Below are 72,089 nucleotides of genomic sequence, written 5' to 3' on the forward strand. Positions count from 1 at the left end.
GCCTGATACTTACTTCTCTTTTAGATTTCTTCTTTTTATATTGATTTGATCTTTCTTTGAAATGATGGTTTTCATTCATTAACTCCACATATCTGTTTTCAGCATCATCCTGAATTATTTTCATAATATTACATTGCTCTTGGATATAATTGAGCAAGTCATTTTTATCATCACAATTTTTGTGAATGTCCTGGATCTGTTGTAGTAGCCATGTAATTTCACTTTCCATTTGAGATAATGTCTCATGTATAGATTTCTCTTCTTCCATGCAATTGTAGTTTTGGCTTTGTTTATTTTGATTCATGTGTTTCATTTCATTTATTTGGCACTGGTTTTGTTTTAGTTCTCTTTGTACCTGTTTTAAGTCACAGTCACTTTCCTAAGATCACGTCTCATATGACTACAGAGTTCTTTTTCTCAGAGAATGGTTTTTATTCCAGACTTGGAAAACTTTTGGGAAAGAATCTCACTACCAACATTTAGTTTTGATATTTTGAAATTCTCCTTGACCTTTAAACCCGGGCATCCATCTCTTGCTCTCTGAGAAGGAAGTTCTAGTTCTCTTTTGGATGTCTGATTTTCATCACAGGATGTGCAGCAACAGCCTGACTGGCAGGGTATGATTTGACTTCTGTTTCCTACCTTTCTGTGTTCTGCTCTTTATTTTCCAGTTTAAACTTTAGCTTTGTAATCTCAGTTTTCAGAATATGAATCTGTTCATTATATTGGAATGTTGTTTTTGTAAGCATTTCCTCATTCAATTTGATTGTCCTTTGAAGGTCATCATTCTTTTCTCTTAAAATGTCAATGACCTCTAGATATTCCTTTTTATCTTCCTGATTTTGGTGTTTCATTTTGTCCATTTCCAATCTTATCACAGCAAATTCATCCTCCAATATGTGGTATTTATGCAACAGTTCTTTTTCTGTTTCATTTCTAGTAGAAACCTAAAACTGAGACATGCATTCAATAAAATAATGCCTGATTTCCTAAAACTAAAGTTTTAACATGTACATTTATTCAAGGAAAAGATTTACAATAAAAGGACATTCAACTGCAGAGAAATTAGATGTAAACTTCAGAGCTTAGAGTAGCAAAAATTTCCAAAAGTTCGAAAAGTGTATTGAACGAAATGAATCCAGGAGTGTAAAAACAAACAAACAAACAAAAAACTGCTAAGAATTTTAGAACTGAAAAAGACTTTCTCTGAATTACAACAGATTCAAGGCATAACATAAGTGATTAGTAAGTACATAAGTGATTAGTAAGTCTGAATATGCTAAAAAAAGTGTGCAGTCTGAAGCTCATATAGTCAACCCATAATAAGGGTCTTACTCTACACACATTTGGACAGATGAAACGTATTTTAGTTCCATGTTACTGAAAATATTCATGTGTATTTTCAACATTTTTATAGTCAGTTATAGGAATTACAAGTATTGATAAATGATAAGTGTAGGCACTAAAGCACTTTTACATATGCCAACAAACTTTTTATCACAATCTGAAAGAGAATGATATAAATATAAGCAAGTTAGTGGTCTTCCATTAAACTAGTTATTTCCCTATTGTAAAAAATTAGGTCACAAAAGAAGGCTTGTGTTCCAGAATGCTAATTGTGAATTAGGTTATATTTGTTAGGCTCTTTTCAGGAAATCCTGAGATTGTTTTCTGCTCAGTAAGATTTCATTTTTTGTAAAGTCTGAAATGTGAGAAAATGTAAAATAGGCAAAATAAACTGACCTCATTTATCAGGAATGACATCCTTAGTGATAAATCATTACTAAGTAAAATATCATTGTATGTCATTGTCTCTAAAAGCTTTTTGTACTGAAATAGGAGATTACTTGGAGAAAACTGTTTCTCTTCTCCTAAGTGAAGAAATGATACCCAACTAGGGTTTCTTCTGGCTCCACTTTGCCTGCTTACTTAATGGTAGGAGTAATAAACTTATCCACATTAATGTACCAGGAGGGTGAAAACACTGTCTCAAACTAAAACAGGTATGTTAGTTACAAGGGTTTTGAGACCATGGGAAAGTTATAATTTTCTATGAAAAATATTAAAAGCCTTTTCTCTGGATGTTGCCAATGTGACAGTCCCCACTGGGACCAGATGCAATGGGACCTAATGCCACCCTCACTCATAAAATACATATATTAAAGATATACTTCTATGACTTTATAACTCTCCATGTTTTTCCATGATGCATCTAGTTATTGTTTAATATGTGTTCACACACACACACACACACACACACACACACACACAACACATACACACACAGAGACAAGCATTTGCAAACAAAATAATTCAAGAAACTTTTTTGGGGGGTCATATCTCTCTCTTTTGGTTTGCAAAGAAAATTTGATAGAATCCCATCTTGTAAATTCTGGAATATATTCACAAGAAAGTTGCCTCTGGGTGTCCTTTTGTTCAGCTAACACATAAAGATTCACTTCAGTAAGGTATTGGTCTTATATGAGCAGTGGCAAGAGTCTAAAAGCCTAATCAAGAGCAGTAATAACTGCAAAAATTAAAAACAACCTACTAAAAACAATTAGTTTATAAAGTATACTGATCTTTATCCCATATGAATTACTCAGATTTTATCTGCAGAAGTGACAGGTAAATTTATCAAACAGTACAAACTTTTCTTAACTTCATAAACAGAAATATGAAAAACAATTTTTAAAACTTACTTACATAGTCCCATGATAGTTTCAAAGCTCTTTATCTTGTATCTGAACATAAAAATCCCTAAATTAACATTTATGTTTCTGAGTAAACTCAATTCACCTTGTATTCCCCCATTCAGAAAACACATGCTGAACATCTATAAGATGCCAAGATAAGCAATACATAAATTTAGCCATAAATATTATGATTTCACTTTAGGGAGAGATTACATTTTGTTTTAAATCCAAATAATAGAGTCACATACTGTGTAACAATGCTTTGTGAGATCACAGAGTACATATGTCAATATTGCCCCAGAAGGTTGTGGGAGGTGTGTGACATTTGTGTAAGCACATGCTTACAATGATTGCGTAATGAATGCCAACAACAATATTTCTCAGATTGTCTCCATCATTAAGTGAAACATAACCATATATATTAAGTTAAAGGGATATTATAAATAAAGTAAGAAATTTGAAGCTATATTTAAGACTAATATACCTTATTCAAGTTACTTCTTGTAGTCTCTAATTCTGTTTTTAGCGTCCCTGAAAAGAGTTGAAGTTCTTTGTTCAATTCAACTTCCTTCTCTTATTTTTCTTCTGTTTCTCTTAACTGGTTGTTCATTTTTTCACAAAGCTGATCAAAATCTCTTAACTTCTTCTCTTTTTCTTTTAAGTCATGCCTGCATTTAAATATGGTTATCTTAAAATTCACTTTGTCAGAGAACAAATTTTATGTTCTGGCCCTTCATATGTTGATTCATTAGGCTAATAGAAATTCTGTTTTAAGATTCTTTTCCTTTCTAGTTCTCACCTTTTTAATTTCTCCTTCAATCTTTTAAAAAACATATATACTTGAAAGGTAATAATGAAAGATCTTTCTGTCAATTGGGAAGTTTCTGTTAAGAGTAACTCTGGTAGATATTATGGAAAAGTAATTTTGAAATGGATCAGTAAATTGATACAACAAAATGATTTGGGGTGGGGAATCTGGAACATGGCTCAATGGCAGAGTGCCCCTGCCTAGCATGTGAGAGGACCTGTGTTCCATTCCCAGCATTGCCAAAACAGAAAACAAAGATCATTTTTGCACTGTTATAATTCTTCATTAGATAAATAAGTTTTAAGACTTATTATTTGCAAGCAAGTTTATAAATACATTATCAGTTTTCTTTTATATTCTTGAAATAAGACAACAGCCACCACAACAGCCAGTGCAACATACCACCTTCAGAAGTTGTTTACACACCATACATCTGTGCACATTAGCATAACCCAAGACCAGGCTAGGGAATCAAGTGCCTATTGTTATGCCTTTTAATGTTTCTTTTAGGTAAGACTTTCAATTTAGTAGCTTGTTTGTCATTCTGTATTTTATAAAAAACTCAAAAACCCCTTTAGAACAAGGCATGACCTCATATTTAGTCCAGCAGTAAAGAATAATATGTCCTTTCAACACAGAAATTTGACCAAATTTTATTTATGTATGAGGGAAAATTTAAATAAAATAATTATTATTTTCCATTTTACTTTTTGTTTAATGGATGATGGGATTAAAACCCTAGCTGGGGGTGTAATTCAGCAACAGCATACTTGCCTAGTTTCACCAACCCTTGGGTTTGATCCCAAGCAACAGAAAAAAAATTGCAATAAAAATTTTAAAACACAGTTTGGGGTACACAAAGATGGTGATTTCATCCTCTTTGGGGGAATTGTAAATTAGCATAAACTGTCCTGAGTCCAATTTAGAAATATTGATCAAATGCCTTTTCATGATGTTTCTCTATTTTAAACAAATGATTCTATATTAAATAATTTATTCAAACTAAACAGAACTATAAATTAATTTCCATGAAGTTATGTCACTTGCAGGAAAGGGATGGAACCTGAGACTTTTTTTAAGCAAAATAAGTCAAATTTGTAAGGTTAGGAGTCATGTTTTCCCTCACATGTGGAAACTAGAAAAGAAAAAGAAAAAAAAAGTGTGGGCTGGTCCCATGGAGATTAAAGGGAGCTCACAAGAGTAGAGTAAAGTAACCATGGAGAGGGAGAAAGGGAAGAAAAAGAGAAAAAGCAGAGAATGATAAAGACTAAATTATACTGTTATATTGTGTGCATACCTAAATATGTAACAAAAAAATCCTACCATTATATACAACTGTAGCGCATCAATAAATATATGGAAATAATAATTTTTCTAAATGATGTTCTGGGAAGCATTGATTGTAATAAAAAATAAAAATATACATGAAAAACAATCCCAAATTCTACTTATTAAGCAAATAGATTCCTCTGATAGTGAGATTTCTATATAGCCACTGAAATGATTGGAAATAGCATGCATTTACTAATTCTTGGTTAGCAATATGTCACCTTTTTCTAAGCAGTTTTCTCCCTTGCAAAATGCCAGCAATTACAAAAATTCACTATGTACCTTTAGTGTAAAGGAAAGAGTTCAAGCGTTTTTTTTTCAATCTAGGGTATCATACCTCAAGTTGCAGAGTTCTTGTTTCCATTTTATTTCTTTCTGCTGTAACTTAGACTTTGCATTTTCCACTTCTGATAATTCCTCTTTTAGTACACAAAGTTTATTTTCCAGTTTTGCCACTTCTTTCATAGGTAATGAACCCTGTGAAGGATGACTTTTTTCAAGTTCTACTATTCTTTGACATGAATCAACTGCTTTTTTGATTTTTGGTAGGCTATGAGAATCTGTATAATGGAGAAAACAAGAGAGAAATAAAATATTTAGGTAATATTATCTGTGAAGGACTCCATGATTTTACATGCACTCTCTCAAACACAGAACAAATGTGTAGAGAGTACCTGTAACATGTTCCACATTATACTAAGGTCTACAGATTAAATGGATGAGAACCCTGCTCTTCTTTAAAGTGTAGTGAAGAAGACTAACAGAAAACATGACCACTATAAATTCAGATAAAGGATACAATGAAATAATGAATTCTGTGATCATATGAGGGAATCTGATCTACAGGAAGATTCTCCTGAGGATGAATGACTACACTGAAAACTGAAGAATGAACAGGAAGCAGCTGGGCAGAGGGTGAAGATTTTCCAACATACAGCATGTGCTGAGATGCTAATGCAATCTGCTTCAAGGCTGGCTGGAGGAACAAATATCGCTTCAGGTTCCTAACAACTAGTAAAACTAAAACAAAATAAAATACATTAAATAACATTTTTCAAGAAAGTAGACTTCAGGCAATGATGACACTAGTTCCTGATGGAAAGTAAACTAAGTAAGACTTGCAATTGTGTTAACTCCTTGCTGTGAGAGCTTTTCCAGCTGATGAATCAAGGAGAAGGAACCCATTTAGTTTCTACCAGATTCCCTGAGCTGAGGTGATGAAGCTGAATCTGGTACAACCAAGGCAGAGAGATCACAAGATGGAACAATGATGAGAAAGCAGTGGAAAGAAAGAAACATGGAGACCTTCAAAAGTTCCAATTGAATATTTAGCAGAGTAATTAACATAAATGTGTGCCAGGAAAGGATTTTAGACCTAGGGATAAAACATTTCAAAACATTGGAGGAAGCCACCTGGTGCTCACATAGTGCCAGAGAGAGTCATCAGTCAGTCTGGATAAAGGACAATGGATAAATTCATTAGATAGATCTTTCCCAGCAGTGGACAATTCAACCTACACAGATCACCTAACAAAGCATAAATACAAGAACACCAATGATCAAGCTTATTATAAGTAACCTAACTGAACACAAAATATATTCCAAAAGCAGAAGAGGCCTGAAAGATATCTTTAAAAAAAAAATCACACTTACAGGAGGCAAACTGAAAGAAACCAAAGAGCATGGTGACAAACATCACACCTAAATACAGTTGACACATGCATAATACACATTTGAACTCTGTGGATTTTTACACAGAAAAGCAATCAACTACTGACAGAATTAAACATAGCAAAGAAAAAGACAGAAGATAGCAAACATTCATTCATAATAACACTGGATGTAATTGTTCTCAACTCCCCAATTAAAAGACACACATTGGTAAAATGGATTCAAAAACAAGATTCAACTAGATGTTGTTTACAAGAAACTCATCTCATAGGCAAATGTGCTGAATTAGTCAGCTTTTTCACTGCTGTGACTAAATGACCTGACCAGCACAACTATAGAGGAGGAAGAGTTTATTTGAGGGCTCATGGATTCAGAGCTCTTAGTTCATAGAAGGCTGGCTCCATTCCTCAGGACTCAGGGCAAGGCTGAATATTATGGTGGAAAGTGTGGCAGAGGGAAGCAGTTCGTGCCATGATCAGGAAACAGAAAGAGAATCCACTGGCCAGATACAAATATATACCCAAAGTAATACCCAAATCCCTCCTCCTCCAGCCACACCCTACCACTTCAGTTACCACTCAGCTAATCCCTATCAGGTGATTAAATCTCTGATTGGGTTAATACTTTTACAACCCAATCATTTCTCCTCTGAACTTTCTTGCATTTTTTCACACATGAGCTTTTGAGGAACACTTCACATCCAAACCATGAAAGATGCTCACAGACTGAGTATAAAATCCTGGAAGAATTTTTCATTTGTATATTCCAAAAACAAGCAGTAGCTATTTTCATCTGACAAAGCAGATTTGAAGGAAAATTTAATGAATAGAGATAAGGAATGCCACTACATAGTAATAAAGGAAACAATCCAACAAGAAAATATAACAATAGGAAGTATATATACCTTAAATATCAGTGAACCTAATTATATTAAAACAATGCTTTTGACATTAAATCCCAGATAAACCCCCAAAATAATAACACTGGAGGATTTCAAATCACCCTTGTCACCAATAGGACACACAAGGGGAAAAATGGATACTTTGACTTAAACAATACTATAATTCAAATATACCTAATAACTACAGAATATTTCACCATAAAATAGCTGAATTCACTTTCTTCCCTACAGTGCTTGGAACTTTTTTCAAAATAAACCACTATTCTAGGTCACAATGTAAGTTATAGCAAGTACAAAAAAAAAAAAAAAAAAAAACTGATACAGTTCTATGCATTCTATCAGAACATAGTAGAATGAAACAAGAAATCAACAGGGAAAAATATTAGAAATCACATAAACATAACAAAATCAAACAGTACTCTTTTAAATGAAGAGTGGATCATAGAAGAAATGAGAGAATAAAACAAGAAATATTTGGAATAAAATTAAAACAGAAATAAAACATATCAAAATCTCTAGACACTATGAACTCAGTTTTAAGAAGAAAATTTATAGCTCTGTGTGCCTTCACAAAAAAAAATAGCATGGTTCCAAATAAATAATCTAATATTCCACCTCTCAAGGTCTTAGAAAAAGAACATTAAACTAATTCCCAAATCAGTAGAATACAGGAAATAATCAAGAATAGAGCTGAAATTAATAAAATTGAATTAAACTATACATAAAATGAAAGACAAAGAGTCAGCTAGAGTCAGCTATTTAATCCTGATATGAAAACCAAACAAAGATATATCCAGGAAAGAAATCTAGAGGCCAAAATACCTGATGAACATTGATGTAAAAATCCTTAATGAAATATTAGCAAACTGCATTTAAAAACACATCAAGAAGTTAATATACCAAGAACAAGTTGGTTTCATCTCAGGGATGCAAGATTGGTTCAATAGAGGCAAATCAATAAATGTAATTCACCACATAAATCAAATGAAGGACAAAAATCTTATGATCATCTCAACAGGCAGAAAAGACTTTAATAAAAATATATCATGCATTCATATTAAAAAATGATGGAGAAACTAGGGAGAGAGGGAACTTACCTCAACATTATAAAGGCTATACATCACACAAAAAAAGCCAACATTATACTGAAATAAAAAGCATTTCAGGAACAAAACAAAGATGTCCAATTTTATCTCTCCTATTCAATATAGTTCTTGAAACTCAAGGCACAGCAATCAGACAAGAGAAGCACTGGGTTATTAATAGGAAAACAAGAATCAAATTATCTCTTTTTGTTATTGACATCAAGAAAACTAGAAAACTCAAAACTCTCCACCATTAGACTTCTAGAGCTGATAATGAATTCAGTAAAGCGGCTGGAAACAAGTCCAATATTCATTAATTAATAGGTTTTCTGTACACCAAAAGTACTTCTGCTAAGAAAGAAATCAGGAAAACTATCTCGTTATAAATAACACCAAAAAATCAAAATGCTTGGGAATTGTTTTATTTAGTTTTCTTTACTGTGATAAAAAGATCTGACAAGAACAATGTAGAGAAGGGAAAATTAATTTGGAGCTCAGGGTTTTAGAAATCTCAGTCCACAGACAGCTGATTCCATAGCTCTGGGCCCAAGGTAAGGCAGAACATCTTGGCAGGAAGACATGGCAAAGGAAAGCAGTTCAGGACTTCACCACCTACCAGGAAGCAGTGAGAGCTCTACTCAACATGGAGTCCCCAGTAACCTACCTTCTCCAAGCATACACTACCTGACTATGATTACCACCCAGTTAATCCATGTTGATGAGCATGGAAAATGGTACAAATATTTTGAAAAATAATTTGGCAGTTTTTTTTATTAAGGGAATATAAAGGAACATGTGGAAACTTTTATGGGAGTTCTTAACTATCTTGATTATGGTGATGAAACATTTTTAATGTTTAATACATATGTCAAAACTTGTCAAGTTTCACACTTTTTATATGTGCAGTTTACCTTATGTCAATAATACCTCATTAAATCTTTTGAAAACAAAAATCTGTATTGTAAGAAGAACCACGTTAGACAGTGATTGGGATACAGAGAGACACAGGATAAAGCTAGAGTCTTGAGTTCTTTAATCTTATAGCAAAGAGAAGTAATACTTGGGTTTTAAGGAAAGGGTAAGCATAACAATTGAATTTTTAAAAATATATGATTATGGTTGCAGAACAGAGCATAGTTTGAGGAGGGCAGTGGCAGGGAAAACAGGTCTAAGGTTACTACAGAATTCAGGTAGACACACTGATAACCTAAAAATCCTTAAGGCACAAGGGAACAACAGAGCCAACAAAAGGAGGTGGGTGCCATTCACAAAGATTAGTGCAGTGGGAATGATCCAGATTTTTACTTGAGAGTGTACCACACTTCTCATTACATTTTAATGCAAAGCACATTTCTGAAATGAAGAATATTGTAAAACATCAGTGTTCTACAGTGTAGTGCCAAGCAATGTGTGTATCTAGTACTATAGTATACATCAAAAGGCCTCATGTGTATGCAAAAAGGTCCTACCTTTATATGACATGCTTGGTTGTTCAAACAGCATCCAAATATCCCTATAATTAGGGTAAGCCACTTCAGAAACCTGTAAGGCTGTTAAAGGTGACTGTGATTCATCAAGGTCTTCCATAGCATTTATTTGATTTTTGACCTATAAAACAATAATTAAATATCAAAAAGTACCCCAAATTTATATACTACATACTAAATACATAAATGTGGCAATTATCTACCTTTTATATAAGCAAAAGCACAGGTAGCTCAAAGAACTGATTTCTGTCAAAAGGAGACCTTTATCAATGGTTGTTTCTTTCTCATTTTTTTTTGAGATGCAGAAACATTTATTTTATTTTTTGAACAATTACACAGCTAGAAAGCTTTACTCAATGTCATCAGCAATCGAATTACACAATATGTGTAGGTGGGTTTAACAGGTTACCACTGACAGTGGTCCTGTGTGAAGTGCAGCTTTTAAAACTTAAATTCTTTGCAGTATCATTCTCATTATGTCAAGCTGCCACTCTCAAAAACTCTTTTTTCTTCTCTATTTGTTCTACAATATAAAATTCTGCTTTCAAAATAGACCCAAAGTGGATCCAGAAGAGTTTCAAGGTATGGTCAAGGACAAAGTTACTACCAATAGAACCCTTGGTTAAGAACAATTATCCTGAATAATAAGAATCTTAAAACATGTATTTAAACCTAATATTCATAACTTCATGGTAATAGAGTTTTTTTTTTTTTTTTCCTAAAACTTTTCATCAGTAAAGGATTCAGTTTATATGAACATACTCTAAGGATTCTTCTTTTGTTTACTGGCAACATAATCTTTTCTGAGCTTTCTCATTATATCCCCATGGCTGAACCTTGCTGTCCCTTGAAACCCCATTTGACAATTCTCCCGCATGTATTTGGCAAATGGACTCACATGGGGCTCAATGGGGGTTCTATCTTTCCTAGTTAATGGCAGCATGACCAAAGGCCCTCTGCATCTGGCACAGATAAAGCATTCAGTGTTCAACCTGTGCAAAATATAACAATATAATTTGACCAATATTGCTCCCCAGCACTTCTCCCCTCCCTCCTCATCATCCTCCTTTCCTCTATGGATCTCTCTTTAATTTCCATGAGATTTGCCCCCACATTTCTTTTCTTTTTTTCTCTCTAGATTTCACATATGAAAAATATGCCCCTTGACCCTTGGAGAGTGACTTATTTCCCCTAATATATTCATCACTAGGTCACCAATTTTCCTGCAAATGACAATTTCATTTGTCTTTATGGCTGAATAAAACTCCATTGTGTATACATGCCATGTTTTCTTCACCCATTCATTCATTGATGGAAACCTAGACTGGTTCCATTGTTTGGCTATTGTGAATTGTGCTGCTATAAACATGGCATGCATGTATCATTGTAGTGTGAAGACTTTAATTCTTTAGGATAAATACCAACGAGTGGTATAGCTGAGTGGCTCCAGGCCTAGTCTTTTGAAGAGCCTCCATACTGATTTCCACTGTGTTCATATATGTATTCTTTATGCATTCATCTGTTGGCAGCTACCTATGCTGTTTTCATAATGTGACTATTATGATGATCATGGGTTTGCATGTAACACTATAGTATGATATCTTTATATCTTTAGGAAAAATACCCAGGAGTGGTATAGCTTTGTTATGTGGTGGTTCTATACCTAGACTGTTTTAGGAACCTTCATACTGATTTTATAAAGGTATTAATAATTTACAATCCCCCCCAAAGATGTTCCTTTTCCTTCACATCCTTTCCAGCATTTATGATTATTTTTATTCTTGATGGCTGCCACTCTGACAAGTATGAAATAAAATCTCAGTGTCATTTTGATTTGCATTTCCCTAATTCCTATGACATTTTTTCATATATTTGTTGATAATTTTAATTTCTTCTTTGGAGAAACATCTAGTTCATTTGCCCACTTATTAATTGGGATATTGTACTTTGTGGTATAAAATCTTTGAGTTTGTTTCTATGTTCTGGGTATTACTCCTCTGACAGAAGAGTAGATAGCAAAATATTCTCCCATTCTATAGGTTCTCTTTCACATTACTCATTGTTTGCTTTGCTGTGGAGAAGTTTTTTAATTTGATGCCATCTCATTGAAATCATTGCCTGAGATTTAGGAGTCCTAGAGAGAAAGTGTTGCCTGTGCCTAAATGTTGGAGTGGCAACCTGATGTTTTCCTCTAGGAGTTGCATAGGTTCTGTTTTACTTTCTAGGTCTTTGATCCACTTTGATTTGGGGTCAAATTATGAGATACATCAGAAGTCTGTGTTCTAGTCTAGGATCAAATACAAAATTTGGTCTGCAATTTTATGCTACTTATTTGATACAATCATATATGTCAAAACCTAACACATTTTCTAAAACAACATAATTTAAAGGCCTTATTTAACAGAAACATTTGAGAGTACTGCTGAGACACCTTGAAGAATTAATTTGGTCAAAAATATTTCAAGTACTCATATTGGGGTCATACATATTCCTATATTTTTCATGTTTTCTGGTCTAATTCCTAAGTTTTCTTGCATTTTGAGTTGACTTTTGCACAAGGTGAAAGATAGGGATCTACCTTCATTCTTTGAGTTATGGATATTCAGTTTGCCCAGCACCATTTCTTCTTGGATCTATTTTTTATTTAAAAGAGTATTGTTGAATCTCTGTGTGCTTGTATTGTTTCTGTTATTTTCCTAGTTTCCTTCTATTGTGGTCTGATACGATGTATGGGATTATATCAGTTTTTTTTTTTTCTTTTGTATTTGCTGAGACTTACACTGTGACATCTTACATCTATTTTGAAGACAATTCCATCAGCTGCTAAGAAGGTAAATTCAGCTGTTTGGGGGTGAAAATATCTGTAGATGTCTATTAGGTCTATTTGAGTATTATTAGTTTGGATATATCTTGGATAGAACTTGGATTATTAGTATTATTAGAGTATTATTTAGTTTGGACATATCTTGATTGAATTTATTTTTTGGTGACTGTTTTATGGTTATAAAGGTGTATTGAAACCTGTCAGTACTACTTTATTGGGGTCTATCTGGGATTTAATGCCAAAGTATAGTTTATCAAATGTATTGGGTGTGTTGACATTTAGAAAATATATATTAATTATCATTATTTCTTCTTATTGACTTGTTCCCTTTACTAGTTTGTAATGGCCTTCTTGGTCTCTCTTGACCAATTTTTGCTTAAAATCTGCTTTGTTAGATATGACAATGTCTTCTCTGGCTTATTTTTGGAGACCGCATGAAATATTTTTCCCCATTCTTTTATCTTCAGTCTGTGAGTGTTCTTACCTATGAGATGAGTCTCCTGTAAATGGAGACTCTTTTTTCATTTATTCTGCTAATCTATGTCTTTTAATGGGACAGTTGAGACCTTTTGCATTCAATGTCTTTATGGATGCGTGTTTCTGTTTTTTTTCATTTGATTCTGTCTTTGTTCTCATTTAGATGATTTGTCTTCTATTGATCTCCATATATTTGGAAATATGGGGTTTTGCTTTTGGGTTTCTCTATGTGCAGTTTATCTTTGTAGTGCTGACTTGGTTGTTATATATTCCTTTAGTTTATCCTTCTCACAAAAGTTTTTTTTTTTTTTTTTTTTTTCTTTAATTCCCCATTGAATATGAAGGAGAGCTTTGCTGGATACAGCGATTTTTGTTGACTTTTTTTTTTTATTTTAGAGCTCAAAATCTCTTTCCATGCCCCCTTTTATTTTAGGGGTTTAGTTGAGAAATCTGAAGCAAGATTTATTGGTTTACCTCTAATGTGACCTGCAGTTTCTCTCTTACAGATTCTAATATTCTTTCCTTATTTTCTATATTAGATATTTTGATTATGATGTGACTTGGAAAACTTCTTTTCTGGTTATGTCTATATACTTTCCTGTGTAACTTCTGTGTATCTATTCTTTTCTGAGATGGTGAAAGTTTTTGTGTCTATATCATTGCAAATAGTCTTAATGTCTTTAACTTGGATCTCCATGTTCTCAAATACCCATCCATAGAATCTCAAAGTTGCATCAAGTATAAACCCCAATTACTGAAATCTCCAATTTAGAACTCTACACCACACTCTGTCACAGAAATACACAATTTTCAACACCCAATTTGTGCCAATTCACCATACACCAGGTAATTAGAAACTGAGATCTACTACAACCTGCTGTGCCACCTAGCCACAAAGGTTGGCAACTAAGTGAAAACCACAAAGTTGTCAGGCCTTACAATCTCTAACCATCAGCTCAAGGGTCATGAGGCAAAAGAAAATATGAAGAATGAGCAGCCATCAGTGTCAACAATTTTGATCTCTGCAATGACAAGAAGCTCTTTATTTCTCATCAAGATATTTTGTTCCTTTTTTGTTAATTTTCTTCTTTTGTTCTACCGTTCTTCCACTTTTAAATCTTTTTTATCTTCTATTGAATTAGACGATCTTTAACATTAGAAATATTTTCTCTCATAAAAGATTTTTCTTCACCATATCTTAAAAAAGAAATAACAGCATACTTTTGTCTTTTAAAATGAATATCAATACCTTAGAGAAGGTAAAATGTAAATTATTAATGGCCAAATCAACATACCCCTACCAAGAATTGTTTTGAAATTTTTACTGAAATGATACATTATGATGTTGTTATGCATGTGTATTGACAATCTGCAATAAGTCCAGTTCTATTTTTATTCTTATATCAAGTATAAATGGGCAAAAAATGTGGATTGATATGTATTGATTTCTTGCCTTAAAGTAAAGCTAGTTGGAAAGGTTTACTTGCATCAACACTCTGAAGGTCCCATTATGAATGGTTTGACTCTATTAAACAGGCAGTTGGATTTCTATTTTGATCCAACTATTGATCATGAAACAGACACTAAAGCCAAAGCAGAATGAATTTTCAATCTTGGACTTACTTATTAGTCATATAAAACTAAAAACTATGATCCCCTGAGAATGATTACTCATTAACATGAATAAAATTCAGTGGTAATCACTGTAATATTTGTTGATAATTTTAACTGCTTATTTGTAAGACCCAAATTTGATCTTCTCCTCTTCATCATTTAAAGAGATTATGCAAATTAAAGTAAAAACAATATTCAGAAAAATGTTTGCCTCAATTCCACATTTAAAGTTTGTTAACAAATGTACCATGGATTCTACGCATTTTCAGATGCATAGCCATTTAGAAGTTGTTAAAATTAAAAAATAAATTAAGATCTTAAGATACTAAAAGACTATTCTGAAAGACAATTTCATTTGGATTAATCTAAATTATTGAAGCAAGAAAAATAGCATGAAAAAAGGGTTTTAAGTTTACATGATTTCATACCTGTGGTTCTTTATTTTAGGTCCACCAAACACTTTTTTCTTTTCTTCTTTTTTCACTTTTAAAGATGGTTCTGCAAACAAATGAATATGTCTATTTACACTACTTAAAATAGTTAGAAAAACAATCAGAGTAAAATAAAAATGCACTGTATTAATAATATTTATTTTGTCAATTAGGAATTTAAGTTTAAACATTACCAGCATATTTACTATTTATAATGTGGTTCTTTGTGTTAAAATCAATGCCTTGTGCATTATTTTATTGGTTCATTTGAGTTATATATGACAGTAGGATGTATTTTGGTATCGTTATATAATTATATGGAATATATCTTATTCTAATTAGGACCCCATTTTTGTGGATTTACATGATGGTGGGATCTGTGGTGTTTTCATATATATACATAGGAAAATTATGTGAGATTTATTCCACTGCATCTGAGCACACACTCAACAGCTGAGCTTCAGTACTTTTGATTTTATTTTGAGACAGGATCTCACTAAGGTGCCCAGGAGAGTCTGAAACCAGCTATCCACTTTACCTTAGCCACCTGAACAGCTGGGCCTATATAGATGTGCTCCACTGAGCCGGTGAGTCTTGACTTCATCTCCACTTGGGGAGACAATAGATGTTGTTGGCTTCAGAGCAAACAAATATCTCAAGATATTTGTAGTGAAGAAAAAATTTATTAGAGGGCTCATGGTTTCAGAGATCTTAGATATATAGAAAGCCTGCTCCATTCCTTGGGGCTGGAGGTGAGGCTGAACATCATGGTGGGAGAGGATGGAGGAAGGAAGCAGCTCACCTTCAGGAATCACAGAGAGTCCACTCTCCAGATACAAAATATATACCCCAAAGCCATGACCCAGTTCTCACCTACTCCAGTCACTTCAATTACCACTCAGTTAATCCCTATCAGGGAATTAATTCACCCATTGGGTAGAGACTCTTATAACTCAATCATTTCTCCTCTGAACTTTCTTGCATTGTATCACATGTGAGCATTTTGGGGACACCACATCTAAACTATAACACGTAGGAAGTAGTAAAGTTTTAGATTATGTTAAATTATATACATACATGACTGACCATATGAGTTTATATGTACTTATGTACATTGCTCTGTATGATCAGAATCAATTCAATGGTTTTCCAACAGTGAGAAGGACAACAGGAGTATGAAAAATCCCCCTACCTCTCAGACAAGATTTGGTTGTGGAAACTCATAAGTTTTTCCCATAATTCAAATTCCCTGCTTTTCCTCTAGTCAATGTTTGCCTTCAATGTCCCTCCCTCCATTGTACACACCTGCTTTTCCCCCATCATTTATTTTCCATTCTCTTTGTCTTCTTATTCCTCATGCCGTCTTATCCTCCCCCCTTATTTCCCAAATTTCCTTAGATCTGAGCATGTCTTTAAATAGAATTAATAATTCACTCAATAGAAATACTCCCTATTAAACCTGCTATTGAAAATTGATGCTATAAAACTTATTAACTTTTTACTTTTTTTCTCAATGACATTTTAGTAAGTACATTTCTTGAACTATTAGGATATACTAGTGCTCAGGTATCAAATAAACTTCTGGTCTCATGAATTATTTTCATATATACCTCTTACCTTTTACATGTCCTTTTACTTTCTGTTCTCTTTGATTTTCATCACCATGTAAATTTTTTGATGAATGTATATGCAACATCTTCAAAAGACTCTCAAAACAACCCTGGTAAAGTTAATATCAATAATGAGTGGCATAAAGATTCCTATTTACAATCTAATAAGACATGTAAATTTATAGTTTTGAGATCAATGAGTAAAAATTAGCCAAGTGCCAAATTGAAAATTAAAATATTTTAAGCCAGAACCTCATGTATGCTTTCCATATTAAGCTGCACTTTTATCTTCATATGGATACTGACAATGCAAAACCAGGATAAAGCACAAAGATACATATTCACTGACAACATACTAAGTGATGCGCATATTTCTACAAGGAACCAACTTCAGTGTACCTGACTCTACTTTTCATTTCCTGTCAAAAGAGCATATTTAATAAAAACTGATTTAAAAAAATTCCTACAACACACATGCTAATATACAGCATTGAATATTGAAATCATTCCAATAACTGAATTATTTTGGTGTGTAGGTTATGATAAAAGAGTTTAGATTACATCATGTTAAACAGAACTAGAATAGTTGTTTTTGCTTGTTTTAGATCAGCAAGAGTTTACAAAGTCTAGCAATCTTTTGTTAAAAAATTTCCTGATAAAAAATTAGTTGAATAAGTGGCAAAGTATTAAGGGGTAGGTTTCTATATTTTCGCTTTACCTAATAGTGCATACCCATCAGGTAGAGCATGGAATGATTTCCAGCTAAGAAAGAACAACAAGAAGGACACCGAGGAAGAAAAGAGGCACCATAGATGGACACAAGTTACTGACTGCTCCTAGAGTGGTGCACAGCTGCACCAAGATATAACATGGCCGTGGGATAGCTCTAGAGTGCAATTTCAGAGAACCAGTGAATAACAGAAGCATTCATGAGAGGAATGGATGGCAGCAGTGCTGGAAAAACTGGCTGAGTTGAAAAGGGAAGGTTGCCCTCTGGTGGGCTCAATGAGAATCGCAGCAATCTAAACCAAACCCAAGTCCACTACTGTCAGTCAGTTTTCAGCCAAGGGAGAGACTTAGATTCTACCCCAATGTGTCAAGGGAAGATAGGTGCACTGGGACTTTTACCTGTGGCATCTCTTAGTGCCTGGCCAGGAGACTTTTTCACTAGGACTCTCTTTTCTCAGATTTCTTCATGAGAGATCAGAAATTGCCAACTTCTATTTTGTGTCCACGGCTCAACTCTGACATGAATTCACTGTGTCATGAGGCAGCCACAGCAAGAATCACACTGGGTCTAGGAGAGAACCTAAAGCACAGATATGCTGTGAACTCTGGGCAACTGAAGAAATGCACCTCTGGTCTACCCTAACAAAAAATAGACAGGGACATTTATTTCAAGGTCTTGTTTGAAGCTCTGTGACATTGAGTGCCAGGACTGGTCTGGTAAGAATCTTTGTGCACACTAATTCCATACAGGTGAGCAGATATCCAAATTATGGACACACATAAATTCTCAGAGGCATCTGGAGTAATTACCCTCACTTCTACCACTGATACTGGTTCAGGGACTACTCTGGGGCTTCTGATAGATCTCAAAGAGGGAAAACCCATTAACAATTCTGTTTAGCTGAGATTGTCTGTGCCAGAGATCAGGAACATTTGCATGTCTTTATCTCCAACACTAAGCAGCCGTCTCTTTTCAATTGTTTTGTGGGGGACCAATCTGATTGTCTGGCCTTAGAAGAAAGAATGACTGGGATGTGCTGAAAACTAAGGGCAGCAATAGTTTTAGTCTGCTAGTAGGCCCATATGTGGATTACAGGTCAGTGGGGCCTCTGCACATTTCAATTTGGTGCTTTGAGTTCAGTGACAGGGAAAACAGCTTTGCTTGCTTTGAAGTGGAAGAAGGTTCCAGGAGTGCTGGGAAAGGGTCTGGTAGAAAGCATCATTCCTGCAGTAAGTACCCCTAGCTAAGCATGGACCTGCAAGACAAGCCAACTTTGTCATGGTCAGAGAGAGAGGGAGGAAACCTGATAAGGACGAGAATTGCAAAGTCCTGAGTGCACTTGCTAAAAGGACTCCAGAAGTGAGGATTGCAATATAGATCAGTCCCCTGGTTTCCATGTGTGGCAGGGTTTGTTCAGGCAGCTCAAGTTTTTGCCACACACATCTCTGAGTACAAAAAAAAATACAAGCATGAATATTCCTCTGCAAATGAAAAATTTCCCTCAGCACACTGTGAGTGGAGGAGAGAAGGTCTGTCTTCATATTTCACTACCAAGATTGTTCTATCTGGATTTGAACTCAGAAAGAATAAGTAGAACAATGTTTCCTTACAAGAATCCCCCATAGTTACTGGATTCTAAAATTAGAATCCCTGGAAAGAGGCAGGTCTATGTGAATTATGGCAGCAAGTTGAAATCTAAAATATTTGTTCTCTTCAGTTACTACAGGCATGGAGATAACTTTGCATAAGCATTTCATTCTTAGTTGATACTTTTTTCTAAGTTGTTCCTGTTGTTGGTGGTTATTTTCTCCTCTTAAACAGATGTTGATGAATAAATTTAGCACTTTAGGAATTTTCAGTGTGGCTTTGACACTGAGGTGGTATAACCCCTGCCCAGGTCAGGATCCACAGAGAAATCACCTCACTAAAATGACCCACCATATTACTTATAAGAGAATCCATCCAAATTCACACACAAACCTCACCATAGCAATGCAAATCATGAGAGAAAACAGGGCAATAACACACCTCCGAAATGTCAGAGTTTCCCAAAAACTATATCCATAGAATGGTATTCTCCCATTTACTAAGAGGTTGAAAGCAACCACTTAATCATGGTTACTGATTTCCTATGTGGAAAGGAAATGAGCTGGGAAGTTATTTTAAGTTCCTTAATAGCAAATTTGAATTCTGGAATGCAACACCTATAATAGCAGTTGTTTCTATAAGGAGCCTCAGTCCTACCTTGATGCCGACACTGAAGACAAGACACAATAAAATCTTTGACCTTGGTGATATTGACTGGTAATATGGGACTAAAATTTTGAGCCACTGGGAGTAACCCTCCCCTTTAACAAATGAATTCACTGGCCATGGCTGTTATATTTGTTCAAAATTTCAACCAGTTGTTAATAATTTTTATATTTAATGTTATCTCATCAACAGTATAAGGAGGTTATCCAAAAGGCAGCACCAAGCAATCATCAGAAAAAAAAATTGCCTCAATTCCAAGGATAAAGTTGACCTTTCAGTTATCATGAATTCTAAAGTTTTTGTAAATTCATAAGCAATTCAAAAGTTTTTAGTCTTAAGTATCAAATGATGAATTTTGGATTCACACTCACCACTGAAGCTATGCCACAGATGACCCTGGTAATTCTTAGAGATCCCTGAGGGGACACCAGTTTAAACAAGCTTTCCTCCTAGAACTGACTGTGAGAAATCAGGAAACCTTGCATTTCTCATATCTACAAAACTGAGTGGCCAGCTATCCACAAGGGAATGGAGGTTGAGTGGCTTCATAGCCTAGTCTCAGCAGTGAGAATGACAGAAACTTGCCAAATGCTCAGGACAACAGGAGCTTGAGTCTGAGACTTGGCCATCAATTCAATGGAGGGCAGTGGGGCAACAACCCATTTCAAACAAGTGCATTAAGTTTAGTAACACAGAGAAAAACTGTGTGTAATTCTAAGAGGGAGAAAGACATAGGCCTGCTGGATGGGGTCTGGTAAAATACTGCAAGCTAACAGTACTCCTACCAAGCACACATCTTGCAATCCAGGCAACTGTGAATGCTCAGAGTGTGAGGAAAACCCAAAGTGAATTGGAGCACTGCATGCTCATAACTCATTTGTTAAAGAACTCCAGGTGTAGAGACTGTAGTACAACTCAGTCCCCAGACTCCCAGTTTGGCACAGTTTGACAGGAAGTTCCATTGATTCCCTCAATTATATCCATAGGTTCAAGAAGAGCACTGAACATGGATATTCCTCTGCAATTGATCACATTCCCTCAGCACACCCTGGACATAGGAGCAGAGGGAATGAGGCTCCACTCTGTACTCCCAGGGTGGAACTATTTGGGCTCAAGTGAAGAAAAAAAGAGGAACAACAATTCTTTCCCAAAAACAGTTCAATCCCCAAAGCTATTGGATTATAAAACAGAATGCCTATGCATATGGGTGTCTACTTGAAATACATCAGCCAGGGGACATTTACAATTGTGGTTGATGTTGCTCCTGGATTCTTGACAGGTAAGGTCTCTATGTTCGTAACATTATTTTTCTTCCCCAGTTCAGGATTACAATGATTGTTTGGTGTCCTTTCTTGTTTTTGCTTTTCTCTTTGGCTTTCCTCAAGTCTCTTTTTGATACTTTTTCTCCACTTTTCTATCTCTGTGTGTCTTCTGTCCCCCCAACATTCTCCTTGTTACCTTTGTTCCCTCTGTCTTGGAATTTAACTAAACTCCTACCCCATTCTGCAGTCACTTGCTCACTGATTTTTTATTTCTCTATTTCAGTGAATGGAGGCACGATGGTCCTTTGAAGTAAACATTTACTTTGAAGTTGAAGAATGCTTTACTTCTATGTAGCAACAGGTGATGGTGGTGATTATCTCCACATAAAAATATACTGGTGAGTAACCCAGGAACTTTGGTCATGCTCACTTGACATTTTTTCACTGGCATATAACCCCTGCTCCTGGGACATCCAACAGTTAAAGAAGCTGTCTGAAAAGACCCAAATATAACAGTGGAAGGAAAAGCTATCCTAATGCACGCACAATCTTGAGAATAACCATAAACACAACAAGACAACAAAAGGCCTTAACACACATCAAAAATATCAATACCTCCTTCCATAGATTCATAGCCTTACATCTCCTGAAGGGTTGTGATAAATAATATTTGCACAATTACTTTACATTTCTACCTGGGATGAAATGAATGGGGGAATTACTGTTAGTGCATCAGAGCAAGTGTCCCATCCTGGAAGCTGATTTTCCAAAGGGCAGGTGGGTATGTGTAAGGAGCCTCTGCCCTACCTTGACCTGGACACTGAAGTCAAGGCACAGTGGCATCTGAGACTTTGGCATTAGTGACTAAAAATATGAAACTCACCCTTTTAGCAACTGGGATCAACCAGCCTTTACCATGAATGCATTCATTGGCCATTACTACACTATTTGTTCAAAATTCCATCTGGATTTCAAACTCTTATATATATTGTTAACACAATGAAAATAGAAAGAGCTTATCCACTGCAAGTAGGAGAAATCATCAGAAAACTGTGCCTCAACACAACATTGATCTCTAAAATACCATGGATCCTGAAAGCAATTGTACTGGTAAACACAGTTGAAATACATTCTGACTTAGGTATGAAATGATGATCCATGGATTGAAAGATTATTCTGAAAGTGAATTCCACTATTAAAGGAAGGAAGACTATAGAAAACCAAGAACTTAAACAGACATGTTTACAAAACTTTGCCCACTTCTTCTTAGAAACATGAAGACTTTTTGTCCCATTCTCTGGTGTCACATCTGAATGAGGTTCTGGTAACAAATATAGATATTTACTTAGGCTCCTTATAGAAGTTATAAAAGGGGATACTCTATGAGATTGGAAAGGAAACCCTTTACTAATAATTTCTTTATACATTCCCAAAGAAGCATTCACAATAAGCCTAAATTTTAGAAGAATATTCATGTAAAAATTTATATTTCTGCTGATTAGGGCAGGGAAGAGACCTGGAATTGAATGCAGGGCTTTTACACACCTGGAAAAAGCCCTGCAACTGAGTTTCATTCCTAGGTCTTTTATAGTATTTTGAGACCCTGTCTCTGTACTGTACCTAGGCTGGCTTGAATTGCCCCCTGTCATAACTGGGATTGCAGAAGTGTTCAATGTTCCAAGCATTTATTGACTTTGGAGAAAATACTTCTACTGAGCCAGAACTTCCCCAAACCACTTGGGAAGACAATGGCCATCACTGGATTCAATGGACATAAGGATTTCAGAAGATTTAGCACTCAAGGTAATCAAAATACCCTCAGAAAAGAATTTTTAAAATACCACAGACACATGACAATTCACACTTTTCACTCATCTCTATCTCAGAATAGAAAATCTAAACAAACCATGTTCATCAATATGATTAAATTGATATTTTTACAAGTTTATAAATGAAGACCTTATCTCTTATATTTAACATGCTTTTTTATCCTTCTGAAAAATATCTTCCCTAAAGACTCCTTCTGCTGAATGAAGGCTCTTTCCCTGTTTCTGTCTTTCTGTGACTCATTCTCTGAGCTTCTTAAAGCTTTCAAGCTTTTCTACTGAGGGAGAGACATGTGACCATAATTGAAGGAAAAAAGCAGGAACCTGCATGGACAAAAAAAAGCTAAAGTCAGAATGCAAGAGAACATAGCTCTGAAGTACTGTATAAGAATCATGTCATCCACCATATAATGTTTCTGTGTCCCTTCCTCTATTTGCACTGCAAATTCAGATGTAAACTGTTTCAATCATGGTCCCAGGAATTGTACAATTCTTTTCTCATCAAAAGAACTTGTGTGCACTCATCAGATGAGATATGCAATTGTACAATGACAGTTCAAAAAACATTTTCCTCTGCCCATACCTTTGGGGGACATGGGCACACTGCCAAATTCTATATCCTGTGGTTTAGCCATGTTGTCATTTCTTGATTCAGTCTTATGAAGACATAAGACTCACATCTACCAAACAATGTATCAGAAGATAAATAGTGAGATGGGGTACTCACAAGGGAAAAGAAAATGAACTGAATTGGAACAGATTCATCATATATCACTGAACACTTAGGGTTAAAGAACATTGAGGTGTTTACCAAAATGACTATTTTGGTGTTCGAGAGTAAAGTTAGCAATGCCTTCTGTTGAAAAAGGACCCCAGTTTAACAAGTGTGAGTTTCTAAATACTTTTCCTGAAATGTCTGTCTTACATAAAAATTAGCTCTCAGACAAGGAGAATGGTGCTCAGTAAATCATATACCTAGTGGAAACCCAGGACCCTAGTCTAAATAGCAAACACTACCAAAGCAAAAATTCAAAAATAGCTATCTTTAATAAAACAGTCAATGGTCCTAGAATAATATGAACCTTGTGTCAATAACTAGTGTGATGTAACACAGAGGCCAAAAGCCTGGTACTTCTGGGGAAGAGAAACAAGTAGCTGCAGTCATGTAATGCTACCAGTCCCCATTCCTCCAGTAAAATCATGACGACTATAAACTCATCTCTCTACCTAATGCAAATACACAGAAGCAAGATGAGATGCTTTCTGTTTCTTCCACAATACCCTCTTCATTTGTCAAGAAATGTGCTCAGTTTGAATGCAAGACTAATGCTTCCCTTTGATCAACCACTGTCCTGAAATATGATCCAGGAGCTACTCACTGAAATTTCTCTAAAGGGAAGTCCATTGTCTAGCTACTCCTAATGTACCCTGGGGAATAGGAGCATAGGAATCACCTGAGAAAACATTAGAAATGTAGAAACAAAGACTTGCTGAACCAGAATGTGCTTCCTGGACTTGGTCCCCAACAGATGGCTCACTCACATGTTGGCATGTTATAGTCTCTATTGACTGTCTTCCAGTTCCTCTACCTTAATGTACTACTTAAAATATCACCGCAGATAACTCTGGTTCATGTCCCTCCATGTGTAGCTCTATAATGAGTTAACAACTTTCCAAAAGACTTTTTCATCAAATTCTGGCTTTGAGAATCCCTCCACAAACAATCTTTTTCTCTTACCCTCTGCTATTTACTGATCCAGACAGTATCATATCTCATAAGTTCAATGCAATGCACACAGATTGATCATATGGGTTTGTATTATGGTCAACACACTATTTCTCTGTGTGATCAGAATTGATTCAAAGATTCTCTAACCATGACAAAGAGAGAAAAATTATATAAAAAAATTCCTCTACACCCCCCCCCCCAAATTTTGGTGCTTGAAACTCTTAAACTCAATGTTTTCTCACGACTTCAATGTCATGCTCTTCCTCTTTCCAATATTTGCCTTCAATGCCCCTCCCTCCACTGTACATACTGACTTTCTACCACAACATTAATTTTTTGTTTCTTTCTTCCCTTCATCACCTGTTTTACACTCCTCTTTCTTATTCTCCAAATTTTTTTTCTTCTGAGCATCTCTTGGAGAACAACTGATAAGCTACATTGTATACCAATAACCCTCATTTAACCTGATGGTTAAAACTACTACTTTAAAATTTATTTTAGATAATTTCAATTATCTAATTCTAGAAAATTTCAATTCAAGACATTATCATATTTCCATTTCATCAACAATTAGAATATACTAGGAGACAGGTTTTAACAGTGGTCCCACAAAATAAATGCTTATCCTGTAAATTTCTTACCTTCTATATATGTATTTATCTTCTCTGCTTCAAGATTAGCATCACCAGAGGAATGCTGAAATCAAGAACATGAAGCTTTTTCAGATGACTCACAGAGACAAATATTTCTGAATCACAATTTAAAGAGCCATACAAATATATTTCTTTTAAAATCTGTGGGATAAAAGCAAGCAAAGCCCCTATGAAAAACTGAAACATCTCAGAACAGAGCCTCATCCATGCTCACCAGTTTCTGGGGAACTCTTATTATCATATGGAAACTGAGAGTTTCAATCCAGGATGAAGCACAAAGAGACATATTAATTGACAACCTAATAAGTGATGTTCATATTTCCACAAGGACCTCACCTCAAAAACCCTGAAACTCTTTACCATCTCTCACCAATAGAAAATATTTAATCAAAACTGATTTCAACAATTTCTTATGACTGCAACAACTATTATGCATTATTACATATTGAAGACAATTGAATGAAAGAATGATTTTAGAATCCAAGTGAGATATGTGGTGAGACATGACAAATTGTGATACATTGTGCTAGACAGAAAGGGAACAGTGTGACTGTTGGTTTATTTTGATTCTCTAGGGCTTAGGAGGTCAAAACATATCCTGTGAATCAGATGAACAAAATTCAAAGTGCGCAAAATATGTTTGTAAATATTCCCATTATATGACTCTTCATACCCGTGGGGTACAACATGCAAGTAGTTCCATTAAATAAAAAATAATTAAGTTAAATTGAGGAAGGAAACAGGTGGCACAGAAGAACATAGGGAGTGCTCCTGAGTGGTGTGCAGCTGCACCATGAAGTAGTGAATACAGCCATAGATAGAACCCTAGGGGACAACTGCAGAGTCAGTGACAAAATGAAGTCCTGGATATTGCCTTTTAGAATAACCAAAGCATCAGTTGTGGAAATGATCTGCTCACTGCCAGGGAAAACTGTCTGAATTGCTTAGGAAAAGCTACCCTCTGGGGTGCTCAGTTGGAGAATCCCAAAATTCTCAACCAATCCTTATTCCACTGAAGTCCATCAGTTGCAGCAAGAGGAGACTTGAACTCTGCTAGAATGTGAAGAATGTGATGTGCACTGACATCCTTCTGAGCAGTTTCTCATAGCGCAGGTCAGGAGATATCACTAGAATTTCTGTTTCCATGCATTCCTTCCTGGGATTACAGGAATAATGATTCTTTTTTTTTTTTTTTTTTATCTCCAAAGCCCAACTGTATCCAGAATTCAATGAGTCATGATGCATCTAGAAAAGGAGTCAATCTGGGACTAAGAAAGTAATGAAGATACAAATATCTTCAGAGCTTTGAATAGTTGAAGAAAAGGACAACTGTCAAATTTGGGAGAAAAGGGTCATTCACATAAGTTTCTCAGAGTATATGAAGATTGGTTACAGACACCCAATGTTGGTCCAGGAGGAATGCTGGTGCAAAAAGCTGTGAACAGGTAAATATATCAACACATGTATGAACTAACAAACACCATTCTCACATGCAGCTGGCACAATTACCTTCACACTTACAACTGAATCTATGACAAAGATATCCCTGGTAATTCTGAGAAGTCCTGAGTGGAAACCAGCTGAAACAGGCTCTCCTCCTAGGACTGATTCTGTGAGAAATCAAGAACCCTTGCATGTCTAATCTACAAAACTCAGTGACCACCTATCCTCAAAGGAATGGAGGTTGAGCAGCTTCATAGTCTAGTCCCAGCAGTGAGAATGACAGAAACTTGCCAAATGCTCAGGACAGCAGGAGCTTGAGTCTGAGAGTTGGCCATCAATTGAATGGAGGGTGGTGGGGCAACATCCCATTTCAAACTAGGGCATTGAGTTTAGTAACACAGACAAAAATTGTGTGTACATATGCAGGGGAGAAAGACAGAGACCTGCTCAAATGGGGTCTGGTAAAATACTGCAAGTTTACAGTATTCCTACCAAGCACACATCTTGCAGGACCAGGCACCCGTGTATGCTCAGACACAGTGGGAGGAAAACCCAAAGTGAACTGGAGGACTGCATGCTCCTATCCCACTTCCTAAAGGTCTCCAGGTGTAGAGACTGTAGTACAACTCAGCCCCAGGTTCCCAATGTGACACAGTTTGTCAGGAAGCTCCATTGATTCCCTCAATCATTACCACAAGTACAAGAAGAAGTACTGAGCATGGATATTCCTCTGCAACTGCCCACATTCCCTCACCACACCCTGGACATAGGAGCAGAGGGACTGAGGCTCACTCTGTACTTTCAGGGTTGCCCTATTGGGCTTGAATGAATAAGGAACAAGAGGAACCACAATTCTTTCACAGAAGACCCCAAATTGACTGGATTATAAAGCAGAATTCCTATGCAGATGGGTGTCTATTGAAACACATCAGCAAGGGGACATCTGAAAAGATGGTTGATGTTGCTCCTGGTAAGGTCTCTGTGTTGGTCACTTTATTTGTCTTCTCTTGTTCTGGATTACTATGATTGTTTGGTGTCCTTTCTTCTTTTTGCTTTTCTCTTTGGTTTCCTGGAGTCTCTGTTTGATTCTTTTTCTCCATTTCTCATCTCTGTGTGTCTTCTCTCCCCACAACAGTCTTCTTGTTACCTTGTTCCCTCTGTCTTGAAATTTAACTAAACTCCTAATCCATTTTGCAGTCACTTGCTCACTGAGTTTCCTTTCTCTTTTTCAGTGAGTGGAGGAATGGTGGTCAATTGAAATAAACATTTACTTGGAAGTTGAAGAATGATTTACTTCTAAGTAGTGGCAGATGCTGGTGGTGATTATCTCCACATATTGATGTGCTAGTGAGGGATCCTGGAACTTTGGTCATGTCCATATGACATTTTTTCACTGGTATATAACCCCTGCTACCAGGATATCCAACAGAGAAAGCAGCTGGCTGAAAGGACCCAAATATAACAGTGGAAGACAAAGAAATTCTAATGCATGCACAATCCTGAGAATAACTATAAACACCACAAGACAAAACAAGGCCTTAACACATGTCCAAAATATCAAAATTCACCAATACCTCCTTCCACAGATTCATAGTCTTGCATCTCCTGCAGGGTTGTGATAAATAATATTTACACAAATACATTACTTCCTTACCTGGGAGGAAATTAATGGGGGAGTTACTGTTAGTGCCCTCAGAGCAAGTGTCCCATCCTGGAGGCTGATTTTTCCAAAGAGCCTGTGGGTATGTGTGAGGAGCCTCTGCCCTACTTTGACCTACACACTGTAGTCAAGGCACAATGACATCTGCTACCTTAACATTAGTGAGTGGTAATATGAAACTCACCCTGTGAACCACTGGGATTGACCAGGCACTACCATGAATGCATTCAATGGCCATTATTACACTGTTTGTTCAAAATTTCCTCCAGATTATAAGCTCTTATATTTGTTGTTAATACAATGCTAATAAAATGAGACTATCCACTGCAACCAAAAGAAATCATCATAAACCTGCTTCAACACAAAGACAACATTGATTTCTAAAATACCATGAATTCTGAAAGCAATTGTAGTGGTAAACATAGTTGAAATACATCCTGACCTAGGTATGAAATGATGATCTATGTATTCTAAGACTCTTCAGAAAGTGAATTTCATTATTAAAGCAAAGAAGACTATAGAAAACCAGGAAGTTAAACAGAAAAGTTTACAAACCTTTGCATGCTTCTTTTCAGCACCATGAAGAATTTTTGACCCATTCTCTGGTGTCATATCTGAATGAGGTTCTGGTGACAAATATACACATTTACTTAGGCTCCTTAGAACAGTTATAAAAGGAAGTACTCTATCAGAATGGAAAGAAAAACTCTACTACTGATTTGATTTCATGTTTTCAAATCCACATTTGCAAGAGGCCTAAATTTCAATGAATATTCATGTCAAAATTGATATTGCTCTTGCATATGGCTGGGTATAGACCTGGGATTGAATGCAGGGCTTGTGCACACCTGGATAAAGCCCTGCAACTGAGTTTCACTCCTAGGCCTTTTATAGTATTTTGAGACCCTGCTTCTGTACTGAGCCTAAGCTGGCTTAAATCTCCCCACATTTGTAACTGGAATTGCAGAAGTGTTCAATGCTCCTAGCATTTATTGACTTTGGTGGAAATACTTCTACTGAGCCAGAATTTTCCCAAACCACTTGGGAAGACAATGGCCATCACTGGATTCAATAGACATAAGTTTTGCAGAAGATTCAGCCCCCAGGTAAATGAAAAACCCTCAGAAATGAATTTTAAAAATACCCATAGACACATGACAATTCAGACTTTTCACTCCTATCTCAGAATAGAAATTTTGAATCAAACCCTGTTCTTCAATAGGACTTTAAAATTGATATTTTTACAACTTTATAAGTGAAAACTGTGTCCCTTATATCTGACATGCTTTTTTATCCCTTCAGAAAAATGTCTTCTCTAATGACTTTCTCTAGCGAATGGAGACTCTTGCCCTGTGTCTGTCATTCTGTGATTCTTTCCTTGGCTTCTATAAGTTTTCAAGCTTTTCTACCAATGTAAATCTACACTGAGGGAGGGAAATGTGACCATTGAATTGAAGGAAAAAAGCAGGAACCTGCATAGACGAAAACAAAGCTGACATCCGAATGTAAGAGCACATAGCTCTAAAGTATGGTATGAGAATCATGTCATCCATCATGTTGTATTTGTATGTCCCTTCCTGTATTTGCACTGCAGGTTCAGATATAAACTGCTTCAATCATGGTCCCAGGAACTGTACAGTTCTTTTCTCATTAAAAGAACTTCTGTGCACTCATCAAATCAAATATGCAATTGTAGAATGACAGTTCAAAAATATTTTTATTTGTCCATACCTTTGGGGGAGATAGGCATACTGTCGATTTCTGTGTCCTCTCGTTTAGCCATGTTGTCATTTCTTGATTCAGCCAAAGGAGAAGACATAAGACCCACATCTACCAAACGATGTATGAGAAGATAGTGAGATGTGGTACTCACAAGGGAAAAGAAAATGAACTGAACTGGAACATATTTATCAGATATCAGTGAACATTTCAGGATCAAGAACATTGAGGTGTTTACCAAAATGACTATTTTGGTGTTCAAGGGTAAAGTTAGCATGCCTTCTGTTTAAAAAGGAGCCAGGGTTAGGGTTAGGGTTAGGTTTAGGGTTAGGGATAAGGAGGGTGGTAAGAATGGAGGAAAGAAGGACTGTCTAGAGGGAGGAGAGGGTTGGGAGGGGTGGGGGTGAAGGGAAAAAATAACAGAATGAATCAAACAACATTGCCCTATGTAAATTTATGATTACACAAATGGTATGCCTTGACTCCATGTACAAATAGAGAAACAACATGTAACCCATTTTTTTAAGTAATAAAAAAAAAGGAGCCCAGTTTGACATATGTGAGTTTCTAAAGACTTTCCTGAGATGACTGTCTTATGTTTAATAGCTCTGAAACAAGGAGAATGGAGCTTTGTTAAAGCACACACCTAGGGCAAACCCAAGACCCTAGGCTAAATAACAAGCACCACCAACCAAAAATGCAAAAATAGCTCCCTTAATAAAACTGCCAATGTTCCTAGAATAGTATGCACTTTGGATCAATAACTAACTTGATGTAGCACACAGACCAAATGCCTGATACTTGTGGGGAGGACAAACATGTAGCTGCAGTTATCAAATGCTACCATTCCACATTTCGCCAGTAAAATTAGGACCAATATAAACTCAATTCTCTACTGAATGCAAATACATGGAAGCAAGATAAAATGCTTTCTGTTTCTTCCTCAATACCCTCTTCCATTTGTCAAGAGATGTACTTAGCTTGAAGCAAGACTAATGTTTCTCATTGATCAACCTCAGTCCTGAATTATGATCCAATGGCTCCTCCCTGAGATTTCTCTAAAGGGAGGTTCATTGTCTGGCTGAGCCTATTTGTACTCTGGGGAACAGGAGCATTGGAATCACCTGAGAATACATTAGAAATGTAGAAACAAAGACTTGCTGAACCAGAATGTGCTTCCTGGACTTGGTCCCCAAAAGATGGTTCAATCACATCTTGGCATGTTATAGTCTCTATTGACTGTCTTCCAGTTTCTCTACCTTAATGTACTACTTAAAATATCACCACAGATAACTCTGGTTCATGTCCCTACATGTGAATGAGTTAACAACTTTCCAAACAACTTTCTAAACAACTTTCTAAACAACTTTCTAAAATAAGTTAACAACTTTCCAAAAGACTTTTTCATCAAATTCTGACTTTGAGAATCCCTCCACAATCTTTTTCTCTTACCTTCTGCTATTTACTCACCCAGACAGTGCCATATCTCATAATTTCAATGTGATACACGAAGGTTGACTATATGTTTGTTTTTAATTACGGTCAAATACCATTTATTTGTGTGATCGGAATCAATTCAAGTTTTTTTCAAGTGTGAAAAAGGCAGAAAAAGTATAAAAAATATTCCTGTACATCAAAAAAATTTTGGTCCTCGATACTTTTAATTTCAATGTTTTCTCACAATTTAAATGTCTTACTCTTCCTCTTTCCAACATTTGCCTTCAATTTCTCTCCCTCCACTGTACACAATGACTATCTTCCCCAACATTGACTTTTTTTTTTTTCAGTGCTGGGGATTGAACCCAGGGCCTTGTCTTGAGAGGTGAGCACTCCACCTACTGAGCTATCTCCCCAGCCCCAGCATTGCTTTATTTTTATACTCTGTGTCTTCTTTGCTTTCATCACTTGATCTACTCTCCTCTTTCTTATTCTCCAAAATTCTTTTCTTCTGAGCATCTCTTGGAGAACAACTGATAATTTCCTTTGTATACCAATAACCCTCATTTAACATAATGGTTCAAACTACTGCTCTAAAATTTATTCCCTCTAGATCAATTCAACTCAAGACATTGTCATATGCCCATTTCATCAATGATTAGAATATACTAGGACAACAGGTTTCAGTAGTGGTCCCACATAATAAATGCCTATCATATATATTACATACCTTTGACATGTTCCTTTATCCTCTGCTCTCCTCCTTGTTTATCATTATCAGAGAATCGCTGAAACAGCTGAAACAAACAGCATAAAGTGTTTTCAGATGATCTCAGAGACATAAATATTAATGAATCACAATTTAAGTAGAAATACAAATATATTTCTTTTGAAATCTGTGAGACAAAAATAAGCAAAGCCCCTATGGAATACTGACACATCTCAGAACAGAACCTCCTCCATGCTCACCTGATCTGGAGAACTCTGATTATCATAAGGAAACAGAGTTTCAATCCAGTGTGAACACAAGGAGACATACTCACTGACAACCTACTAACTGATGTGCATATTTCCACAATTACCTCACTTCATCAACCCTGATGCTCTTTAACATTCTCACCAGTAGAGCATATTTAATGCAAACTAATTTCAATAATTTCTTATGACCGTACCAGCTATCATTCAGTTTAAAACATATGAAAATAGAGTTTCAATCCAGTGTGAACACAAGGAGACATACTCACTGACAACCTACTAACTGATGTGCATATTTCCATAATTACCTCACTTCATTAACCCTGATGCTCTTTAGCATTCTCACTAGGTAGAGCATATTTAATGAAAACTGATTTCAATAATTTCTTATGACTGTACCAGCTACCATTCAGTTTAAAATATTGAAGACATTCTATTCAAAGAATGATTTTACCATCCAAGTGAGATTAATACATTATGTTAGACAGAAAGGAAACAGCGTTGCTGTTGCTTCATTTTAATCTTCAAGGGCTGACAAATTCACAATGTCTACTGTGAATCAGTTGAAAATAACTCAAGTTATTGAGAACTATGTTTCTATTTATTTCCTTTACTTAGCTCTTCATACCCATGGATTAGAGTATGCAAGTACTTCCATTTAATAAATAATAATGAAATTAATTTGAGAATGTAAATAGGTAGCACAGAAGAACACAGAATATAGTGAGTGCTCTCTGACTGGTGTGTAGATACACCATGACATAGTGAATTGAGCCACGGATAGAGCACTGCAGTTCAAATACAGAGAGCCAGTGACAAGAAGAAAGTCAGGGATATTGTCTTTTACAATAAGAAAAGCATTCATTTTCAAAATGACCTGTAGCAGTTTCAGGGCAAAACTGACTGATTTGAAGAGAGAAAGGTACCATCAGGCACACCTTGTGGAAGAATCCCAGAAGTCTCAACCAAATCCTACTCCACTAAAGTTCATCTGTTGCAGCAAGGAGAGACTTGCATTCTGCCTCAGAAGTCAAAAAGGATGGAGCACTGACATTCTTACATGCAGTTTTTCATGGTGCAGGGCCAGGAGACACCTTCACTAGGACTTCACTAGAACTCCTTTTCTTATGGATTCCTTCCTGGGATTTCAGAAACCACAATTGTCATATCTCAGCTGTGACAAGAATTCACTGAGTCATGATGTATCCACAAAAGAATCCAAATCTTCTCAGAGCTCTGGGCAGCTGAAGGAAAGGTTGGAGAATTCCCATGTGGGCAAAATCTAAGGACTTCATTTCCATGTAGTATTTAAATATTGGTGACAGACCACTAATGTTGGTCCCTTGGAATCCTGATGCACACAGGTGAGTAGATCAACACAAGCATGTACTAACCACCATTCTCCTAGGCAGCTGGAGGAATTACCCACACTCTCACCACTAAAACTATGCTATAGGTGTCCCTGGCAATTCTGAGATGTCTCTGAGGGGAAACTAGTTCAGACAGGCTCTCCACCTAAGGACTGCTTTTGTGAAAAATCAGGAAGCTTTGCATGTCTTATATCTACAAAGTTCAGAGGCCATCTGTCTTCAAGGGAATGGAGGTCGACCATACTGATAGTCTGGTCCCAGCAGTGGGAAAGACAGGGATGTACCAAAACCTCAGGACAGCAGGAGGTAGAGTGTGTCTGTTGGCCAGTCTACTGAATGGAGGGCAGTGGGGCAATCACTCATTTCAAACTGGGGTTTAAGTTTAGTAGCATAGAGAAAAACTATGTTTACTCTTCGTTAGATCAGAATTTGGGAGGCTGTAGGAGGCAAAGGGGAACAATTGAGACAGAGGGCTGTGCACCAAATGGTGACTGATCAAGTGAGCTGGAAAATTCCACTGATCCTTAACATCTACCCGTCACTCAGTGGGACACCCATTGTAGCCTATAGAGACTCTGGGCAGCCGGGACACGCGTAATTTTCTTAGGCTCCCTACCTGACCTAGACGGGGCTGGGGGGTGGGGGCATGCGGGGTAAGGTTGGGAATTTCCACTGAGAGCCAAATTCCAATAAAGCTTGCTTCAGGCACTTTCTGTCTGATTGTATTTGGCCACTAACCATGCCCCTGAGCTTACACTCTTAAGAGGGAGAAGGATCCAGACCTGCTATCCTGAGTCTCTTTCTCAGTCTCTATTCTCTCCCACCCAAGTTTTCCTTCTTTCATTTTTTCCTCTATCTTGTTAATTTAACTAAACCCCTCCCTCATTTTCATCACTCCTTTCTGATACTTTACTTCTTCCATTCAGTAAGTAGAGGAATGGTTCTCCTTTTAAATAGAAATTTACATGTAAGTTGAGCATGGTTTGCTTCTAAGTTGTTGCTGTTGCTGGTGTTTATTCTCTCCTCTAACACATGTTGTCGGGTAAAAGCATCACTTTGATCATGTTCAACTGAGGATTTCACATTGTCATATATACCCTGTTCTGTCATATTCCTCAGAGAAGCATCTTTCTAAAAGGGGAACATGTAAGAGTGGAAGACAAATTTATCTGAATTCATGCATAATCCTCACCACAGTGATACAATCCACATGACCAAATAGGGCCACAACACACTGGCAAATTATCAAAATTCCCCATAAACAGCATTAATAGATTCATATTTTATACCTCCTGAAAAAGTCTAATAAATAATGTTTATAGAATTATATTTATATCTTACCTGAGATGCAAATAAACTGGAAAGTAATTGTTAGTGCCATCAGAGCAAATGTCCCATCTTAGAAGGTGGTTTTCCTAAGGGAAGTTTGGTTTCCTTAAAGAGCCTCTGCCCTACCTTGACCTAGACACTGAAGTCAAGGCACAATGACATCTGAGAATTTGGCATTAGTGTCTAGTAATATAAAACTCACCCTTTGAGCCACTGGGATTGACCAGCCATTCCATGAATGCATTCAATGGCTATTACTACACTATTTGTTCAAAATTCCATCCAGATTTTGTGCTCTTATATTTGTTGTCAACACAATGATGATAGAAGGAGTTTATCCACAGCAAGCACAAGAAATCATCAAAAAACTGTGCCTCAACACAAAGACAACATTGTTCTATAAAATACCATGAACTCTGAAAGCAATTGTAGTTATTATAGTTGAAATGCTCTCTGACTTAGGTATGAAATGATGATTTTTGGATTACAAAGCTATTCAGAAATTGAATTTCATTATTAAAGCAAGGAAAATTGTAGGAAACCAGGAACTTAAAAAGACAAGCTTACAAACCTTTGCCCACTTCATCTTAGTGCCATGAAGAGTTTTTGCCCCATCCTCTGGTGTCATATCTAATTGAGGTTCTGGTGACAAATATACACATTTACTTAGGCTTCTCAGAATGATTATGAAAGAGGGTACTCTAACAGAATAGAACAAAAAACCTCTAATAATAACTTGTTTGTACATTTCCAAATACACATTCACAATAAGCCTAAATTTTAGATGATTATTCATGTCAAAATTTATATTGCTCTTGCATATGGCTGGGTATTGACCTGGGATTGAATGCAGGGCTTGTACACACCTGGATAAAGTCCTGCAACTGAGTTTCACTCCTAGGCCTTTTATAGTATTTTGAGACCCTGCTTCTGTACTAAGCCTAGGCTGGCTTAAATCCCCCCACAGTTGTAACTGGGATTACAGAAGTGTTCAATGCTCCTAGCATTTATTGACTTTGGCGGAAATACTTCTACTGAGCCAGAACTTCCCCAAACCACTTGGGAAGACAATGGCCATCACTGGATTCAAAGGACATAAGTTTTGCAGAAGATTCAGCCCCCAGGTAAATGAAAAACCCTCAGAAATGAATTTTTAAAATACCATAGACACATAACAATTCAGACTTTTCACTCCTATCTCATAATAGAAAATTTGAATCAATCCCTGTTCTTCAATAGGACTTTAAAATTGATATTTTTACAACTTTATAAGTGAAAACTGTGTCCCTTATATCTGACATGCTTTTTTATCCCTTCAGAAAAATGTCTTGTCTAACGACTTTCTCTACTGAATGGAGACTCTTGCCCTGTGCCTGTCATTCTGTGATTCTTTCCTTGGCTTCTATAAGTTTTCAAGCTTTTCTACCAATGTAAATCTACACTGAGGGAGAGAAATTTGTCCATGAATTGAAGGAAAAAATCAGGACCCTGCATGGACAAACAGAGGTGATGCAGAATGTAAGAGCACATAGCTCTAAAGTTTGGTATGAAAATCATGTCATCCATCATGTTATATTTGTGTTTCCCTTCTTCTTTTTGCACTGCACGTTCAGATGTAAACTGTTTCAAATCATGATTCCAGGAATCATACAATTCTTCTCTCATTAAAAAACTTGTGTGCACCATCAGATCAGATATGCAATTGTAGAATGACAGTTCAGAAAAATATTTTCCTCTGCCCATACCTTTGTGGGACATAGGTATACTGTCGATTTCTGTATCCTCTCATTTAGCCATGTTGTCATTTCTTGATTCAGCCAATGGAGAAGACATAAGACCCATATCTATGAAACAGTGTATGAGGATATAAATAGTGAGATGTGGTACTCACAAGGAAAAAGGAAATGAACTGAATTGGAACAGATTTATCAGATATCATTGAACATTTCAGGTTTAAGAACATTGAAGTGTTTACCAAAATGACTATTTTGGTGTTCAAGAGTAAAATTTGCAGTGCCTTCTATTTAAAAGGGAGCCCAGTTTGACATATGTGAATTTCTAAAAACCTTTACTGAGATGACAGTCTTATATAAAAATTAGCTCTCAAAACAAGGAGAATGGAGCTCAGTAAATGTATACACATAGTGCAAACCCAAGAGCCTAGGCTAAATAACAAACACACCAGATCAAAAATGCAAAAGTAGCTATCTTTTTAATAAAACAGACAATGTTCCTAGAATAATATAACTAATGTGATGTAACACAAAGACATAATGCCTGGTATGTCTGGGGAGGAGAAACATGTAGCTGCAGTCATGAAATGCTATCAGTCCACATTCCTCCAGTAAAATCAACCCACTATAAACTCAATTCTCTACTAAATGCAAATACACAGAAGTAAGATGAAATGCTTTCTATTTCTTCCACAATACACTCTTCCATATGTCAGGAGACACGCACAGCTTGAATGCAAGACCAATGCTTCCCATTGATCAAAATGTGTCCTGATATGATCCAGTAGCTCCTCACTGAGACTTCTTTAAAGGGAAGTCCATTGTCTAGCTACTCCTAATGTATTCTAGGGAACAGGAACAATGGAATCACCTGAGAATACATTAGAAATATAGAAACAAACAAATTGCTGAACCAGAATGTTCTTCCTGGACACAGTCCCAAACAGATAACTCAATCATATGTTGGCAGGCTGTAATTTCTATTGATTGTCTTCTACTTCTTCTACCTTACTATACTACTTAAAATATCACTGGTTCATGTCCCTCCATGCGAAGCTCTAAAATGAGTTAACAACTTTCCAAAAGACTTTTTCATCAAACTCTGTCTTTGAGAATTCCTCCACATACAATCTTTTTCTCTTACCCTCTGCTATTTACAGACCCACACAGTGCCATATCTCATAAGTTCAATGCAATATACACAGGTTGATCATAGGGTGTGTATTAAATTATGGTCAACACACCATTTCTTTGTGTGATCAGAGTCAATTCCATGATTTTCCAACCATGACAAAGACAGAAAAAGTATAAAAATGTTATTCTACATCAAAAAATTTTGATCCTTGAAGCTTTAAATTCAATGTTTTCTCACAAGTTAAATGTCTTGCCCTTCTCCTTTCTAAAATTTTTCTTCATTGTCCCTCCCTCCACTGTACAAACTGACTTTCTTCCCCAACATTAATTTCTTGTACTTTGTGTCTTCCTGCCTTTCATAACTTGTTCTACTCTCCTCTTTCTTATTCTCCAAAATTCTTTTCTTCTGAGTATCTCTTGGAGAACAACTGATAAGTTACATTGTATACACATAACCCTCATTTAACACGATGGATCAAACTACTACTCTAAAATTTATTCCCTCTAGAGTGTTTCAACTCAAAACATTGTCATACACCCATTGCATTATAAATAAGAATATACTAGGACACGAGTTTCAGTAGTGGTCCCACATAATAAATGCTTATCATATATATTACTTACCTTTGACATGTTCCTTTATCCTCTGCTCTCCTCCTTGTTTAGCATTACCAGAGGATCGCTGAAATAAAGAACATGAAGTGTTTTCAGAAGACTCACAGAGACAGAAATATTTCTCATTCACAATTTAAAGAGACATACAAACGTATTTCTTTTGAAATCTGTGAGATACAAGTAAGCAAAGCCCCTATGGAAACAAACATCTTAGAACATAATCTCATCCATGCTCACCAGATTCTTGGGAACTCTTGTTATCATATGGAAACTGAGAGTTTCAATCCAGGATGAAACACAAGGAGACATATTCACTGACAACCTAATAACTGATGCTCATATTTCCACAAGAACTTCACTTCAACAACATTGATGCTCTTTAGCATGTCTAGCCAATACAAGATATTTAATTGAAACTGATTTCAATAATTTCTTATGGCAGCAACAACTATTAGGCATTATTATATATTGAAGACAATCAAATCAAAGAATGACTTTGAGATCCAACTAAGATACCTGGTGAAAAACAACAAGTTGCAAGACATTATGTTAGAAAGGGAACATGTAGCTGTTGATTTACTTTGATCCTCCAGGGCTTAGAAGGTCAAAACATCTTCTGAGAATCAGATGAACAAAATTCAAAGTACTATAAAACATGTTCATAAATATTGCCATTACATGACTGTTCATACCCATGGAGAACAGCATGCAAGTAGTTCCACTGAATAAAAAATAATGAAGTGGAATGAAGAAGGAAACACATGACACAGTGGAACACAGAACATAGTGAGTGCTCCTGAGTGATGTGCTGCTGCACCATGAAGTAGTGAATACAGCCATAGATAGAACCCTAGGGGGCAACTGCAGAGAGCCAGTGAAAAAATGAAGGTCAAGGATAATGCCTTTTAGAATAACCAAAGCATCAGTTGCAGAAATGGTCTGATGTCCTGCCAGGGAAAACTGTCTGAATTGCTTAGGAAAAGCTGTCCTTTGGGGTGCTCAGTGGGAGAATCCCAAAATTCTCAACCAATCCCTATTCCACTGAAGTCCATCAGTGGCAGCAAGAAGAGACTTGGATTCTGCTAGGATGACAAGAATGTGATCTGCATATTCTTCTGAGCAGTTTCTCATGGAGCAGGGTCAGGAGACATCTTCACTAGAATAGATTTTTTCATGTGTTCCATCCTGGGATTACAGGAACCATGACCCTGTTTTTTAATCTCCAAAGTCCAATTGTGACCAGAATTCACTGAGTCATGATGCATCCAGAAAAGAAATGAAGCTGAGTCTAAGAGTAATGAGGACACAAATATCCTCAGAGCTCTGGACTGCTGAAAAAAGGGACAGCAGCCAAATTTAGGAGAAAAGGGTCATGCACTTAATTTTCTCAGGGTATATGAAGATTGGTGACAGAAAGCCAATATTGATCCAAGAGAAATGATGGAAAACAAAGCAAGACACAGGTAAGCATATCAACACATGTGTGAAGTCAGAACCTTCATCATCACAGGGAGCTGGCAAAATTAATTCACATTCACCACTGAAGCTATGCCACAGATATCCTTGGCAATTCTGAGAGTTGCCTGAGGGGAAACCAGCTGAAACAGGCTTTCCTCCTAGGATTGACTCTGTGAGATACCAGAAACCCTTGCATGCCTCATATCTACAATATTGAGTGACCATCTATCTTCAATGGAAAAGAGGTTGAGCAGCCTCATAGTCCAGTCCCAGCAGTGAGAATGACAGGAAAGTGCCAGAAGCTCAGGACAGAAGGACCTGGAGTCTGAATGTGGGACATCAATTAAATGAAGGCCAGAGGGGGAAAAACATATTTCAATCTGCTGTGTGGAGGTAAGTAAAACAGAGAAAAACTGTGTGTACTTAAAAGAGGGAGAAAGACACAGGCCTGATGGGATGGGGTCTGGTAAAATGCTGCAAGCTTACAGTACTCCTACCAAGCACACATCTTGCAGGACCAGACACCCATGTATGTTCAGACACAGTGGGAGGATAATCCATAGTGAATTGGAGCACTGCATGCTCCTAACTCACTTGCTCAAAGCCTCTATGTGTAGAGATTGTAGTACGACTCAGTCCCCAGGCTCCCAGTGTGGCATAGTTTGTGAGAAAACTCCATTCATTTCCTCAATTATATTCATGGGTATAAGAAAAGTAGTGAGCATGAATATTCCTCTGCAAGTTTCTGCATTCACTCAGCACACCATGGACATATGAGCAGAGGGAATGAGACTCCACTCTGTAATGTCAGGGTCGCACTATTTGGTCATGAGTGACATAGGAACAGGAGGTACCACAGTTCTCTCACTAAAGTCCCCAAAGCTTTTAGATTATTATGCAGGATTCCTAGACAGATGGGTATCTATTTGAAATACATCAGCCAGTGGACATCAGAAATTATCATTGATGTTGCTCCTGGATTCTTGACAGATAAGATCTCCTTGTTGGTCATCTGAAATTATGATTGGTGTTGCTCCTGGATTCTGGACAGGTAAGATCTCTGTGTGGGCACATTATTTGTCTTCTTCTGTTCTGAATTACTATGATTGATTGGTTTCCTTTCTTCTTTTTGCTTTCTCTTTGGACTTCCCTGGGTCTCCGTTTGATTCTTCTTCTCCACTATTATTCCTCTGTGTGTCTTCTCTCCCCCCAATATTCTCTTTGTTACTTTTGGTCCCTCTGTCTTGGAATTAAACTAAACTCATACCATATTTTGAAGTCACTTGCTCACTTATTTGTCATTTCTCTTTTCAGTGTGTGGAGGCATGGTTGATTCTTTGAAATGAACATTTACTTGGAGGTTGCAGAATGCTTTACTTCTAAGTAGTGGCATGTGTTGGTGGTGATTATCTATACATAATGATGGCTGGTGAGTAACCCTGGATCTTTTGTCATGCCCATTTGACTTTTTTTCCACTGGCATATAATCCCTGCTCCCAGGACATCTCACAGAGAAAGCAGCTGTCTGAAAGGACCCAAATATAACAGTGAAAGAAAAAGCTATCCCAATACATGCACAATCCTGAGAATAAGTATAAAGACCACAAACAAAACACGACCTTAGTACACGTCCAAAATATCAAAATTTACCAATATCTCCATCCATAGATTCATACTCTTACATCTCCTGAAGGTTGTGAAAAATAACATTTACACAATTATATTACTTTCTGCCTGGGAAGGAAATGAATGGGGGAGTTATTGTTAGATTCATCAGAGCAAGTGTCTCATCCTCGAAGCTGATTTTCCTAAGGACATGTGGGTATGTGTAAGGAGTTCCTACCCTACTTTGACATAGACACTGAAGTCAAGGCACCATGACATCTGCAACCTTGACATTAGTGACTAATAATATGAAACTCACCCATTGAGCCACAGGATTGACCACCCTTTACCATAAATGCATTCCTTGGCCATTACTACACTATATCCTCAAAATTCCATCCAGATGTTAAGCTCTTGTATGTGTTGTTAACACAATGATAATAGAAGAAGGTTATCAACTGTAAGCACAAGAAATCATCAGAAAACTATGCCTCAACACAAAGACAACATTTTTCTATCAAATACCATGGATTCAGAAAGCAATTGTAGTTGTAAACCCAGTTAAATGATTTCTGACATAGGTGTGTAATGATGATCTATGGATTGGAAGACTCTTCAGAAAGCGAATTTCATTATTAATGTAAGGAAAACTATAGGAAAGCAGGAAGTTAAACACACAAGTTTACAAACCTTTGGCCGCTTCTTCTTAGTATCATGAAGGTTAGTTGCCCCATCCTCTGGTGTTACATCTGAATGAGATTGTGGGGACAAATAGAAAAATTTACTTAGGCTCCTCAGAACAGTTATAAAAGGTGGTACTCTATCAGAATAGAAAAGCAACCCTCTAATAATTTGTTTATACATTCCCAAATACATAATCACTATAAGCCTAATTTTTTGATGAATGTTCATATCAAAATTTATATTGCTGTTGCAGGGCCTGGGTATTGACCTGTGATTGAATGCAGAGCTTGTGCACACCTGGCTAAAGTGGTGCAACTGAATTTCATTCCTAGGCCTTTTATAGAATTTGAGACCCTGTCTGTGTACTGTGCCTAGACTGGCTTGATTCCCCTCATGTTGCAACTGGCATTGCAAAAGTGTTCAATGTTCCTATAATTGTTGGGCTTTGGAGGAAATACTTATACTAAGCCAGAGCTTCCCCAAACTACTTGGGAATGCAATGACCATCACTGGATTCAAGGCACATAAGGACTGTAGAAGATTCAGCACACAAGGTAAATGAAAAACCCTCAGAAATGCATATTAAAAATACAACAAACACATGAAAATTCATACTTTTCACTCTTCTCTAAGAACAGAAAATTTGAAACAACCCCTGTTCATCAATATGACTTTAAAAATGATATTTTTACAACTTTATGAATGAAGACCCTGTTCTTTATATATGACATGCTTTTTTCTCCCTTATGAAAAATATCTTCTCTGAAGACTCTCTCTTCTTAATGAAGACTTTCCATGTGCCTGTCTTTCTGTGATTCTATCATTGGACTTCTGTAAGATTTCAAGCTTTTCTACCAATGTAAATCTACACTGAGGGAGAGAAATGAGACCATGAATTGAAGGACAAAAGTAGGACCCTGAGTGGACAAAAACAAAGCTGATGTCAGAATATAAGAAAACATGTCTCTAAAATATGGTCTAAGAATAATGTCCCCCATCATATATTTCTGTGTTCCTTCTTCTATTTGCACTGCAAGTTCAGATGTAAACTGCTTCAATCATGGTCCCAGGAATTGTACAATTCTTTTCTCATTAAAAGAACTTATGTGCACTCATCAGATCAGATATGAAATTGTAGAATGACAGTTCAGAAAAATGTTTTTCTCAGTCCATATCTTTGGGGGATATAGGCATACTACCAATTCCTCTATCCTGTGGTTTAGCCATGTTGTCATTTCTTGATTCAGTCAAAGGAGAAGACATAAGATCCACATCTAGCAATCAATGTATCAGAAGATAAATAGTGAGATGAAGTACTCACAAGGGAAAAGAAAATGAACTGAACTGGAACAGATTCGTCAGATATACTGAACACTTAGGTTTCAAGAACTTTGAGGTGTTTACCAAAATGACTATTTTGGTGTTCAAGGGTAAAGTTTCCAAATGCCTTCTGTTTAAAAAGGAGCCCAGTTTGACATATGTGAGTTTCTAAAGATTTTCCTGAGATGACTGTCTTATGTAAGAATTACCTCTCAAACCAGGAGAATGGAGCTCAGTTAAAGCACACACCTAGTGCAAACCCAAGACTTTAGGCTAAATAAAAAACAGCCCCAGAGCAAAAATTCAAAAATAGCTATCTTGAATAAAACAGTAAATGTTCCTAGAATAATATGCATTTCATGTCAATAAATAAAGAGATGTAACACAGAGACCAAATGCCTGGTATTTCTGGGAGGTGAAACATGTAGCTTCAGTTATCAAATGCTACCAGTCACTGTTCCTCCAGTAAAATAAGGACCACTATACACTCAATTCTCTACTGAATGCAAATACACCAAAGCAAGATCAAATGCTTTCTGTTTCTTCCTCAATAACTACTTCCATTTGCCAAGAAATGTGCTCAGCTTGAATACAAGACTAATGCTTCCCAATGATCAACCTCTGTCCTGAAATATGATCCATTGGCTCCTCCCAAAGATTTCTCTAAAGGGAAATTCATTGTCTGGCTGAGCATAATGTACTCTGGGGAATAAGAGCATGGGAATGACCTGGGAATACATTAGAAATGTAGAAACAAAGACTTGCTGAATCATAATGTGCTGTCTGGAGACAGTCCCCAATAGAGGGCTCACTCACATGTTGGTGTGTTGTAGTCTCTTTTGATTGTCTTCCAGTTTCTCTACCTTAATGTACTACTTAAAATATCACTGCAAATAACTCTGGTTCATGTCCCTCCATGTGAAGCACTGTAATGAGTTAACCTCTTTCCAAAAGACTTTTTCATCAATCTCTGACATTGAGAATCCCTCCACAATCTTTTTCTCTTACCCCCTGCTATTTACAGACTTAGACATTGCCATATCTCATAAGTTCAATATGATACACACAGGTTGACCATATGTGTGTGTATTGAATTATGGTCAACACACCATTTCTCTGTGTGATCAGAATCAATTCAATGATTTTCCAACCCTGGCAAAGATAGAAAAAGTATAAAAAATTCTTCTACAGGAAAAAAATTTGGTCCTTGAAACTTTTAATTTCAATCTTTTCTTACAGCTTAAATGTCTTACTCTTCCTTTTCCAAATATTTGCCTTCAATGTCCCTCCCTCTACTGTATGCACTGACTTTCTTCCCAAACATTAACTTTTTGTACTCTGTGTTTTCCTTGCTTTCATCACTTGTTCTACTATCCTCTTCCTTATTCTCCAAATTTCTTCTGAGCATCTCTCCAAGAATAACTGATAAGTTCCTTTGTATGCCAATACCATCATTTAACATGATGGTTAAACTACTGCTCTAAAATTTATTCCCTCTAGATCATTTCAACTCAAGACGTTGTCATATGCCTATTACATCAACAAATAGAATATACTAGGACACAGGATTTAGTAGTGGTCATGCAGAATAAGTGCTTATCATATATATTACTGACCTTCAACATGTTCCTTTATCCTCTGCTCTCCTCCTTGGTTAGCATTACCAGAGGATCGCTGAAATGAAGAACATGAATCCTTTTCAGAAGACTTACAGAGACAGAAATATATCTTAATCACAATTTAAAGAGAAATACAAATATATTTCTTTTGATATCTGTGAGATAAAAGTAAGCAAAGCCCTATGGGAAACTGAAACATGTTAGAACATAACCACATCCATGGGCACCAGATTCTGGGAAACTCTTATAATCATATGGAAACAGAGTTTCAATGCAGGATGAAGCACAAGGACACATATTCACTGACAACCTACTAACTGATGTTCATATTTCCACACGAACCTCACTTCAAAAACCCTGATGCTCTTTAGCATTTCTTACCAATAGAGGATATTTATTTCAAACTGATTTTGACAATTTCTTATGACAGCAATAGCTGTTATGCATTATTATATATTGAAGACAATTGAATCAAAGAATGACTTTGGAATCCGAGTGAGATACCTGGTGTGAAATGACAAGTTGCAATACATTGTGTTAGACAGAAAGGGAACAGTGTTTCTGTTGGTTTATTTTGATCCTCTAGGGCTTAGAAGACCAAAACTTCTTCTGTGAATCAGATGAACAAAAGTCAAAGCACTGCAAAATATGTTTGTATATATTCCCATTACATGGTTGTTCATACCCATGATGAACAGCATGCAAGTAGTTCCATTGAATAAAAAGTAATGAAGTGGCATTGCAGAAGGACACAGGTGGCACAGAAGAACACAGGACATAGTGAGTGCTCCTGATTGGTGTGCAGCTGCACCATGAAGTAGTTAATAGAGCCATGAATAGAAACCTAGGGGACAACTACAGAGAGCCAGTGACAAAATGAAGGTCAGGGATATTGCCTTTTAAAATAACCAAAGCATCAGTTGTGAAAATGGGCTGCCACACAGCCAGGGAAAAAGTGACTGAGGTTCTGAGGGAAAGCTGCCCTCTGGGGTGCTCAGTGGCAGAATCCCAGAGTTATCACCCAATCCCTACTCCACTGAAATCCATTAGTGGAGGCATGGTGGTCCTTTGAAATAAATGTTTACTTGGAAGTTGAAGAATGGTTTACTTCTAAGTAGCAGCAAGTACTGGTGGTGATTATACATAAAGATGTGCTGGTGAGTAACCTCGGAAATTTGGTCACGCCCATTTGACATTTTTTCACTGACATATAACCCCTGCTTCTGAGACATCCAACAGAGAAAGCAGTCATATGAAAGGATCCAAATATAAAAGTGGAAGAAAAGGCTATGCTAATGCATGCACAATCCTGAGAATAAGTATAAAGACCACTAGACAAAAGAATGCCTTAACGCACATTCAAAATATTAAAATTCACCAATACCTCCATCCATAGATTCATAGTCTTACTTATCCTGAAGAGATGTGATAAATAAAATTTACACAATTATATTTCTTTCCTACCTGGGAAGAATATGAAAGGGCGAGTTATTGTTAGTGCCCTCAGAGCAAGTGTTTCAGCCTGGAAGCTGATTTTCCAAAAGCAGTTGGGTATGTGTAAGGAGCCTCTGCTCTCCCTTAACCTAGACACTGAATCAAGGCACAATGACATCTGTGACCTTGACATTAGTGACTGGTAATATGAAATTCATCCTTTGAGCCACTGGAATTGACCAGTCTTTACCATGAATGAATTCCTTGGCCATTACTACACTGTTTGTTCAAAATTCCATCCAGATTTTAAGCCGTTATATTTGTTGTTAATACAATGATGATAGAAGGAGGTTATCAACTGCAAGCACAAGAAATCATCAGAAAACTGTGTCTCAACACAAAGATAACATTGATCTATAAAATAGCATGGATTCAGAAAGCAATTGTAGTTGCAAACCCATTTGAAATGCTCTCTGACTTAGGTATAAAATAATGAGCTATGGATTATAAAGCTATTCAGAAATTGAATTTTATTATTAAAGCAAGGAAAACTATAGAAAACCAAGAAGTTAAACAGAAAAGTTTACAAACCTTTGCCCACTTCTTCTTAGTGCCATGAAGAGTTTTTGCCCCATCCTCTGGTGTCACATCTGAATGAGGTTCTGGTGACAAATATACAAATTTACTTAGGCTCCTCAGAACAGTTATAAAAGGGGGTTCTCCATCAGAATTGAAAGGAAACCCTCTAATATTAATTTATTTGTAACTTCCCAAATACACATTTATAATAAGCCTAAATTTTAGATGACTATTCATGTCAAAATTTATATTACTCTTGCATGGGGCTCAGTATAGTCCTGGGACTGAATGCAGGGCTTCTGCACACCTGGATAAAGCCCTGCAACTGAGTTTCATTTCTAGGCCTTTATAGTATTTTGAGACCCTGCCCCTGTACTGTGCCTAGGCTGGCTTGAATACTCCCACTATTGTAACTGGGATTGCAGAAGTGTTCAATTTTCCTAGCACTTATTGACTTTGAAGGAAATACTTTTACTGAGCCAAAACTTACCCAATCCACTTGGGAAGGCACTGACATTTACTGGATTCAAAGGACATAAGGATTGTAGAAGATTCAGCACCCAAGGTAAATGATGTACCCTCAGAAATGGATTTTTAAAATACCATAGACCCATGGATATTAACACTTTTCATTCTTCTCTATCTCAGAATAGAAACTTTTAATAAACCCCTGTTCATCAATATGACTTTCCAAATTGATATTTTTATTTTTATATGAAGACTCTGTCCCTTATATCTGACATACTTTTTTGAATCCTTCTGAAAAATGTCTTCTCTACAGATTCTGTCTGCTGAATGAATACTACTTCACTGTTACTATCTTTCTGTGATTCTTTCTCTGGGCTTTCATAAATTTTCAAGTTTCTCTACTGGACCATAATGATGCAAATTGTATGCTGATTCTTTATGCATATATCCCTTGAGCTTCACACAGGAGACCATTCATTCACCACATCCTGTCAGTGTTCTTTATATCTTTAACCCCACATGTAGTTTGTGATTTTCATGTAAGTGCAAACAGAGATAAATTTTGTGGTGGATGATTTTTCTACAAGTCAAACTGGGCTGAGAGTTAAAGTATCAGGCTATCAGCCAAACTAAATCATGGATGAGAGCTCGGAAGTCCTTACAAGAGAGAATGGCAGCTCTTAAATTTCAATGGAATCAGTTTTTTTCTAAAATATTCTGAATGGTGATGAGGATTGCCAGAGGATAGGGGAGACTAAGGAAATAATAAAGACAATCAAACAGAACACATCCTATGAAAGTTTCCTATATAAGGTTAATAAGTTCAGGGATGAATAATCTCAAAGAGTGGTTCACAGATGTATGTGCACCCAGAACAAAATTACTCTATGTTATGGGTGCGATGGAGATGAGAGGTATATGCATATGTGGAAAAAAATGAATAAGTAGAAGGCAGAAGTGCAATACAAACAGGACTTTGACTTCAATGGAAGTAATATAACCAGGATCAGTTATGTGTGAAGAAAGAAGTTTCCCTAGTGAATGAAAATACAAACCTGGGTGTGTGGAAAGGAGTCTCTGTTCCCAACTAAACAAAACCGAACATATCAGATGAGATGGGAAATGAATTCCTTGAACTGTTTAAGTGACTTCTGTTTACCTTTGGTTATACTTTTATGCACCTTTCTATTTTGAGGAAAATCATTTAGGTGTTTTATTTGGAATGTCCTGCAAGTAGTATCTATGAGACTCCTAAACTTGTAAGAGATGTAAATCTCAGTGTTAAAGCACATGATTAGCATGCAAAAGGGAATGGGATTTAATCTCAATTATAGACAACAAAAAGAACAGGACAAAGGTTACAAACAAGAAGAAGTCTGGACATGCAGTAGTAACTTTGGATACATAATTCCTAGTGACTTCTCTGGATCCTGAATCATTGTTCTCTACAATGTACAACATCAAATCCAACAGTATAGGGGAAATACAGTAGAGTAAATCTGTCATGGCTTTCCTGTGGACATATGAATCCACAACAGGAATCTTCTTATCCTGTATATTCACAATTTATCTAAAATCATATATTATTTGACTTTGTTAATATGATCCTGACCACATGAATTATCACACACACAATGTAAAGTGTGAACATATGTACAACACATACAAATCAAGTACACAATAGACTGGGTGTCATATTGGAAAGAATATTATTTTAAGTGATGAGCTACCATATTTACTAGATTGCTGTCAAACTCCTAAGATCACAAAAAGCTTTTGCATCACTCATATAAAAGTTTATGTTGGTGCCCTCTGTCCACCTCTCCAATAAAGATTTACAAATATTGGGGGGAAAATTAATGTGTAATCACCCATCTCTGTGATGTCCTAAGAATGTATTGACTCCAACACAGAAAAGAGAAGGCAGATGTATCTGAGAAAAAAGTTACAATTTAAAAATATTTGATTGGTATTTAATGAAGAACTACCATTAAACCTCATGAAAATATTCCAAAAACTAGGAAAGGAGGGAACCCTTCCAATCTCATTACAAGAAGCTTGTATAACCCTGATAGCCAAATCACAGAAAGGCATGCAGGGAAAGAAAACATCAGACCACTATCCTTGATGAATATAGATGCAAAAATTCTCCATAAAATACTGGCGAATTACATTCAAAAACACATTAGAAAGACAGTGCACCATGATAAAGTGGGTTTCATTCCAGGGATGTGAGGTTTGTTCAACATACAGAAATCAAAAATGTAACACATCACATAAATAGACTTAAGACAAGAACCACAGGATCATCTCATGAGATGCACAATAACCATTTCACAAAAAATTTTGGCATACATTCAATTTAAGTGCATGGGAAAAACTTAAGTTAGTTAAAACATACCTCAACATTGCAAGATAGAGAGGACAAACCTTAGGTCAACATCTTTCTCCATGGACCCAAACTATAGGTATTCCCTCTAGAACAGACACAAGGAAGGAATGGCAACTGTTACCACCTCTAATCAATATTGTCCATAAATTTCTAGCCAGAATAATTAGGCAAATGAAAGAAATTAAGAGAATATGAATAGGGAAACAAGAGTTCAAAATACCTTTTTGCCCATGATATGATTCTATATTTAAAAGACCCAGTAAACTCCATCAGTCAACTCCTAGAATTTATAAATGAATTGGGCAAAGTAGCAGGATAGAATATTAATGCACAGAAATCATTTACATTCCTATAAGCCAAAGATGAATCAGCTGAAAGAGAAATTAGAAAAACCAGAACATTTAAAAGAACTTCCAAAAAATAAAATGTTGGAATAAAGGTAACAAAAGAGGGGAAGAGCATTTTCAATGAAAACTGCAGGCCAACAGAAAGTAATTCAGGAAGCTCTGAGAAGTTGGAAAGAGCTCTAGAGTCCTTGGACAGGCTGAATTACTATTGTCAAAATGGCCATATTAGGAAAAGCAGGACACAGACTGAATGCAATTAACATTAACACTCCAATTGATGTTCATCATAGAAATAGAAAAAGCAGCCATGAAATTCATTTGGAAAAATAAGAGGCCCAGAAGAGCTCAAGCAGTCCTTAGCTAGAAAACACAAACAGGAGCCATCAGAAAACCAGGGCTTCAATTCAACTTCAGAGCTACAGCAACACAAATAGCTTGATAGGGACACCAAAACAGGCAAGCAGACCAATGGGACAGAAGAGAAACACAGAGACACACCCACATAAATACAGATATCTCATACTAGACAAAGGGGGCCATAAACACACACTGGAGAAAAGATAGTCTCTTCAACAAATGGTGCTGGGCAAACTCAAAATTTATACATAATAGAATGAAAGTGAACATGTCTTTCACTCTACACAAAAATCAAATCTAAGTGAATCAAAGACCTAGAAATTAGACCAGAAATTCTACCCCTACTAAAACAATGGCAAGCACAACACCTTGACATCTTGGTACAGTAACAAGATACCTAATCCACAAGAAATTAAATCAAAAACCAGTAAATGGGATGACATTAAATTAAAAAGCTTCTCTATAGTAAAAGTAACATTCCAAAGAGTATGAAGGCAGAGCCTGCTGAATAGGAAAAGTCTTTCCCAACAGCACATCAGATAAAGTGCAAATTTCCAGGATATAAAATATCTCAGAAAGCTGAACACCAGAAAAACAAACCAGCCAGTCTGTAAATAAGCAATGAAACTGAGCAGACACTTCTCAGAAGAAGAAATAAGAATGACCAACATATCTGAGAAAAAGTATTCAACCTCACTAGTAATCAGAGGAATCCAAATTAAAACTGAACAGAGACTCCATCTCACTTGCATTGGGATGCAATGATCAAGCATTCAAATAGCCACTAAAGTGAGCAGGGATATGGGGTCAAGCATGCACCCACACATTGCTAGCATGACAGCAAATTGCTGCAAGCAATTCTGGGAAGTGGTATAAGATTCCGCACAAAACTGAAAATCGAACTACCATATGACCCAGAAATCCAACTCCTCAGTGTATATCCATAAGATTTAAAATTAGCATGCCACAGTGACACAGCCCCTTCAACAATTATAGCAGCCCCATTCACCATAGCTAAGCTCTGGAACTAACCAACATGACCATCAACTGAAAAAAAAGATAAAATAAACTGTGGTATATAAAAAAAATGGAATATTAATCAGTCAGATGGAGGAATGACTTCATGACATTTTTCAGTAAATGGATGGTTTGGGAGAATGTACTAAGTGAAACAAGGCAATCTAAAACCAGAGTTTGAATATTGTTGTTGATATGTGTTAGCTAACACAAAATTAGCAGGGGGTGGGGAGGGAAAGAAGTGAAGTTCAATAGATACAACTAATGGGAATGAAGGGAAGGATGGGGAGATAGGAATAGAAAATACAGTAGACTCATATCTTCATGATAATACACATGAAAATAAATGACTTCCAGCATCAAGTCCACCCACAGGGATGGGGTCCTAATTAGAGTAAGGTATATCCCATGATTGTATCATTTTATCAAAATGGATTCTCTCTCATGAATAACTTAGAAGAATCAACATACATTAAACCATTTTTCCTTATCCTTGTACATATTTATATTTCATCATGTGTGCAAACATGGACATTGGACTTACTATGTCAAATCTTTCCCTCAGATTTAGAAGAAGAAAATGAGAATTAGGAAGACAAAGAGTGCCAACAGTTCACATGTTTAAATATATTACTTTTGAGAGAATAGTTATATGAAATTTACCAGAGTGAAGTATCCTTATATTCTTCATCCCAACTAATTTCTTTGGAAGAGTATCTTGCTTTGTAGTGGTAGACTGGATGGGTTTGGAAGACAGATATGAAACAAATATTATATATTTATACAGTCTACCCTTAATCATTCATGATACAAATCAACATGTAATTACCTTCAAGTCAGGAATTTTCTCTTTTAACACTGAAAAGCAAATGGCACATACATCACTGAACTTCAATAGGACAAAACCACTCACACGTTCCTTCTGAATCACTACACAGCTGAAAAACATGCTTAGGTTTGATTATAATTAGTTTCTGTGAGTTTGCTTCTTTGTTGTTACTACAGTCAGGTGGTCAAAACATACTGGGGAACATCAGGCATACAGGTTTCATAAAAAATGCAGTTAGCATTCCAAAAGTCAGATTATGTTTCCAAAGTTAAAAAAGCAATATAAAGGAATGTGTACCTGGAACAATGTAAACCTACAGAAGGGTGGTGAGAAATGTGCACACTACTTGAAGGACAAAAACAGGACCCTGCATGGACAAAATCAAGACTAATGTGTGAATATGAGCACATAGCTCTAAAATACAGGATAGGAATTATTTCATTCATCATATTATCTTTGCGTGTCCTTACATCTATTTGTTCTGCATATTTAGAAGTACACAGTTTCAATAATGGTCCTGGGAATCTTACATTTTTTATCACAGGAAGTTGTCTTCACTTACCAATTCAGATATGGAATTGTAGAATGACAGTTAGAAAAATATTTTCTTTCCATACCTTTGGAGGACATGGACACACTGTCAATTCTGGTATCCTCTGATTTAGCCACCATATCATTTCTTGATCCACCCATATGAGAAGACATAGGGCCCATATCTGAAAAATAACATAAAAGAAGGTAAGCACAGAAATGTAGTTCTCACAAGGAAAACAACATTAACTGAACTGGAACAGATTTATCAGATATCTAGTGAAATTTCTGTTTAAAAAACATTGAAGATCATACCAAAAGCAAAAATTTTGTTTTTGAATTAAACTTTGTAATGCCTCTGATGTGAACTTTTCAAGATTTTTCCTGAGATTACCATATTATCCAAAAATTAGCTCTCAAACAATGAAGAAGGAGCTCAGTAAAAGAGTACAGCCAAAGCAGGCCCAAGGCCCTAGGCTAAAGAACAAACACCACCAGATACAACATGGAAAAATAGCTAGTTTTAATAAAACAGTCAAAGTTCCTAGAATAATATGCACTTGAGGTCAATAACAATAAGATGTAAAACAGAGTCCCAGTGCCTGGTACTTTGGAGAGAGGAAATATGTAGCTGCAGTTATGAAATGCTGACAGTACCCATTCTTCCAGTAACATCAGGACCACTATAATCTCATCTCTCTACTGAATGCAAATACACCAAAGCAAGATGAAGTGCTTGAAGTGTTTCTTCCACAATATCTCCTTCTAGTTGTCAAGAGACATGCTCTTTCCTGTACTATGATCCAGGGCTCCTCACTGAGATTTTCCTAAGTGGACAGCCATTCTCTTGCTACTCATGAGGTAGTCTAGGGAGCCGAAGCATTGGAAACAACTTAGAATACATTAAAAATGTAGACACAACGACTTGCTCAACCAGAATATACATTCTGGAAATGGTCCCCAATAGATGATTCATTCAAGTGTTGGAGGATTGTAGTCTCTATTGTCTCCCAGTTTCTCTACCTTAATGTACTACTTAAAATATTGCCACAGATTACTCTGGTTGATGTCCCTCCATTTGAAGCTCTCTATAAGGAGTCATCAAATCTATGTAGGACTTTTTATCAAACTTTGACTTTGGCAATCACTCCACAATCTATTCCTCTTTCCCCATTCTTTATTTCACTCTAGACAGTACCAGTATATCATGAGATGTTCAATGACATACACACAGGTTGACCATATGGATTTGTATTTATCTGTGGTCAACACACCATTGCTCTGTGTGATCAGAATCAATTCAATGGTTTTCAAACAGAAAGACAGGAAAACTATGAAAAATTAATTTACCTCTCAGACAAGCTTTGGTTCTGGAATCTTACAAATTCTTCCTGCATCTTAAATGTCTTGCTCTTCCTCTTTCCAATGTTTGCCTTCAATATCCCTCCCTCCACTCCACACACTGGTTTTCTTTCCCAACATTTATCTCCTGTACTCCTTATCTTTCTTGCTTTCATCACTTGTTCTACTCTCCTCTTTCTAATTCCCAAAATTTCCTTTGGTCTGAGCATCTCTTGAAAATAGAACTGATAATTTACATTCTATAGCAGTATCCCTTATTTAACCTGATGGTTAAAACTAGTGCTATAAAACTTATTCCCTTTATATCCTTTGATATCAAGTATTAGAATATACTAGGACTCAGGTTTTAAATAATGGTCCTGCATAAGAAATGCTTATCATATATGTTTCTTACCTTCCACATGTTTTCCTATCTTCTGTTCTCCTTGATTATCATCACCAGATAAATGCTGAAATAAAGAATATGAAGTTTTTTCAGATGAGTCTCAGAGACCATCTGGTAAAGGTAACATCATTAATGTGTGGCATAAAGAATTGTGAATCGCAATTTAATAAGCAATCCAAGTTTTTTTTTTTTTTTTTAAATCTATGAGATAAAAGTAAGTCAAGCCCCTATGGAAAACTGAAACATCTCAGAGCAGAATCTCATATAAGCCCACCAGATTCTGTGGGACTCTTATTTTCATATGGAAACAAAATGTCTATCCAGGATGAAGAACAAGGAGACATATTCACTGACAACCTACTAACTGAAGTGCATATTCCCACAAGGACCTAACCTCAGCAACCCTGAAACTCTTTAGCATCTCTCACCAGTAGACGATATTTAATACAAACTGATTTCAATAATTTCTTATGACTGTACCAGCTATTATTCAATATAAAATATGGAACACATTCTATTCAAAGAATGATTTTAACATCCAAATGAGATAAATGGTGTGATAGGACAGGTTGGATTGCATAATACTAGACAGAAAGGGAACAGTGTTGCTGTTGCTTCATTTTAATCTTCAAGAGTTTACAAATTCAAAATGTAAAGCAGTTGAAAATAACTCAAGGTACTGAGAAATGTGTTTTTATATATTTCCTTTACCTAACTCTTCATACCCATGGGGTAAAGCATGCAAAGTACTTCCATTTAATGAATAATAATGACATTAAATTGAGAAAGGAAACAGGTGGCACAGAAGAACACAGAATACAGTGAGTGCTCCCTGACTGGTGTGTAGGTACACCATGAAGTAGTGCATTGAGCCATGGATAGAACACTGCAGGTCAAATACAGAGAGTCAGATCCAAATACACCAGTCCTCAGTATTTGTTGGAAAAATTAAAGTCATCATGTTTAAGAGAGTGCATTATTTATATTTTATATGACAGTATAATAGACAAGATGTGGAATCATCCTAGGTTCCTATCAAAAGATAAGTAGATAAAGATAATGTGGAATATATACACACAGTTATAAAGAAAAATGAAACTGTCATTTTCAGGAAAATGATGGAACTGGAAAGCATAATGTGAAAAAAAATAAATCAGACTCAGAAGAAAATATCTTTATTTCAGGAAACATATAGAGGGAGATATTTTCACTGTGAAATACCATCAGTATAGAGAAAGGAATTGGAAGTAGAAAGAAAGAAATCAGATTTTGGAGTGAAATTGACCAAACTTGTCATACACATGTACAAATACACCACAGTGAAATTCCTGTATAATTAATGTGCACCAATTTTTAAAAATTACCATCTTAATCATCTTGTCTATAATTTGTTAGTGTTAAATTTAAAAATTCCAATCTTTAATGAAAATAGAATCAAAACTACTTTGATTTATTAATCATCTAAAATGTGCAAAGCACTTATTTACATGGATTTTTTCTATACATTATAATCACAAAATAATTATGCTAATGGTGATACCACACTCACTTTCTGGTTATTTCAGGATATTGAGTAAAATGAGAGACAGATGTGACCCACTGTTCTCTCTCCTAAGTAGAATGTTCTCCTCCTAAACATTCACTGGCTGGCTCTTTCCAATTCTCATGAACTTAAATTCACAACAGAAAGATCTTCACTGACTCCACTCCTACTCCAACTCCACAATCCACATCTGAACTACAAACTCCTTAAATTTAAAATAAGTGAGGATTACATTTTCTTTAAGGTCTTCATTAAAGTCAACTCTTTTTCAGAAGAATGTAGTTTCTATCATATTTAATGATAGAGTTTCTACTGTCCTAAAATTCACTCTTTCTTTCACCTTGAATCTTATTCAATCTGGATATGTCTTGCCCTTCTTAAATAAATTCTTCCTACACATCCCTCTTTCTCAGCTTCATATTGTCCAATTGTTCTTTTGACTTGTTTTCTAATTCTTTCCATCCACAATGGTATGCCTAATGATGACTCACTCCCACCAAATTCTATAAAAATTAATCCTGTACATATACTTCACCTGTTGCTATCCATGTATTTTATTATGACCTTGTAGCCTGATGTTTATCTCCCCGGTGTATGTCATTATTATCTGCATATATTAGATGATATATAACAAGATAGAGGGAAAATGTTTTAAAAGCATCTCACCTTTGAGTTAGTAGCTGAAAAGGAAGGTTTATAAGAGTGCTTTATACTGATTGATTGTGCAAGAGTGACTCCAGCTTTGTCTTCCTTTTGACATTCAGTACCACCGTGGTCAAGCAAGGTTTTGTTTTCTTGTGTTCCTGTGACAGATTTTGTTTCTATGACAGTGAAAACAAAGTAAAGAGTACATAAAAATGTCTGTTATTTCAAGTCAATGAGCAGCACAAGAAGTCTTCAAATAGCTTACCGTCTTTACTGGATTGTTGAAAATCTTCACATAATTCTTCTTTATCTTTTGCAACATTCTAGGAAGAAAAAAAAATGCTTTGGGTGTAGTAAGCACCCAATTTGATAAAGTAATTATAATGTTGGCCATTGCTCCATGATGCAACAGTAAGACCACAGGTTGCTGAATCATTAGATATATACTCAAACCTAATTCTACAATTTCCTAACCTACATCTTTCTCATGGGATGAGTATTATGAAAGATGATAGAGACATATCCAAAATGTTACTGTCTTTACCTCTAACTGATTATTACAAAACTACTAAAAACCAAATAATCTAGGATAAAAATTGTAGCCATGTGGAAGAGTTTAGAGTACTAATGGCAAAACTAATAATTTAAGAAATATAAAGTAATCACATGTGACATTTTGAATGGGTTTTCATGATATATGTTTGTATGAACTAGCTCTTGGTGGAAAATACACTATCTGAGATTTAAGTGTATTTTATGAATCAGATGGTTTGAAATCACAAACAGCATAATTTGCTTCCATCCTCTGTGTCAAATAGCTAAAGACAAATGATTCTAAGAGAGAGAAGAAGAATGACAAAAAGATTAATGACATAAACCAACTATGGTAAAAAGGATGGCTAAAAGAACAAACTTAAAGAAATATTTTCTAGGAGTCCGTTTTACAAGGTAAGGAAGGAGAAAGAAACAAATTAGGAGATATGACTGGTCAATTGACTATGAGTTTAAGCCAACAAATGAAAGGAATTAAGAGTTGGTTATAATAAGAAATACAACAAAGATATTTATTCATATTAATAATGCCTTATGACTCATTATTATTATATTAGACTTGCTTTTTTCTTAATAATTCTATAATAAAACATTAATTATTTTAGAATATAATAAATTGAACTTAAATGGTTTCAACCACTATCTGAATCTGTAACATTACTACCAAAATAAAAAAGAAATGGGAAAATATATTTCAAATATTTCCCTCTGAAAGAGAAATACTTTCAGAATGGTGAAGTTTAATGTGGAGCTTGAGAAGATGCATTTAGTAGCACATTTGGTTGGGACTCAAAAGGAGATATTCTGGTTCCAAATTTCATATTTATAATATTTCCTTCCATTGTTTTTTGTTTTCCACATTAATTCATGAAAACTCACCTGACCTTAAACATCCTAAGCCTTGAAAAAGAATATAATTTAAACCACATTTTTAGAAATTCAATAGACTTGATTATTAGACATACCATGTATACTATATTAGGATACTTCATTATCTATGAATCGATTTTTCTACACATTTATTCATGTCAAAAATATTAAAAATATTCCAAACCTTATTCTAGCTACTCCAGGAGATATACAAATATGTTTTCTAACCCCAATACCTCATGGTGATGGAAGAGATTTGAAATGAATATGTAAATAATAAGTACAGAAACTTCTCAAATATGAAGTCTCAGAATGTTTCATAAGACCTTTGAGTGGCTATTTTAATACACTACAATGCAAAAAAAGTTCTAAAAGTTTTACCATACAGTTACTGAGCTTCTCTGTTTCTAGAAGTGGTTATTATTTTACACAAAACTTCTATTCTTCATTAGATGATGAGTTTTAAAGCAGCTAGAAGGAAGACTCAGGAAGCATGATGCTATATCTTTGTAATGTAAGCATTAATAAACAGATTCTAAATTTCTACATTGTCACAGTTTATAATATCGTTTTAGCGTAAACGCAGAACCAAGAACAGAAACTGAGAAAAAAAGTTTTTCTAAAAATAATATGGTACTAAAATATATAGTCTCCATGAGAAAAAAGTATAGGCAATATATCTTACAGCCTTCAAATTATGTCTCCAATGAAATTTCATGAATTCTACAAAAACTAGTTCAATGCTTAAATATATATTTAGGTATAAGTATCATAAAAGTAATGTAAGGATGATTTAAAAAATCACAGTGAAGTATATTTATTCAAATACTCCTTACCAAATTTCCTCTGCAGTTGGAAGGTTTTTCCTAATGTGACTTTTCTGTATGTGTTTTCCGTCCCAATGCTCTGAAGTATTTAAGTGAATATTGGTATTTAAAATATATATTAATAAAGAGAAATCAGCATAATTCTATGGAGTGGTTTCTTCTGAGCATATTTTCAAATAAACTGATTAGGAGATCATTAATTAACTTTAAGAACAAACACCTCAAAAACCAAAATTCAGAGCAAGAAAATTAACTTCATAAAAGAGCACTTTACCTTGGTATCAGATTGATTGTTGCCCTCATCTGGTGTAGAATCACTAAGAACCAGGTTTATCAGAACATCTTTAGAGTAAAAATAAACAATAAGAATGGGTCAGCACAGATTTTCAAAAAGTAAACTCTGATGAAAGTTTAAATACAATTAAATCAATATTTCTTGATGATACATTAATAAAATTATAACCTCTTTTAGAAAAAATTTACTTCTTTCTGCCTCCAATTTTCCCAGTCTATGAAATACTCAATGGAGGAGTTTAGTTCCATTTCACAGAGTGACAGCCAATATGTTGGCAGAACCTGAGATAATTTATCTTCACAAACTGGTCTGGTCTTGAAAGTTGAACTGAAAATCCAATGAATGATCAACATAATTTTTATTTCCTGAACTGAAAACAGTCTCTAATAATCCAAGGCAAGGTAGAAAGATACTTTTCTCTGTTTTTCTATCCCTAGATCAAAGAGTAAGTTGAGAAACTCCAAAGTGGCAGTCTTGGTTCTTTAGCATGGAAACTCTCTACTAAAAAGACCCTATTGCTTCCCTTTACCCACAAACAGCACAGGGAATTCCCTGAAACATTTGAAATGTTTGAAATTTGAATGTGCAAAAGTCAAAGAATGTATGTATATGTTGTTATTTGAAATAATTTTGCTAGACAGACTGAAACATTATAAATTTTAAAGTACTATCTAAATATCTTCCTTCCTGTTGGTGGACACTCTCAGGCCCCTCTTCTTTAGGACTCAGTGGCAGTAAACAAATAAATCTATATCCTATGAAGATACAGATTCCAGAGAGAAAATTGGGCATAATTGACCCAATATTGGAGTTCCCTTTCCATGTTCCTAAATGGTGTCTCAATCACTGGCCTCAGTATAAGCATGTTATCAACTACACAACTGAAGCTCCATGATGGCTTTGCCAACCAGTCATTCCTAAGCCCTAACCTTCATGTGCATAGGAAGAATATCACTGAGTTGGGGAAAAAAGGTAAAAGTGAGTGGACACCTGCTCTGGGCCATAGATCCTTGTGGGCTAGCAACTTCAAGTTTCCTCATGCTTGAGAGTTTCTTTGCCACCCTCACATTCCTATGTGTTTTGAAGACTCCCTCTGTCCAGTGGATCAAATTATTTTAACCTCCTTCATCAAAAACCTTGAAGTTTGTCAGTTTCTCCAATTAAACAGACAAGAAATTGTTGACTTATCCAGTATGCCCTTCAACCTCCCATTTTAATATGCCTTTCTACATAGACCCTGATATTCTGGGTCACTATTTCTTGTTTTGTCTTTTTCAAACTCATCATAAACTCTAATATTCTGATCATTTTTCCAAACCCTCATTCCTACCCAACACAGTTCCATTGTTGTTCAACCTTGCCCTTTCTCTATCAGTGCCATTCTGATATTGTACCACTGAGGTCTCTTCCTAATTCCATTTTTATCCTCTTCACTTGGGTACCTAAGCTCACTCTCCCATTCTATTAGCAAAACCTTCACCTAGAGAATAAAAATAAGGAAGAGGACTAAATTGGAATTAAGGAAACCAAGTTCAAATTTCATTGCTGCCACATTCTGTATCAGAAAAGTTTTCTTAATATCTTCTAAGTTTCAGGTTCAGCATCATAAGCATCATTTAGCCAGTATTTTAAACACATTTTGAGGTACTATAAGACACTTGGATTAGTTGCTAAGATCTCTTAAATCCTTAACATTTTTCTACTTTTTATTGAGTCTATCAGAAAAAAAAGATAAGGAATTTTTAGCTGACAAACATTTTTGGAAAAGAACAAAAGAAACAGCAAAAGAGCAGAAAAGAAAGTCATAGAAAAAAAGAGAAAAAAAACTAGAAAATTGAGTCTTCATAGAACAAACAAACTGAAGGAATAAACGAACTGGGAAATCAGGAACTAAAGAAATCAATTAAAATAACCTCTAAATCAATGCTAAAGTTAATTTATATAGAATGTTCTACACACAGTTCTTATTCTCTTCCAGTGAAATAATTCCTCTCTGGGCTTGTCTAATCTTTCTTATGAAAAACCCATTGTCCTATGATCACAGCTATATGGGATTTTCCTTAAAAGTTTTAAAGTTAAAAAAAAAAGTTACTGGGTAGCAGAACAACTGTCAATGATTTCAGAACAAACTCTTAGATAAGCAGGTTCCTCAGGTAAAATATTTACCAGAATTAACACATGACTACCTATGACTTTCTGAATTGACCTGATACCTGTATTATGATCATAGTGCTCCATATATCCCTATTAATCTAGGCAATGGGGCAAGAAAATGGCATTATCAGCCAGACAGGTTGAATGTCAACCTCAGGCCAGCTATTTGTTAATTATGGGATCATGAACCAATTAGTTAACCACTCTGAAGGACAGTTGCTTAAATCTGTTATGATGACTATAAGATACAAGGGATAAACATCTAATATGACTAAAATATTCACAAATAGTAGTAAATCTTTTTTTCTTTTCATTCCTGAATAGGTTATCGTACAAATTTTTAGGATCTATAAAATCTTACCTAATTAAGGCGTCATCTTTAGAATTTTCATACCCTATTAAAGAAAATGATTTAAAAAACCTTTAATCAAATATAGAAAATATAAAATATTAAAAGTATATGACTCTAATGCTTTATTATAAAGTATTTCTTTGGGATCATATAGGAAGATGGTTCTAGAATAAATATTCATAATACTGATGACTGACAATGCATTAAGACCTCCTATGTCCCCTTTTCTGTATTTATCAAATGCAAGGGCAAAGAATGGGATTCATCATATTTTGTTACTAAAAAGTAAAATACTATGTCCTATCCTAACTGAAAGATAAAAAATTGGCAGAAAATATCATTAGTAGAATTCATAGTATTGAGCTGAGAGTATCAAACAAACCTCATTGGTTTTCTGGACTAAAAGCAGAAGGAACAATTATAAGAGAGTATGCTTATTTTGTTAGGACATACAACAGCTTCTCCAGATTTTCAGTCAAAATTGCCCAAGTTATGATGGGGAAGCAAATGTGTGGGAAGTGTCCTTTGTGGCATGACAAAATTCAGGCAACAGACCAGGGACTGGGATTACTTACAAAGACATTTTGGCTTAAAGTTGAGAAGAGTCCAATAGAAATCAATGTACTTACACCCACTAATGCTATCCTAGTGAAGATGCAAATCTCTTAGTTCTAGCTGATTTCTCTATCTTATGCATGGTGAAAAGAAGGTTTTACCTTCCATAGAAAGAAACACTATAAAGATGACACCTTTGAGAGCACAAACCCTTTGATCCATACCTCACTGTCATAGTGAAATTTAAAAAGAAACACTAGAGAGTTAGCAGCAAGTTGCCAAGGAGTAATAGCTGATATGACAAAGTATTTAAAAACATATAACATTTGAATATTAAAACCTGTGATTACATATACTTTGGTTTTCAATTGGGTTTCCAAAATAGTTCAGCATTAGAGAACTAATGATCATGAATCAAGGACAGTACAGCTCAATACATTAACTGGAATAGCTTCACTTAAAGAAAAATATCCTGAACTTAGATCCTTTCTCTGTAACCAATACCTCTTTGATCTTGCACAAGTCATTTCTCTTGGGCTCAAGTTTCCTTCTGAAAAATAAGATTGTACTGCATTAGTTCACCAACCAGGTTGTTATGAAGATTTAAGGAGAAAATATTAAAACAGGCTATGAGAAATAGTAATAAAATAATTAGTTCTCTAATGCTGAACTATTTTGGAAACCCAATTGAAAACCAAAGTATATGTAATCACAGGTTTTAAAATTCAAATGTTTAGTTATTGGAAAATACTATTAAGTTTTTATTTTGGATATTGACTGTGTTCTTCTTTAGGAAAAATCAGGATTTGAATAATTTGTAGTCTAACTTATTTATAAATATCTTATATCCTTAAATTACATAATATATTTTCCCTCTTATGAAGCTAATCAATTGCACCCAGGGAAGAAAATTAACAAATAGCAAGACGTGACTTGGTCTGATATTATTCCTCTCTATCATGTAGAATGGAACCAGCAGATCTTTATTAGAATGATGCTTAATCTCCATGTTCATGCCTCTTTTATACATGGATACAGATGAGTCATTATGCAATTTCACTAACTCTTATATCCAAAGAATCAATTTTAGATTCAAAAAAATCTAAAGTTTAATTCTGCTTAATGACTTCCCTATTAGACAGAACTTGAAATATTCTGAAACCTTCAGGCACAGGTGCAATTATCTTGGGAAATTTTCATTGCAGTTGAATAAAATCACTAGAGAAGCCAATCAAAATTATCACCCTTCCCCCTTGGAAACAGTGGTATGAAACCTTCTTAAATCAAAAAAATGTGATTCACAGAATGTAATGAGGATTTTTTGTACAGATCTCTCTCTTCCTGAGACATTATTTGAAATTATCTAATAGTTTTTAAATGATTCCAACTAATATTTGCTGAAAAAAAGCAAACAGAAGCCTCAAAGAATGATTCATATGAAGGTTTTGGCTGACACGTTGACTCTATATAAGGTTTTATTTATTTATTTTTTTAATTTGTGGTGCTGAGTACTGAACCCAGGGCCTTGTGCATGCAAGGCAAGCACTCTACCAATTGGGCTATGTTCCCAGCCTCAAATAAGGTTTTAAGTGGAGGACAGACATGGTCAGTGGGTTCACAATGTGTGTGATTAAAGCAAGGTGGCCCACATACCAAAGCAGAATGCTGCTGCTTTGGGAATTTTAAGTGAACATAACAGTGCATGTATATGTGAATTTAAAAAAGAGTGTAACAGTGAAACCTAAGTGTGCATTTCCATGAGGACATAGTGACAGTGATCAGTCAGGACACCCGGTAGTAAAAATTAACCCTTACCACACTGCAAGACCAGCAATGGCAGAAACAGAATAATGATTAAAGAGTGCTTTCTTCCCCCCTCCAGCTGAGTAGTAAAAGAGGACTGTCTTCCCTGAATCTAAGGAATTCATTGGTCCTAGGGAGATCCAAGAAGGATGGTGGAAAAGTCAGCTCCCAGGGAAAAGCAAGGAGATTTCTTACTAAACTGACATTTCAAGACACAAATACCTAATTAGGAAAATCAAAGTTGTGACACTATTTGTTTTCTATGGGTAGTCATTATGCTTAGAATGAAGTGGATAATTCTGGCATCTCTAGGGATAAAAGTTTTAAAAGTTCTGAGATATGGGCTGGAGGTATATCTAAATGGTAGAACATTTGTTTGAGAACCTGGATTCAATCCCCAAAACCAGCAGAAAAAGAAAAAAAAGGAAGTTCTGCAATAAATCCTGCACTAATCACTACCTTCTAATTAGCTTAGACTTTAGCAGTGTTTATTGTGGATGAAGAGACACAGACACTGCCATTCCTAACATATTTGAATTATGAATAATCAAATGATATGTAAAATGCAATAGTTGTACTTATTTTGAACCTCCACTTAATTTTGATTAGTATTTTAATAAAAACACTTACATATTGTAGCCACTGGCAACAGAATAACATAATGCAGCCCCTCCATTCTGATCTGCAAAGACATCAACCCCTTCTTCAATTAGAAGCTTGATTATACCTGGTGATTCATATCTCACAGCCAGCATGAGGGCTGTTCTAAAATAACAGAGAAATCACTTCGTCATTAGTTACTTTAATAAACACGTGTAGAGATAATTTGATGTATTTTATCAATTTAATATCTTGCTTTACATATACTAATACACATAAGCATATGGGGGGATCACCTGTGCAAATCATCTCTAAGTCTAAAAGAAAAAATAAATAAATAAAGAGGAAGACTCTTGTCCCAATGGAGAATTACATAGTAGAAGTTATAAACATAAAATCTCTTGATGGACAATAACCATGATGAGGTTATCTATCTGAAGCAGATCAAAGATTCCAATGAAGAATGCTCCATTTCTTCCTTAGTCTGATGTATATATGGTAACTCATAGTCAACTTAAAGTCAAGCAAATAAAGACTGTGAGCAGATTTTAAATAACAACAATAACAATAATGGAGATAATCAGTCATTATAGCTTCAGTTAATTTCAATGAAAAGCATTTGCTATGTAATGAAATCAAATGCTATTATGTATCATCTCACACCACCCTTCAAGCATGTTTCACTGTTTTTCATATCAGGACATATATTTAGTGATAAGTAATGTTTCCAAAATGTTACATTTTGTAACTATGTAAGTTAGGTATGCAACCCAGTCAAGTGTGAATTTAAAGCTTATCTCCTTTCTATTCACTGCACACCTATATTTTATCTTCATTAAAGGAAATGTTTGTGCCATTTAAATTTTTTCTTCCCTCAGCCCTTGCCAATTAGACATAAAACCATCAGGGCTGGGGTTGTAGCTCAGTGTTAGAGCACTTGCCTAGCAAATGCGAGGCATTGAGTTTCATTCTCAGCATCATATAAAAATAAATAAATATATTGCATTCATCTACAACTAAGAAAAAATTTTAAAAAGAATGAAAAGCATCAAAATACATTGGAAAATAAATAACATCTAGCAATAGCAATTAAGGTTCACTTAGGATAAGCTAACATGGGTACTCTTTGAAAAAAAAAAAAGCAATTTAGAGTAATCCAAAAGAAAAAAATGATAATCAAAGCCTATTTATGCTCAATATACCACTTTAAAGGAAAATCATATGAGGAATAGAAATTAAATATAAAATAGAGAGGTCAATAAATTTATTATTTAACCAAAAACTGCTAAAATCCACACTTATTTAAAACTTTAGATAATATATGATCATGTTGGTTTAGTCAGTTTTTGCTGCTGTGACTAAAGGACCTGAGCACAATTGTAGAGAAGAAAAGGTTTAACTGAAGGCTCATGGTTTCAGGGGTCTTAGTCCATAGAAACTTGGCTCCCATTCTCAGGGCTCAAGGGGAGGCTGAACATCATGAAGTGAGAATGTGGCAAAGGGAAGCAGCTCACATCATGGTGATTAGGAAGTAGAGAGAGGTCTCCACTGGCCAGATAGAAATTTATACCACAAGCCACACCCCCAACTCCCACCTCTTCATGGGATTAATCCTATCATGGGATTAATTCACTGATTAAGACTCTCAAAGTCCAATCATTTTTCCTCTGAACCTTCTTGTATTGACTCACGTGTGCTTTTTAGAGACATCTCATATCCAAACCATAACACATGTGAACAACAAAACCAAGTCTTTCTACCCAAAATATGATTTGTGTTCATATTTTTTTATTTATCTCAATACTTAAAAGTTAATATTTTCCTTCCCATTAATTTAATATTTGACCTGATTGAATAAACTACTGTACCTGCCCCTATTATCAACTGCATGTACATTTGCTTTACCTTAATTAAAAATTTGGCCATATGGTGTTTGTTTTCCTTTAGGGCAAGTAAAAATGGTGTGTGGTCATCCTGGAAAACAAGAAGAATAATTTATTAACAGAATTGTTTATTTCTCAATTGAACTGAAAATCTTATAACAAACCATATGAACATTAACATATACTATATAAAGTAAATGAAGGGCAGCCTCTTTCTTCTACCATCCTGCACTTCCACATGAACTGCTCTTTCACTTTATAATGCCATCCTCTATCTAGAAGGGTTTATGAACTCCAGTCTTCTCCCAAACTTGCTTCAAAATTTTACTCCTTCCAGGGATTTTTGCCTCTGTCACAACCTTTATCATGGTATCTTGAAGTTAGGTGGCTGCCACTGGCCCCCATCAATAATAAATTTCTTGAGGACAGAGACAGTATCCCTATTGTCAATGACCCCACATCTAAAACACAGTAGTAAAAGGATTTTAATATCTTACTGAATTAATGAACTAAACTTTCATCTCTACAACAGAGCTTATCAATCTATGTTCCAAAGAATTTCCACTTTTCCAGAAATACCAAGCCTAATCAGAAAATTTCCTTGATGCGCTATAAGAGATACTACAAAGCTGTGCATCATGCATCTAGTGATAAGGAAATATCTTTACCATTGATAACACCTAGTTGACAATGCTTTTTCATAGTAGACATTCACATTTGGAGAATTCAAGTTGCAGGAATACCGCTCAGAGTTTTCCAGTAACATGGGAGGTTCCTCTATGCTACACAAATGCTTTTGATTCTCTCCTGTTGAGTGTCAATATTCTAAACAACAATATAAGGCACTTCTTCTCACCATGGGTCTCTAGGGAAATGAGCTCTGAGTTAAAAGAGAGAGATTTCAAATGAACTTTGATTCATTTGGTACCTGTGCTTTCTCCTATAAAAGGTGAAAGACATTAATCTTAAACTAAATACAAAATGTATTCTCAGTTGTAATAATCATCCTGGTACCCTAAAGCACATCCATTTTACCAAATTCTTTTTTATTCTGGTTCCATTTGCATTGCTACTTAAATTTATTTATAATTTTAGGCACAACAGAATTCAGAAAATGTGTGTTTGACAAAAAGTTTTATATTGACCCACATGTATTTTTTAGCATCATAAAAGAATAAAGCACCCACAAGTTCAAGAGACAAAGCTGAAGACAAAATAATACTGCTTGCACTAGGTATATGCTATCCACCTCTAACTATGAGTAACCTAATGAAGGTTACAGAAATTCAAATGGGAATATGACATTTGTAGTACACATAAGGAAAACTTTTTAAAACACCAATTTCTAAATTCTAATATTACTAGAAGAGCCACCACATTTGCCTGACCATAGGCACATGCATAATGTAGAGGGGTTCTATGAAAGTAAGAGGCTTTGTTGGGAGGTTATAGAACTCCCACTTAAAACAATTATTCATTCCATTGTGAACATTAAATAGCATGCAATTCCTTTCTCTTCAAAACAATTTCTCCAGAAGAAACAATATTTACTAGCTGTTATTATTAAATTAATGAAAGATCAGTTTATTCTAGCAGCCTATTCCACTGACTTCTTACCTTTCCCCTGCCCGCCACTGCAGAGGATCAATCTGAAGGACACTCAATACTGAGCCATATCCAGAACCCTTTTAATTTTTCATTTTGTGATAGGGTCTCACTAAGTTGCCCAGTTGATTTTGAACTTGGAATCTTTCTGCCTCAGCCTCCCAAATCACTGGAATTACAAGCATGCAGCATTGCTTGTGACCTCATTGAATCTTGATTTTTTTGTTTGTGTGTTTTGTTTTGTTTTTGTAGTGCTGGGGATGAAACTCAGGGCCTGGAGCATGCTAGGTAAGGGCTTTACCAATGATCCATATTCCCAGCTTACAGCTATCCATTTGCATAGAGAGAGCATGGTTTTTTGATATAGATTATCTTGTTTTTGTTTCTTATTTTAAGCTGTGTTACAAACTAGCTATCCCTTAGCCCTTCTCTGCCTAAATTTCATCACCTATAAAATGGGGATTCAAATTAGTAGTTGCCTTCCAGGACACCACCGTGATATTTAAATAAGAATCTATGCAAATAGCATCTTAATAATTGTTATCTATTGTAAATATTATTCTCCTACTTATTAATAAATTGTATTGCAATTCATAAATTAATATAATAATTTTGCTGATGTATTTTAAAAACTAGGTATTTCTTCATACAAAAACAAGTGACCGTTACACAAACTATGGTGCCTTACCTTAAGAGAAAGGTGATAAAAACAATCGATCAAAGAGTTCTAGTCATATGGGTGGCATTGAAATAAGTTTTAGTTATAAAAATTACTACAGGTAAGGAGAGCTGATTAATGAAACAGCAAAAGACAAAATTTAAAGCAAAGTTATTTTTCAAGAAACTTAAAGCCAAGGGAAATGTATGATTCAAATGAATTAGTATGTCTCACTTTGTTCAGTATTTAGATTTGTAGGACAAATTAGATATATCCAATAAAAAAATTAGACATACCCAATACTTAGTATCAGTATTAATTTGATCTTAACTTTTCAAATGGGCAGTTTACAATTTTCTAACTCCAGAAGTGCTTTTGTTTGAAAAGTGGGAGGAAAAGTTTCACTTCAAATTGAGTTCTGTCACTTCAGTTTTCCTCTGGTCAGGAAAACATGAAGTTTTTAAGGAAGGAGGACCTGAGGAAAAGTAAATATGCTGACTATATGATAGAGTATTCAGGTTATGAGTAGTGAATAAATAAAGTGAAAGAACAGATAAAGTGCACTTGGGGGGAGTTCAGTGTGTGGTGGGTTTTTTGTTGGTGTTTATTTTGGTCTGATTTTTTTTTTTTTTCTACTAGGAATTTGAACCCAGGAGTACTTAAGCATTGAGACAAAGGCACAGCCCTTTTTATTTTTTATTTTGAGACAGTGTCTCAATAAATTGCTAAAGGCCTCACTAAGCTGCTGAGACTGGCTTTGAACTTGAGGTCCTTCTGCTTCAGGCTCACAAGTTGCTAGGATTACAGGCTTGTGCCAAGGTGCCTGGTGGGGAGTTCAGTAATTTTTTAAAAAATACGTTATAAATTAAAGCAATACTTTGCAGTACTAATAATCTTTCATTTTTGCTTTCTTTTATTTTCATAATAATGTAACTAAAACAAAATGATAAACCTCCAATTGTGTCTATGTAATAAATCTGTATGGAATAAAACATATGTATAAGAAATGTATCTGCAGTGATATCTGTAAGTACGTATGAACAATTACCTTCACTTCTGAAGAGGCTAAAAGTTGGCAGAAGATATTAATCTACACAAACACACACACATACACAAAAATTAGTGGAAAGTGAGACATTTTTATTTGTACAAGAGTCATATCCCTGCTCCTCCCAAAAATTATTTTAACAAGAAATTCTCATTAGAACTTTTACACATATTCATTGTAGAAATAACAAGTAAGAAAAAAGTAGAAATAGATGTAGAATTTTATCAAAACTACCCATATGGTAGGTAAATAAAGCAGAACACAGAAAATGTCAAACTATTGAATTAAAGCAGAGCATATTTTCTGCTATCAATGAAACTAAGGAGAAATTGTTCAATATTGGAAATAAAATAAACTTTAAATGAAAAAGGAAAAGAAAAATTTTCTTTATAAGTTGAATGCCTGAAAATAACTACTTTTACTATATTTTTTTTATATATTTGTGACTAACACAAGACCCCAATCTATTTGTGTGTACGTATAATCAAGCTTTGTTTTCACCTGCTATACAAAAGAATATCTTCCAGGTCAACATACATCTACATCTTTGTCACCTTCAATGGTTACATAATATTCCATTCTAGGAATGCACTGCATTTTATTCCCCAGATCCATTCTATGAGTTCTTTTTAACATATTGATGTTTTAAACAGTGCTCAGAAAAATAATCTACATGCATCTTTTATTATATTCCAAAGATATTTAACATAAAGAAATTGCTGGGTAGAGACATGTTATTAAAATATACAGTAATATCATCTATTTGAGAAGTCATAAGCAACTCAAACCTTAAGCAGCAGTGTAAGTACTGCTCCTCTTCATCCTCACAAGTTTTGTAGCTAAAATCATTTACATTTATCATTGAACTTAAATTTCTTCTCTTTCCAGGAACTATAAGTACTTTTTCCTATATCCATAGGTCATTTGTACATTTGGAAAAGAGCACTTTCTCTAATTTAAGTTAGAATTCAGGGGCTGTGGGGTAGTGGTAGAGCACATTCATAGCAAGCTCAAGGCAATGGGACAAAAATTTAAAAAATAAAATAAAAATAAAAGAAAGAGAAAGGGGGGGGAGAGAAAGGCTTCTTTTTTAGTTTTTTCTTTCTTAAGAACTTTGCCTACATAAAATGTATAAAGAAGGACCTGTATTGTCTTCTAGCATTTTTCTCTAATTTTATTATCTAAAATTAGTAATCCACATTTGATCAGGGAATTATTTTGTGACACAAAAATCCAGCTAATTTACTCCAAACAACAGGCACTTCATTCACACATAATTCTTTTCATACTAATATGCTACATCACCAGTAGCACATTCTAAATTCTTTCAGATATTTGGTTGTTTCTAAGTTTTATTCTCTTCCACTCATTTATCTGCCTTCTTGACTATTGGCGAACAGTTTGTGAAAGATGATGGTGTGTTTTGAAACCCAGAAGGAAAAGTCCTTTTTACATTTTCTTAGTGTCATCATTATCCTAAAAGGTTGTATGTAGAACTCAAAAATGTTAAA

The 72,089-nt window shown here is 35.5% G+C and overlaps 1 protein-coding gene and 1 long non-coding RNA gene across 2 annotated transcripts; both read right to left on the bottom strand.

Annotated features, from left to right (window-relative positions):
• Positions 1 to 644: 644 nt before the first annotated feature.
• On the bottom strand, positions 645 to 3,373 carry LOC306659331. The gene is made up of 3 exons (XR_013763272.1): positions 3,181 to 3,373; positions 2,707 to 2,744; positions 645 to 947 (listed from the first exon to the last, which is right to left on the bottom strand). It is a non-coding gene; the product is annotated as an uncharacterized lncRNA (long non-coding RNA).
• Positions 3,374 to 23,593: 20,220 nt separating this feature from the next.
• LOC306659404 (uncharacterized protein) lies at positions 23,594 to 57,530 on the bottom strand. The gene is made up of 13 exons (XM_079136899.1): positions 57,398 to 57,530; positions 55,198 to 55,252; positions 53,528 to 53,626; positions 52,911 to 52,939; positions 47,513 to 47,583; positions 38,811 to 38,868; positions 37,065 to 37,163; positions 35,891 to 35,961; positions 32,376 to 32,433; positions 30,221 to 30,319; positions 29,045 to 29,115; positions 25,375 to 25,429; positions 23,594 to 23,684 (listed from the first exon to the last, which is right to left on the bottom strand). The coding sequence occupies exons 7-13, from the start codon at positions 37,075 to 37,077 to the stop codon at positions 23,662 to 23,664; spliced, it is 390 nt and encodes a 129-aa protein (XP_078993025.1). The 5' UTR covers positions 37,078 to 37,163; positions 38,811 to 38,868; positions 47,513 to 47,583; positions 52,911 to 52,939; positions 53,528 to 53,626; positions 55,198 to 55,252; positions 57,398 to 57,530; the 3' UTR covers positions 23,594 to 23,661.
• Positions 57,531 to 72,089: the final 14,559 nt, after the last annotated feature.

This window comes from Sciurus vulgaris (assembly GCF_902686455.1).
Source record: "Sciurus vulgaris genome assembly, chromosome: 4".
Classification (NCBI taxonomy): domain Eukaryota; kingdom Metazoa; phylum Chordata; class Mammalia; order Rodentia; family Sciuridae; genus Sciurus; species Sciurus vulgaris.

Bases quoted from the DNA above. Each gene is read 5' to 3' on its own strand.
- LOC306659404 (XM_079136899.1), bottom strand. The intron at 30,320-32,375 runs GTATGTAATATA...ATCGTTTGGTAG, and splicing joins GATAAAGGAACATGTCAAAG to ATGTGGGTCTTATGTCTTCT. The intron at 25,430-29,044 runs GTTTGTAAACTT...TCTTGATTTCAG, and splicing joins CTGAAAAGAAGCATGCAAAG to CATTCCTCTGGTGATGCTAA.